Source organism: Centroberyx gerrardi, chromosome 10, assembly GCF_048128805.1.
Source record: "Centroberyx gerrardi isolate f3 chromosome 10, fCenGer3.hap1.cur.20231027, whole genome shotgun sequence".
NCBI classification, from domain to species: Eukaryota; Metazoa; Chordata; class Actinopteri; order Beryciformes; family Berycidae; genus Centroberyx; species Centroberyx gerrardi.
This window is the reverse complement of record NC_136006.1, coordinates 1,392,581-1,463,713: the sequence shown is the minus strand read 5'-3', so window position 1 is coordinate 1,463,713 and position 71,133 is coordinate 1,392,581. Positions and strand designations below refer to the sequence as shown.

General features: G+C 45.3%; 4 protein-coding genes and 4 pseudogenes across 4 annotated transcripts in view; all 8 read left to right on the top strand.

The window, feature by feature from the left end:
• Positions 1–1,104, top strand: part of LOC144539917 (trace amine-associated receptor 13c-like) — a 1,215-nt gene extending 111 nt beyond the window's left edge. Inside the window, exons 1-2 of the mRNA XM_078286246.1 lie at positions 1–59; positions 285–1,104. The exon at positions 1–59 is cut by the window's left edge and continues 111 nt beyond it. Of these exons, the coding sequence (XP_078142372.1) occupies positions 1–59; positions 285–1,104 (879 nt within the window). The remainder of the gene's footprint in view (positions 60–284) is intronic.
• Positions 1,105–6,765: 5,661 nt separating this feature from the next.
• LOC139922863 (uncharacterized) lies at positions 6,766–21,733 on the top strand (annotated as a pseudogene).
• Positions 12,863–14,151, top strand: LOC144537839 (trace amine-associated receptor 13c-like; annotated as a pseudogene).
• A 5,211-nt stretch (positions 21,734–26,944) lies between the features above and the next one.
• LOC139916947 (trace amine-associated receptor 13c-like) lies at positions 26,945–28,400 on the top strand. The gene is made up of 2 exons (XM_071905951.2): positions 26,945–27,204; positions 27,584–28,400. The coding sequence occupies exons 1-2, from the start codon at positions 27,029–27,031 to the stop codon at positions 28,398–28,400; spliced, it is 993 nt and encodes a 330-aa protein (XP_071762052.2). The 5' UTR covers positions 26,945–27,028.
• Positions 28,401–32,532: 4,132 nt separating this feature from the next.
• Positions 32,533–33,628, top strand: LOC144539916 (trace amine-associated receptor 13c-like). Its single transcript, XM_078286241.1, has 2 exons — positions 32,533–32,618; positions 32,806–33,628. Exons 1-2 carry the CDS (start codon positions 32,533–32,535, stop codon positions 33,626–33,628), a joined length of 909 nt encoding a protein of 302 aa, XP_078142367.1.
• A 10,704-nt stretch (positions 33,629–44,332) lies between these two features.
• LOC139916945 (trace amine-associated receptor 13c-like) lies at positions 44,333–47,507 on the top strand (annotated as a pseudogene).
• Positions 47,508–55,047: 7,540 nt separating this feature from the next.
• On the top strand, positions 55,048–56,251 carry LOC139916948 (trace amine-associated receptor 13c-like). Its single transcript, XM_071905952.2, has 2 exons — positions 55,048–55,220; positions 55,441–56,251. Exons 1-2 carry the CDS (start codon positions 55,048–55,050, stop codon positions 56,249–56,251), a joined length of 984 nt encoding a protein of 327 aa, XP_071762053.2.
• Positions 56,252–66,379: 10,128 nt separating this feature from the next.
• Positions 66,380–67,662, top strand: LOC139920037 (trace amine-associated receptor 13c-like; annotated as a pseudogene).
• Positions 67,663–71,133: the final 3,471 nt, after the last annotated feature.

Sequence of the window (71,133 nt, the reverse complement as noted above, 5' to 3'; positions counted from 1 at the left end):
ATCTCTCTTCTCACTGTGGCTCTCAACCTGCTGGTCATCATCTCCATCTCCCACTACAGGTGGCCATTGATTTTGTCATATATAAATCTGGTAGACGTATCAAAAGAAATGGCTGATAGACTAGAAGAGAGTTACTATCACATCTTGGCCTTTGATGAGAAGAAAGAAGTTGCTAAACAATGCTTTTGTATTGTTAGAATGCCTGATATCTGCCACATCTACTGATTAGATATACTACTGATACTGCAAATATTAATGAATACAATGCTCCTGTTTCTCTCCAGGCAGCTCCATACCCCCACCAACCTCCTCCTCCTCTCCCTGGCTGTCTCAGACCTCCTCGCAGGCCTCCTCTTGATACCGACTGAAATCCTCCTTGGAGGGTCCTGCTGGTTCCTGGGTGACCTCATGTGTGCTTTGTCTTTCTTTGTTGTCTTTACCATCATCTGTGTCTCAGTAGGAAACATGGTGCTCATATCAGTCGACCGCTATGTGGCTATTTGTGACCCTCTGTGTTACCCCACCAAAGTCACTCAGAGAAGAGTTAAAATCTGTGTTTGTCTGTGTTGGATCTGCTCTTTTTTCTATAGCAGTCTGATTCTAAATGATCACCTAGGACAACTAGGCAGGTATAATTCCTGTGTTGGAGAGTGTGTAGTTGACCTAAACTACATTGCAGGAGCTGTTGACCTTGTTTTCTCATTTATTAGTCCCATAACTGTCATCATAGTTCTGTATATGAGAGTATTTGTGGTGGCTGTGTCTCAGGCTCGTGCCATGCGATCCCACATTGTGGCTGTCACACTCCAGCATTCAGTGACTGTAACTGCTAAGAAATCTGAGAGGAAAGCAGCCAGGACTCTTGGTATTGTCATTGCTGTGTTTCTAATGTGTTTCTGTCCATATTACTATCCCTCTCTGGCAGGGCAGGAGACCGAAAATAGCAGTTTGTCTTCAGCTTTTGTGATCTGGCTGTTGTATTTCAACTCCTGTTTAAACCCTGTGATCTATGCCTTTTTCTACCCCTGGTTTAGAAAATCTATTAAACTCATTGTTACACTTCAGATACTGCAGCCTGACTCCTGTGAGGCCAACATACTGTAGAGAGATATACTGTAGATTTCCATAACTGGAATTATCCTTTAACATTTTGGCCATTTAGGTGACACTCTTATCCATAGCTGCTACAATAAGTGAACTGTTATAGGTTCAGTATCTTGCTCAAGGACACTTGGACAAGGTATATGGCTGTATATGGACACACATTGGCTGCAGATATCAAACCTGTGTCTTTTCAGTTACAGGACTGGCTCTGCCTTTGAATTCATATAACTCCTATTCAGCTTTTGGTTAGATAATTGTGTTCTAATTGGAGTCGTTCTTTGATTGCTGTATTCATTTTCTTCTGTTTTGTTGTTTCCATTTTCCAAATCACAGTTGCAAGCACCATGAAATGTTTTAGGCAAGAACCCAGTTTCATGTAAGCTGTGAATTCGACATTGCATATGTATATCACAGCAAGTATGGCATCTTTACATTTTAAAAGTTACAAATATTAAGAGTTAGTCCTTTCTTTTCTCTCAAACAGGGCTTACAGTTTTAGATAAAGACCATGTGCTTTTGATCTTTTCATTGGGGGAAGGATAGCCTTGTGGTTAGTGAGTTCATCTCCCAGCTGAAGGGCCCAGAGTTGGAACTGCCTTGGCAAACCCCACTCTGCCTGAGCATGGAGAAGGATAGCAACTGTTGAGTTTTATGAAATATGTGGTGTTAGATTGTATGCCTCTAATAGCACTTTTTGTCTGGAAGAAATATTGGTTAAGAAAGAAGTATTCTATTCTTATTTCAATGTTTGCTGTATTTTATTTATTTAATCATTTTTCTCAATCCAGTCACAGTCTTAAGCCCCATCAAATGTTTTTAGGTAAACACACAAGGCAGAAGATTACAGCATCATTGTTCATATTTTTGTCCCATATGGATACACTCATAAAATCAGACACAAGGTGCACAATTTTAATAAATCATAATGAAGTAAAGCTTCAGAAATCATGGTCTCTATGAGACAGTCTGTGTCCTGTGTGTCCCTCTCCTGTTTATTAGTACTACATCTAAAATATAACCTGCACGGCAGTCAGTCAATCAGTCAGTCAGTCAGTTATTGACAAGTAGGCCTACTGTGTACATGGAAGGCAGTTTGTTATTTGTTATTTCATTTTATTTGTTTTCTGTTTTGTTTTTTGTTTTTTACATGAAAATTATTTTGTGAAATGCTAATTGTTTTCTAATTTGTTAAATTGTTTTGTGAAATGTGGTTATGCTTTGCACTTCCAGGCCAATGTAGCACATATCCACGTTTGGAAAGTTTACATTCAAGATGTAATCCACTAGAGATTAGTGATTACTAGTTTAAAGAGTAATCCGTAACATTCTGTTGTAATTTTCAAACTCAGGCTCCTAGTACCTCCTGCCTTACAGTGCAGGCACTTGGGAAGAGTATGGCAACCTAACACCACAAATGGTTTGAGCAAAATTAGAACAATTTCTCCAGAACATTGCAATTTTCCCACAACACTGGGCTAGTAAACCTTGCCTTAAACAGAGGATCTATAAATGTCAGAAGGCGTGACGTTTCGTCATTTTGTCTGAGAGGAGTATAGCCTAGATTTAACCAGAATGCTTATAATTCTATGAAGGTAAAGGCCACCAAGGTTAACTGCTAGCTAATATGTCAATGTAGCAAAGACAAGACTGGTTATATGTGGTTTTGTAGATGTCCCATAGTCGTCTCACCCAGGATGCTTGTTTTCAACAATAACTGCTCAACAAACTGGTTGCAGAACTTTTATTTGGACTGGGGAAAGTGGAACAGAAATCTGACTACATTTTGGTTCTTAAACAGAAAATAGACCTAAAATAGAATTTACATGTTATTCTAATGGTGTTGGACAGTTAATCTTAGAGAGAGAATTATTCAAGTTTGCAAATCTAGACTGGACAGTGAATCTGTGAAACTAATCAGTGAATCTGGTTACTTTAAGTTTTAGTTTTAAGTTTAGCAATGTTTCTGGCTTGAGCTATCCCTGTCATAGTTTAAACAAGCACTGCAGCAGAACCACTGTGTTATAACGCAATGAACACCGCATGTACTGAACATGTTGTTGATTTGTTGTTGAGTTGATCCATCTTCTGAACTAGAATATGGAAGTTCCATTTAGGAAAGAAGGAATAAAGGGCCAGGAAACAAATGTTTCCAAGGTATTACACAGTAACTATTCAGTAATGATTACACAACTTACTGTTGTCATGCTAATAATTACTCATTATCACCAGAAATTACTGGCATTTGACTGAGAAATGACACATTATAATAAATAGTTACTATTATCAGTTATTATCAGATATTACCCTGTACTTTGTTTACTGTAATGTAATGTAATGTAATGTAAGTGCTACTGATGTCTTTTATGAAACACATCTCCAAATGACCTCGAGCTTGAGGTGCAGGTTCTTACAGATCCAAGGTGCATACAATTCAACCAAAGTATATATGTGAATACAATTGGACTGTGTACATCACAGTACTACTCTCCAATGTACATTATTTACCTGCCCCCAGTTGGTGGTGTTACATCCTGGCACAAGGAGGTAACAATGAGGGAGACCATGCACAACTTCAAAATGCCCAAATTAATTTATTATAAAGAATATAACTGAACACAACCATCTAAATAATGGAATGTGTAGATCAGCAGCATCAGCGGTGAAGTGGGGTGCATGGATGAGTGGAAAGTATGGTGTGCGGTGTTGGGTGATGTGGAAAGACAAAACAAAACAAAACCCAGGGCATCCCCCAACTCTGTCCACCAGCTCCCCTCCTGAAAAGGGAAAAAAACACAAGGCAGGACCAGTAGACAGAGGGGGGTTGTCACAGTGGGCACTGTGAGACGGTGCGCTGTCATCTCAGCACAGGACTCATTCCATCATAGGACCCTTATGCCATATGGTGGGAATCTGCCTAGAGACCCCACAGACTGACTGGACTTGCAGCTCACCCACCCTTCTGGCCAATGTTACTGCCACCAAGGTGACTACCTTAAGTGCCAGCCCCTTCACATCCACTGACTCGAGGGGCTCAAACGGGACACAAGAGTCCAGGATCCTGGTCTCATCCCAAAGTGGGATTAGAGACCCCCTGCTACAGGCCATGCTCCTCTGGACACCATTGAGGAAATTGGGAAATCAGGCTGTAATCACCATCAGCCAAGCCCAGATCTTGAGCGCCTGAGGAAAGGGGTGGAATAACTTCTGGAATGTGCCTGCAAGAGCAGGTCCCGTCAGGCCAGGAGTTCCCAAATGTTCCATCCAGAAGAGGTGGGATTTCCAAGAACCACACCATCTGGGGCCAGCTCAAAGCCATGAGGATAAATCTCACATCTTCTATCCGCACTCTCTGAAGGAACAGTGGAAGGAGGCTGAAGGTGGGAGAAGCACAGAGCAATGGAGGGTCATCTCTCTCCAGAGAGAAGAACAGAGATCACTGATTCGACTCCCTGGAGGCAAACAGGTTGGGGCTCTATCTTCCCGAAGTGGCGTCAAATCTCACTGACCACCCTGGGGTCGAGTCTCCACTCCAATGCTCTTGGGCCATCCACTAGGTTGTCCAGACCTGGCAAATGCACCGCCCTCATTCCAGAATCTCATAGGGGCCCTGCCACTTAGCTAGGAATTTGAGGTGGGGATCAGGACTATGACAAGTTTTCTGAGTTGAAATTCACAGACTTTGGCTCCCTGGTTGTATATCTTGGCTTGGGCCTGCTGCACCTGTTGCATATTAATTGATTGATTGATTGATTGATTGATTGATAACCATGTGCTGTCCGTGGGGGATGCTGGTCTGTTCTTCCTTTTCTTGTGAGTCCGGGTCCATGCCGGGTATCTCTGACTTTTGTTCTGAGGAGTCTATTTGCGGTGTTGGTGGCAGATATCTCTGGGAGCCCAGAGGTGATGGAAGATGGGACAGTCCTGCCCTACCAACACTAAGGCCGTCAGTTTATCTACCACACTGACTGTTGAATGAATGTTCCTTGTGTGGTCTGCAGATGCAGGAAGCAGGACCAGAGACCTGGATGGGGGTTTCTGGCTTAGGGGTGAATTCAGGTCTTATGAGGGTGACCATAATACCTCAGTCTAAGAGGGTTTCGGTGTCCCACTGATTTTGTACCTTTACAAGAAATCTGGGGTCTCAGGGCTCTCATGGGACCAGCAAGTGGTAAAATTACTGGTGAGTTTAGGGAGAGTCAGACAAGCTAGTGGATGGCATAGAATCTTGAGTTACTGCTGCTGCTGCTGCTGTGATGTTTTTCTTTAGTTGCTCTGTCTTGATTTTCTAGCACACTTTGTATTAAGACCACTAGACCAAGCTTTTTGAACTGTGCCTAAGACTCTGCCAGTAAAGACTTCTTTAAGTTTACTTACTACTGTCTCCAGCCTCTTCTCTGCATCTGGGTCCACTCAGCTCCCTTGTTTCAGAATCTTCTTTCCCTGGACACTTCCAGGCTTAGTTCACTGCTGCTATTTTCTTTCATTAAGTCCAATAACATTTTTGAAATATTTCAATATTTCAATTCTGTTAAACCTTGGAGCTGCCTTTGACAATGATGATCATTCTGCTCAATTGCTTAGAAAATTGGGCTCACTGGTACTGATCACCCTTTTATTTGCAGTGTGCAGAATTATTTTCCCATTTTTCCCATGGCGCAGCCAAGGGTATCATAATGCAAATTCAGGTCATGCATTCAGTCAGTCAGTCAGTCAGTCAGTCAGTCAGACATGTCGCTTCATGAGATGGCCTCTAGAGGGCGTCTCATACACTAATAATGTCATATTGGATCTCACACAGAGCCACACTCTTCATCGTCAATTTACAGAAATCTACATCTTCTTCTGTCCTGCAAACCTTAACAGTAGGTTGCATTATTACCTGTGGTATGTGAAGTTGGTGGCATAGGTAATTTAACCGATAAACATGTCGCGCCGGGGCTTTAGCCGGGAATGTTTTTTGACTAGCCCCGATTTTGGGAGTAGTATTTGATTCAGAGCTAAACAGGTAAAGAGGGTTGTTCATTTTCTCTCCAGCTAAAAACATCTCTAAAATCAGATCCTGCCTCTCCTCTGCTGATCCCGGAAAATACATCTTTGCCTTTATTTCATTATGCTTGGATTACTGTAACTCCATCTACTCCTGTCTGGCTTAAAACTAAAGGTGACTGGGCTTTTGCAGTTGGAGCACCTTATCTGGAACAGCCTGCCTGACAAACTCAGGCTAGCAGAGTCTGTGTCATCTTGTAAAGGAGACCCACACAAAAAGAAACATTTTGTCATTATTTATTCACCCTCATGTCAGTCAAAACACCAGTGAAGTTTGTATGTCCACTTAACACACAGCGAGTTAGCTAGTGCAGCTCCATGTCAGCCTTCTCCAAAACAGTTGAAGCGAACTGGCATTTTTTTACAGTTCTAAAAAGGGCAACAAATGACTATAAACTTACTCCAAACGGCTCATGCAGCATAATCTGTTCTGAAGCCAAATGATTGCACATTCTTTCCTCTTGCCAATCAAGTCTGGCGGATGGAAAGTTCTGGTGGTGACATGACCTGATTTTGACCAAGTTGGCCACAGGATTGGAACAAGCGAGAAAAAAGCCAAAACTTTCTAATGGCTCCCATTTCATTCACTTTCTCAGGCCAGGGGAGAGTGCTACAATGGAGACGAGGAGCAAAGGGATTCTGGCCACAGCAGGTGACTGGAAGATGTGGGCAGACCTCAAGAAGCAGCTCAAATTCCCAGAGGAGATAACCCACACAAGCCTCAGACCAGACATTGTCCTCTGGTCAAGAGGTACCAAGCAGGTGGTCCTTCTCGAGCTGACAGTGCCCTGGGAAGAGAGGATGGCGGAGGCACACGAGTGGAAGCTCAAGAAATATCAGTCCCTCATCTTCGAGAGCCAGCAGAAGGGGTGGAAGGCCTGGAATCTGCCGGTTGAAGTTGGCTGCTGGGGCTTCACAGGGTTAGGGTTAGGGTTAGTCACTCTGGAAAACCCTGGCGCTGCTTGGGGTCAAAGGCCCAGCTAGGAGGAGGCTGATAGCTGACATCAGCAAGCAGGCGGAAGCAGCATCTAGGTGGATCTGGTTGAAGAGAGGCGAGCGGTGGCAGAGCCAATGTGGTGACTTGAGTTAAGTGGTGGACGGGGGGGGGGAGTCCCAGGATGCTGGGTCTGCTGTCCAGACCCCCCGAGATGTCATGGGCTAATCGACGAAATATCGATGAAGGAGGGTGACTATTTATTAACCCGGAGAAGCCACTCAACTCAAGTCCCAGTTGGAGGAGAGTGCTTGGAAGGAGGAAAGGGACGAGGAAGAAGGCGTGATTGTTGTGCCACCCGGCTCACAGTAGGTGTAGGAGCGAGTTCCTGTTAGGTGAGCCGGTCGTGATGTCCCGATCGTATTTGACATATTCTTCTCTGGCAATTATGAAAGACTAGTTGGCAACCATGGAAGAACGGTGACAGCAAGGAAAGACTGCTGACATTTGGGAAAGACCAGAGTCGGGGTGTGAAGGCTTGGCAGGCTGAAGCACGTCCTTCGTAAGGAGGAACACATCATCAGTTGCTATGGAAAGGTATATAACAAGATACCCCCGGGGTCGGGCGAGAGCGGGGGAGGATGATCGACCGATAGAACAGAACAACGTTATGACCACCCACAATGGATGATCGATGACTGAACAGCTAAGCGATTTATCTAGGGTCTGCAGATGTGGGAAGATATGCAAAAACGAGAGGGGTCTCAAGATATACCAGGCAAAGATGAAGTGCTCACAACCCACGAGTAATGCGCAACGCTCAGGGCAACCTGATGAGACGGAGGAGAGGCCGGGGCAGGAGTCAAACCATAGTCCCCAGAATCTCCATGCACATGATGGAAGGGGCGGTGAAAACAACATCTCTGATGTATCAGAAGAGGCAAGGCACCAGGGAGAGAGTGAAGGCACTTGAGGGGCAAGACATCCTGTGCAGACCAGCAACACAGGAGATACCCGGAAAGAGCTAGTGAACTGGCCTGCGGCATCAGCAAAGAAGGAATGGGAGATGTTCGATCACAACGTAGACCAAGTGCTCAAAGCAGCCAGCGCAGGAGACGTGGGGAAGAAGCTCAGGGCCATGTCCACAATCATCTGGAGCATAGGGGCAGATTGCTTTGGGAGGAAGGAGATGAAAGCCAAACCAAACATCAAGCCAAAGGAGAACAGACATCTGAAGGAGATAGCAATCCTCAGAGGCGATCTGCGGAGGCTGAGAAAGGCTTTTTGCCAAGCGACAGAGGATGACAAATCAGGGCTAACAGAAATCCGGGATAACCTGAGGGAGCACATTAAGACCTTGTAGCGAGCTGAGTGCCATCTAAGGGACAGAAAACGATGGACGAAGGAGAGGGTGGACTTCACCAAGAACTCCTTCAAGTACCTGTCAAAACTTATGGGGGAAAAAAGATCAGGGGAGTTGAAGGCAACAAAAGAGGAGGTGGAGGAGCAACTTCGTCAAGTCCATAGTGACCCCAGAAGGGAGTTGAACTTGGAGGAGATGGCAAAACTCATCAAACCAGCTGAACCAACTATCTCCTTTGGAACAGAGGAACCAAGCTGGCAGGAAGTGAATGACTTTGTCAAGAAGGCCAGGGGAAGATCAGCTCCAGAGCCCAACAGCCTTCTGTACAATGTGTACAAGTACTGTGAAAGGCTCAGGAGACAACTCTGGAGTTTACTGAAGGTGGCATGGAGGAACAACTTCCTGGTGGATGGTTGGCTAGTTGCTGAGGGGTGCTTCATCCCTAAGGAGGAAAACTCCACAGTGATTAAGCAATTCCGAACCATTTTGCTCCTCAACATGGAAGGGAAAATATTCTTTGGGATTCTGGCGAAGATATTGACGGCTTTCATGTTGGACAACGATTACATTGACACTTCAGTGCAAAAAGGCAGAGTTCCGGGGGTGCCCAGCTGTCTTGAACATACCAGCGTCATCTCTAAGATCATTGAATATGCGTAGAGGAATCGCGGTGATCTGGCAGTTTTGTGGCTTGATCTAACTAATGCCTACGGAACTATACCCCACAAGTTGGTGGAAACTACACTGAACACCTACCATGTCCCTGAGTGATTCCAAAAGCTGCTCCAGTGCTACTTTGACAACTTTAAGATGCATTTCACCTGCAGGAACTTCACCACAGAATGGCAGAGGTTGGAAGTAGGCATTGTCACTGGGTGTACCATCTCAGTGATGTTGTTTTCCGCAGCAATGAACCTCCTCGTCAAGTCAGCAGAGAAGCTGCGGCGGGGCGCAGTACTGGCAAGCGCATCCAACAAGCCCCTATCAGGGCGTTCATGGACGATCTCACCATCACAGCGAAATTGATTCCGGAAGGCAGATGGATCCTGGAAGACCTGGTAGAGCTCAACAATTGGGCAAGAATGGAGTTCAAGCCTGCAGACTGGTTTCACTTCACGATTGGAGAAGACACCATCCCGACTGTCAGAGAGAAGCCTGTGAAGAGCTTGGAGAAGTGGTACAGGGCTGAGCTCATTACAAGGAGAGTGTGAAGGAGATGCTCATGAAAGCCCAAACTTGGATGACATCTCTGGAAAAGAGCGGCCTACCTGGCAAGTATAAGGCCTGGGGCTATCAGCATGGGGTGCTCCCTAGACTGCTGTGGCCATTACTTGTCCACGAGGTACCCATCTCTACAGTTGAACGGCTGGAGAGGAAGATGAATACCTTCTTAAGGAGTTGGCTTGGTGTCCCAAGAAGCTTTTCATCTATTTGTATACCACAGGCAGCAAGCTGCAACTACCAATAACGTTGGTGGTTGAGGAGTGAAAAGCAACAAAAGCACACCAGGCCATGATGCTCCGGGACAGTAAAGATGTGTAAAGTGCGGCAAGCAGGCCATAAAGTCAAGATGGGTCACAAGTGGCCAGCACAAGGAGGCAGAGGAACGCCTGCAACATGCCGACATTGTTGGCTCAGTGGCCCAGGGCAGGCTTGGCCTGGGATGTACCACCAGGGCAAGTTGGTATAAGGCAAACCCAAAGGAGTGGTATGGAATGATGCAGAAGGAGGTCCGGAAGGCAGAGGAGGAAGATCTCCACATCAAAGCTGTAGCCATGAACAAACAAGGCAGCTGGACACAGTGGGAGAGCGTGCTAGGGAGGGCACTGACATGGCAAGACGTGGAGCATGGAAGGGCACCGGATCAAGTTTCTGCTGTGTTCTGTGTACGATGTCTTGCCTAAACCAACAAACCTCCACACATGGGGGTTGGCAGAGAGGTCTTGAGGTCTGCCCGCATCTTCCAGAGGAGATAACCCACACAAGCTTCAGACCAGACATTGTCCTCTGGTCCAGTGGTACCAAGCAGGTGGTCCTTCTCGAGCTGACAGTGCCCTGGGAAGAGAGGATAGAGGAGGCACATGAGTGGAAGCTCAAGAAATATCAGTCCCTCATCTTCGAGAGCCAGCAGAAGGGGTGGAAGGCCTGGAATCTGCCGGTTGAAGTTGGCTGCTGGGGCTTCACAGGGCAATCACTCTGGAAAGCCCTGGCGCTGCTTGGGGTCGAAGGCCCAGCTAGGAGGAGGCTGATAGCTAACATCAGCAAGTAGGGAGAAGCAGCATCCCGGTGGATCTGGTTGAAGAGAGGCGAGCGGTGGCAGAGCCAATGTGGTGACTTGAGTTAAGTGGTGGACGGAGGGGGTAGTCCCAGGACGCTGGGTCTGCCGTTGAGCCCCCCGAGATGTCATGGGCTAATCGACAAAACATCAATGAAGGAGGGTGACTATTTGATAACCCGGAGAAAATATTTGCTTGCTTTATTGGTTTTAGAAAAGCCTTTGATTCAATTTGGCACGAAGGCCTCTATTACTGACTTCTTCAATGTGGTATAGGTGGCAAAGTATACCACCTTATTGAATATATGTAAAGTATACGAAAAGTAGATACAGTGTGAAGATTGGAGACAAACACACTGAGTTCTTTGCCCAGAGGAGAAGTGTCCGCCAGGACTGCAATCTGAGTCCAATGCTATTCAATATGTACATAAATGAATTTGTAATGCAGCTGGACCTAAACATGGCCCCGGGCCAAGAAATCAAATTCCTGCTCTATGCAGATGATATAGTTGTGCTGTCTCCCACAAAACAGGGACTACAGCAGCAACTGGATCTGCTAGACCGCTACTGTCAGAACTGGGCTCTAAATGCAATCAAAATGAAATTTTATAGTATTCAAATTCCAATTTAAATTTGGTTTAGAATATTTGATAGTGTGATCCAACCCATTGCGCTGTATAGTGAAGCTTGGGGTCCACTCAGTCATCATAGCTTCACTAGTTGGGGTAACATCCGACAGAATCCCTACATGCTGAATTTTGCAGACACATGCTACACATACAAAGAAAAACATCAACAAACACACCCATTGATAATTAACATTCAACAGAGAGCACTAACATTTTCTAATCAACTTAAATCCAGTTCCCCAGACAGCCTCCACTCCAAAGCCCTCCAAACCCAAGAGCTGAATCCAGAAAAGAGAAGATACTGAGACTAACCGCTCCCCCTCAAGTCACGCCTTGACCAGGCTCAGACCAACACTGCTTTACAAACACCAATTTGTGTAAACCAAATTATAAAACAATGCAAAGAGACCTATTTGGAACATTTGAAAAAAGAAACCAAAAGTCAAAGCAAATTAGAATGTTATCTAGCCCTATAAACAGAGAATATGAATTAGCATCTCTTTACTGGCAATCGACATAAGAAATATTGGCAACCAAACAAAACAGAATATGTGGTCACTGTTCGACAGGTGAGGTTGAGACAGAGATGCACTTTCTCCTACAATGTGAAAAATGTAACTCAGCCAGAGATATCTACTTAAACAGGTTCAGCTCCCAAGTCCCCCACTTCCAAGAGCTTGATGATCAATCGAAGCTACAAATTGTACTAGGAGAAGGAAATACAGCAGACCTGGCTGCACAGTTTGTAGCAACTTGTCACAACCTGAGGAACAGTGAGTGACCAATATACTCTGTATTGTATATCAAATGTGTGTAACCCTAGTTGCTAAACATACATTAATTCCTTCACATAGTTTATTGATACTCACTCTGCAGTGGAGGGTCAGGGTACAGGAGCTGAATACACAGCAACCCAGATCCTCTGTCGAGGCACTGACACACACACACACACACACACACACACACACACACATACACACACACACACACACACAAACACACACACTTAGGCTGATACACAGGGCAGGGAATATAATATAAAATTGATATTTATGTTGATGCTTTGGCAACATTGTTTGTAGACTTTCATGCCAATAAAGCGAAGAGAGAGAGAGAGAGAGAGAGAGAGAGAGAGAGAGAGAGAGAGAGAGAGAGAGAGGAAGCAAAGGGAGTATTGAAGGTGTTGAAGGTGTTAAAGGTGATGAAGGTGAAGAGGAGGGACATCAGTCTCTGAAACTGAAAACAGAGGTGACCAGGTGGAAGACTGAAAAATGGAGGAGCTAGAGAAGTGTGATGGGAGGGGTGGGTGAAATAAGACAGCCAACGGATGGGTAAGGAGGGAGGAAGGAAGGAGGAGAGAGGAAAGGAGACAAGGGGGAAGAAGACAGAGGAAGACAAGAGAAAGGACAGCAGAGAGTGATGATGATGAAAAGGATGATGCAGAGGAAAGGAGGGACATCAGAAAAAGAGAGAGGGGGGGCAAAAAGGGAAACGAGAGATAAATCATCTGTATGATAGAGAGCTTTGGTCAGAAAGCTGCCAGACCTCAGCAGCTTCTCCTCTCCTCCTCTCTTTCTGATGATGGAGACCCTGGAAGGAGGTGAACTCTGCTTTCCACAGCTCCTCAACACTTCCTGCAGGAAGCAGATGCGTCCTCACTCTGAGGTCATGCTCCTCTACATTCTGCTGTCCTCCATCTCTCTGCTCACTGTGGCTCTCAACCTGCTGGTCATCATCTCCGTCTCCCATTACAGGTGGCCATAGATTTTGTCATATACAAATATTTATAAATCTGGTAGACGTATCAAAAGAAATGGCTGATAGACTAGAAGAGAGTTACTATCACATCTTGGCCTTTGATGAGAAGAAAGAAGTTGCTAAACAATGCTTTTGTATTGTTAGAATGCCTGATATCTGCCACATCTACTGATTAGATATACTACTGATACTGCAAATATTAATGAATACAATGCTCCTGTTTCTCTCCAGGCAGCTCCATACCCCCACCAACCTCCTCCTCCTCTCCCTGGCTGTCTCAGACCTCCTCGCAGGCCTCCTCTTGATACCGACTGAAATCCTCCTTGGAGGGTCCTGCTGGTTCCTGGGTGACCTCATGTGTGCTTTGTCTTTCTTTGTTGTCTTTACCATCATCTGTGTCTCAGTAGGAAACATGGTGCTCATATCAGTCGACCGCTATGTGGCTATTTGTGACCCTCTGTGTTACCCCACCAAAATCACTCAGAGAAGAGTTAAAATCTGTGTTTGTCTGTGTTGGGTCTGCTCTTTTTTCTATAGCAGTCTGATTCTAAATGATCACCTAGGACAACTAGGCAGGTATAATTCCTGCATTGGAGAGTGTGTAGTTGACCTAAACTACATTGCAGGAGCTGTTGACGTTGTTTTCGCCTTTATTGTTCCCATAACTGTCATCATAGTTCTGTATATGAGAGTATTTGTGGTGGCTGTGTCTCAGGCTCGTGCCATGCGATCCCACATTGTGGCTGTCACACTCCAGCGTTCAGTGACTGTAACTGCTAAGAAATCTGAGAGGAAAGCAGCCAGGACTCTTGGTATTGTCATAGCTGTGTTTCTAATATGTTTTTGTCCACATTTCTGTGTCTCTCTTGCAGGCCAGGAGAACGTGGCCAGTGCTTCATTTTTTGTCTTTTTGTTCTATTTTAACTCCTGTTTAAACCCTGTGATCTATGCCTTTTTCTATCCCTGGTTTAGAAAATCTATTAAACTGATTGTTACACTTCAGATACTGCAGCCTGACTCCTGTGAGGCCAGCATACTGTAGAGAGATATACTGTAGATTTCCATAACTGGAATTATCCTTTAACATTGTGGGCATTTAGGTGACACTCTTATCCATAGCTGCTACAATAAGTGAACTGTTATAGGTTCAGTATCTTGCTCAAGGACACTTGGACAAGGTATATGGCTGTATATGGACACACATTGGCTGCAGATATCAAACCTGTGTCTTTTCAGTTACAGGACTGGCTCTGCCTTTGAATTCATATAACTCCTATTCAGCTTTTGGTTAGATAATTGTGTTCTAATTGGAGTCGTTCTTTGATTGCTGTATTCATTTTCTTCTGTTTTGTTGTTTCCATTTTCCAAATCACAGTTGCAAGCACCATGAAATGTTTTAGGCAAGAACCCAGTTTCATGTAAGCTGTGAATTCGACATTGCATATGTATATCACAGCAAGTATGGCATCTTTACATTTTAAAAGTTACAAATATTAAGAGTTAGTCCTTTCTTTTCTCTCAAACAGGGCTTACAGTTTTAGATAAAGACCATGTGCTTTTGATCTTTTCATTGGGGGCAGGATAGCCTTGTGGTTAGTGAGTTCATCTCCCAGCTGAAGGGCCCAGAGTTGGAACTGCCTTGGCAAACCCCACTCTGCCTGAGCATGGAGAAGGATAGCAACTGTTGAGTTTTATGAAATATGTGGTGTTAGATTGTATGCCTGTAATAGCACTTTTGGTCTGGAAGAAGTATTGGTTAAGAAAGAAGTATTCTATTCTTATTTCAATTTTTGCTGTATATTTAGGGCCCGAGCACCGACCGGTGCAAAGCCCTATTGAAATGCAAGGAATTATTATTATTCTTGGGCCGAATGAATCTCATTTTTAAGGGGCTAAAGGTGCTCGGATAGTTGCGACACTTTGCACACGCCTCAGAAGTGGTGCAAATTAGAAATTTTATGGCTCTTGCGCATGGGTGTGGCAAAATGGCTCAATAGCGCCCCCTACAACAGTTCAAAAAAATACCCCTCACGCTACGTTTCACCTACATGTACGAAATCTTGTAGGCACATGTATCATCTCCAGACTTAAAAAAAAGGTCAATTGGTGCCATGTCCTAAACTCAACAGGAAGTCAGCCATTTTGAATTGATTGTGGCATTTTTGCCCATTTTTGCCCATTTACAGGGGTCATACTTTAACGAACTCCTCCTAGGAGGTTAATCGGATCCACCTCAAACTTGCCCAGCGTTTATAGAACACCTTGACGATTAAAAGTTATTAAAAGCTTGTGTTTTCGTCCATCGGCGTGGGCGTGGCTAGGCCTCCAATTTCCATGTTTCGCCACGAAACAGGAAGTGCTATGTAACTCCGCTGGACATGGTCAAATCTGCCCCAAACTTCACATGTTTGCTAAGTGTCACAGCCAGAACACATCTAAAGGCCAATATTCAGTTATGGTCATGGGCCAGGCGTTGAATTTCCATGTTTCGCCACGAAACAGGAAGTGCTTTCTAACTCCACTGTACATGGTCAAATCTGCCCCAAACTTCACATGTTTGATGACACTCCCGGCCTGAACACATCTACATGCCAATATTCAGTTAGAGTCATGGGCGAGGCGTCGAATTTCCATGTTTCGCCACGAAACAGGAAGTGGTTTGTAACTCGGTTGTACATGGTCAAATCTGCCCCAAACTTCACCTGTTTGATGACAGTCCCGGCCTGAAGACATCTACAGGCCAATATTCACTTATGGTCATAGCGCCACCTACTGGCAACACAGGAAGTGGTTTGGAACTCGGCTGTACATGGTCACATCTGCCCCAAACTTCACATGTTTGATAAGTGTCCCGGCCTGAGCACATCTACAGGCCAATATTCCGTTCCAGTCATAGCGCCACCTACTGGCAACACAGGAAGTGGTTTGTAACTCGGCTGTACATGGTCAAATCTGCCCCAAACTTCACACGTTTGATCAGAGTCCTGGCCTGAAGACATCTACAGGCCAATTTTGAATCATAGACGTAGCGCCACCTACTGCCAAAAGCAAATGACATGTTTTATCCTGAAAATTCATAGCCGCATCGACCGGTCAGTGTCCAGTAACGCCGCCGCGGCTGCGGCACACCCCGACGTGCGCAAAGTGCGAGGGCCCGATCATCGCTGCTTGCAGCTTTAATATTTATTTAATCATTTTTCTCAATCCAGTCACAGTCTTAAGCCCCATCAAATGTTTTTAGGTAAACACACAAGGCAGAAGATTACAGCATCATTGTTCATATTTTTGTCCCATATGGATACACTCATAAAATCAGACACAAGGTGCACAATTTTAATAAATCATAATGAAGTAAAGCTTCAGAAATCATGGTCTCTATGAGACAGTCTGTGTCCTGTGTGTCCCTCTCCTGTTTATTGTTAGTACTACATCTAAAATATAACCTGCACGGCAGTCAGTCAATCAGTCAGTCAGTCAGTTATTGACAAGTAGGCCTACTATGCACATGGAAGGCAGTTTGTTATTTGTTCATTTTATTTGTTTTCTGTTTTGTTTTTTGTTTTTTACATGAAAATTATTTTGTGAAATGCTAATTGTTTTCTAATTTGTTAAATTGTTTTGTGAAATGTGGTTATGCTTTGCACTTCCAGGCCAATGTAGCACATATCCATGTTTGGAAAGTTTACATTCAAGATGTAATCCACTAGAGATTAGTGATTACTAGTTTAAAGAGTAATCCATAACATTCTGTTGTAATTTTCAAACTCAGGCTCCTAGTACCTCCTGCCTTACAGTGCAGGCACTTGGGAAGAGTATGGCAACCTAACACCACAAATGGTTTGAGCAAAATTAGAACAATTTCTCCAGAACATTGCAATTTTCCCACAACACTGGGCTAGTAAACCTTGCCTTAAACAGAGGATCTATAAATGTCAGAAGGCATGAGGTTTGGTCATTTTGTCTGAGAGGAGTATAGCCTAGATTTAACCAGAATGCTTATAATTCTATGAAGGTAAAGGCCACTAAGGTTAACTGCTAGCTAATATGTCAATGTAGCAAAGACAAGACTGGTTATATGTGGTTTTGTAGATGTCCCATAGTCGTCTCACCCACGATGCTTGTTTTCAACAATGACTGCTCAACAAACTGGTTGCAGAACTTTTATTTGGACTGGGGAAAGTGGAACAGAAATCTGACTACATTTTGGTTCTTAAACAGAAAATAGACCTAAAATAGAATTTACATGTTATTCTAATGGTGTTGGACAGTTAATCTTAGAGAGAGAATTATTCAAGTTTGCAAATCTAGACTGGACAGTGAATCTGTGAAACTAATCAGTGAATGTGGTTGCTTTAAGTTTTAGTTTTAAGTTTAATAATGTTTCTGGCTTGAGCTATCCCTGTTAAGGTCTCTCATAGTTTAAATAAGCACTGCTGCAGAACCACTGTGTTATAATGCAATGAACACCGCATGTACTGAACATGTTGATTTGTTGTTGAGTTGATCCATCTTCTAAACTAGAATATGGAAGTTCCATTTAGGAAAGAAGGAATAAAGGGCCAGTAAACAAATGTTTCCAAGGTATTACACAGTAACTATTCAGTAATGATTACACAACTTACTGTTGTCATGCTAATAATTACTCATTATCACCAGAAATTACTGGCATTTGACTGAGAAATGACACATTATAATAAATAGTTACTCATTATTATCAGATATTACCCTGTACTTTGTTTACTGTAATGTAATGTAATGTAAGTGCTACTGATGTCTTTTATGAAACACATCTCCAAATGGCCTCGAGCTTGAGGTACAGGTTCTTACAGATACAAGGTGCGTACAATTCAACCAAAGTATATATGTGAATACAATTGGACTGTGTACATCACAGTACTACTCTCCAATGTACATTATTTACCTGCCCCCAGTTGGTGGTGTTACATCCTGGCACAAGGAGGTAACAATGAGGGAGACCATGCACAACTTCAAAATGCCCAAATTAATTTATTATAAAGAATATAACTGAACACAACCATCTAAATAATGGAATGTGTAGATCAGCAGCATCAGCGGTGAAGTGGGGTGCATGGATGAGTGGAAAGTATGGTGTGCGGTGTTGGGTGATGTGGAAAGACAAAACAAAACAAAACCCAGGGGACCTTCACAGGGAGAGAGTCAGAGACCAACTGCCAGGAGAAGCAGCCCTTTCAAGCCCTGTCAGCCAGTAGCCAGGTGCAGCAAATCCAACTAACAATCCTCCAACTCTGTCCACCAGCTCCCCTCCTGAAAAGGGAAAAAAACACAAGGCAGGACCAGTAGACAGAGGGGGGTCGTCACAGTGGGCACTGTGAGACGGTGCGCTGTCATCTCAGCACAGGACTCATTCCATCACAGGACCCCACAGACTGACTGGACTTGCAGCTCACCCACCCTTCGGCCAGTGTTACTGCCACCAAGGTGACTACCTTAAGTGCCAGCCCCTTCACATCCACTGACTCGAGGGGCTCAAAGGGGGCACAAGAGTCCAGGATCCTGGTCTCATCCCAAAGTGGGATTAGAGACCCCCTGCTACAGGCCATGCTCCTCTGGACACCATTGAGAAAATTGGGAAATCAGGCTGTAATCACCATCGGCCAAGCCCAGATCTTGAGCCCCTGAGGAAAGGGGTGGAATAACTTCTGGAATGTGCCTGCAAGAGCAGGTCCCGTCAGGCCAGGAGTTCCCAAATGTTCCATCCAGAAGAGGTGGGATTTCCAAGAACCACACCATCTGGGGCCAGCTCAAAGCCATGAGGATAAATCTCACATCTTCTATCCGCACTCTCTGAAGGAACAGTGGAAGGAGGCTGAAGGTGGGAGAAGCACAGAGCAATGGAGGGTCATCTCTCTCCAGAGAGAAGAACAGAGATCACTGATTCGACTCCCTGGAGGCAAACAGGTTGGGGCTCTATCTTCCCGAAGTGGCGTCAAATCTCACTGACCACCCTGGGGTCGAGTCTCCACTCCAATGCTCTTGGGCCATCCACTAGGTTGTCCAGACCTGGCAAATGCACCGCCCTCATTCCAGAATCTCATAGGGGCCCTGCCATTTAGCTAGGAATTTGAGGTGGGGATCAGGACTATGACAAGTTTTCTGAGTTGAAATTCACAGACTTTGGCTCCCTGGTTGTATATCTTGGCTTGGGCCTGCTGCACCTGTTGCATATTAATTGATTGATTGATTGATTGATAACCATGTGCTGTCCGTGGGGGGTGCTGGTCTGTGCTGTTCTTCCTTTTCTTGTGAGTCCGGGTCCATGCCTGGTATCTCTGACTTTTGTTCTGAGTAGTCTATTTGCGGTGTTGGTGGCAGATATCTCTAGGAGCCCAGAGGTGATGGAAGATGGGACAGTCCTGCCCTACCAACACTAAGACCATCAGTTTATCTACCACACTGACTGTTGAATTAATGTTCCTTGTGTGGTCTGCAGATGCAGGAAGCAGGACCAGAGACCTGGATGGGGGTTTCTGGCTTAGGGGTGAATTCAGGTCTTATGAGGGTGACCATAACATCTCAGTCTAAGAGGGTTTCGGTGTCCCACTGATTTTGTACCTTTACAAGAAATCTGGGGTCTCAGGGCTCTCATGGGACCAGCAAGTGGTAAAATTACTGGTGAGTTTAGGGAGAGTCAGACAAGCTAGTGGATGGCATAGAATCTTGAGTTACTGCTGCTGCTGCTGCTGTGATGTTTTTCTTTAGTTGCTCTGTCTTGATTTTCTAGCACACTTTGTATTAAGACCACTAGACCAAGCTTTTTGAACTGTGCCTAAGACTCTGCCAGTAAAGACTTCTTTAAGTTTACTTACTACTGTCTCCAGCCTCTTCTCTGCATCTGGGTCCACTCAGCTCCCTTGTTTCAGAATCTTCTTTCCCTGGACACTTCCAGGCTTAGTTCACTGCTGCTATTTTCTTTCATTAAGTCCAATAACATTTTTGAAATATTTCAATATTTCAATTCTGTTAAACCTTGGAGCTGCCTTTGACACTGATGATCATTCTGCTCAATTGCTTAGAAAATTGGGCTCACTGGTACTGATCACCCTTTTATTTGCAGTGTGCAGAATTATTTTCCCATTTTTTCCATGGCGCAGCCAAGGGCATCGCACAGCAAATTCAGGTCAGGCATTCAATCAGTCAGTCAGTCAGTCAGTCAGTCAGTCAGACATGTCGCTTCATGAGATGGCCTCTAGAGGGCGTCTCTGACTAAAATATGGCCTCTCGCCTATGGGCTAAATGCCACATTCAGTCTCATACACTGATAATGTCATATTGGATCTCACACAGAGCCACACTCTTCGTCGTCAATTTACAGAAATCTACATCTTCTTCTGTCCTGCAAACCTTAACAGTAGGTTGCATTATTACCTGTGGTATGTGAAGTTGGTGGCATAGGTAATTTAACCGATAAACATGTCGCGCCGGGGCTTTAGCCGGGAATGTTTTTTGACTAGCCCCGATTTTGGGAGTAATATTTGATTCAGAGCTAAACAGGTAAAGAGGGTTGTTCATTTTCTCACCAGCTAAAAACATCTCTAAAAACAGATCCTGCCTCTCCTCTGCTGATCCCGGAAAATACATCTTTGCCTTTATTTCATTATGCTTGGATTACTGTAACTCCATCTACTCCTGTCTGGCTTAAAACTAAAGGTGACTGGGCTTTTGCAGTTGGAGCATCTTTTCTGGAACAGCCTGCCTGACAAACTCAGGCTAGCAGAGTCTGTGTCATCTTGTAAAGGAGAAGTTCACCCAAAAAGAAACATTTTGTCATTATTTATTCACCCTCATGTCAGTCAAAACACCAGTGAAGTTTGTATGTCCACTTAACACAGCGAGTTAGCTAGTGCAGCTCCATGTCAGCCTTCTCCAAAACAGTTGAAGCAAACTGGCATTTTTTTACAGTTCTAAAAAGGGCAACAAATGACTATAAACTTACTCCAAACGGCACATGCAGCATAATCTGTTCTGAAGCCAAATGATTGCACATTCTTTCCTCTTGCCAATCAAGTCTGGCGGATGGAAAGTTCTGGTGGTGACATGACCTGATTTTGACCAAGTTGGCCACAGGATTGGAACAAGCGAGAAAAAAGTCAAAACTTTCTAATGGCCCCCATTTCATTCACTTTCTCAGGCCAAGGGAGAGTGCTACAATGGAGATGAGGAGCAAAGGGATCCTGGCCACAGCAGGCGACTGGAAGATGTGGGCAGACCTCAAGAAGCAGCTCAAATTCCCAGAGGAGATAACCCACACAAGCCTCAGACCAGACATTGTCCTCTGGTCAAGAGGTACCAAGCAGGTGGTCCTTCTCAAGCTGACAGTGCCCTGGGAAGAGAGGATGGCGGAGGCACACGCGCGGAAGCTCAAGAAATATCAGTCCCTCATCTTCGAGAGCCAGCAGAAGGGGTGGAAGGCCTGGAATCTGCCGGTTGAAGTTGGCTGCTGGGGCTTCACAGGGCAGTCACTCTGGAAAACCCTGGCGCTGCTTGGGGTCAAACACATCAGCAAGCAGGCGGAAGCAGCATCTAGGTGGATCTGGTTGAAGAGAGGCGAGCGGTGGCAGAGCCAATGTGGTGACTTGAGTTAAGTGGTGGACGAGGGGGGGAGTCCCAGGACGCTGGGTCTGCTGTCAAGCCCCCCCGAGATGTCATGGGCTAATCGACGAAATATCGATGAAGGAGGGTGACTATTTATTAACCCGCAGAAGCCACTCAACTCAAGTCCCAGTTGGAGGAGAGTGCTTGGAAGGAGGAAAGGGACGAGGAAGAATGCGTGATTGTTGTGCCACCTGGCTCACAGTAGGTGTAGGAGCGAGTTCCTGTTAGGTGAGCCGGTCGTGATGTCCCGATCGTATTTGACATATTCTTCTCTGGCAATTATGAAAGACTAGTTGGCAACCATGGAAGAACGGTGACAGCAAGGAAAGACTGCTGACATTTGGGAAAGACCAGAGTCGGGGTGTGAAGGCTTGGCAGGCTGAAGCACGTCCTTCGTAAGGAGGAACACATCATCAGTTGCTATGGAAAGGTATATAACAAGATACCCCCGGGGTCGGGCGAGAGCGGGGGAGGATGATCGACCGATAGGACAGACCAAGGTTATGACCACCCACAATGGATGATCGACGACTGAACAGCTAAGCGATTTATCTAGGGTCTGCAGATGTGGGAAGATATGCAAAAACGAGAGGGGTCTCAAGATATACCAGGCAAAGATGAAGTGCTCACAACTCACCAGTAATGCACAACACTCAGGGCAACCTGATGAGATGGAGGAGAGGCCGGGGCAGGAATCAAACCATAGTCCCCAGAATCTCCATGCACATGATGGAAGGGGCGGCGAAAACAACATCTCTGATGTATCAGAAGAGGCGAGAGAGTGAAGGCACTCGAGGGGCAAGACATCCTGTGCAGACCAGCAACACAGGAGATACCCGGAAAGAGCCAGTGAACTGGCCTGCAGCATCAGCAAAGAAGGAATGGGAGATGTTCGATCAAAACGTAGACCAAGTGCTCAAAGCAGCCAGCGCAGGAGACGTGGGGAAGAAGCTCAGGGCCATGGCCACAATCATCTGGAGCATAGGGGCAGATCGCTTTGGGAGGAAGGAGATGAAAGCCAAACCAAACATCAAGCCAAAGGAGAACAGACATCTGAAGGAGATAGCAATCCTCAGAGGTGATCTGCGGAGGCTGAGAAAGCTTTTTTGCCAAGCGACAGAGGATGACAAATCAGGGCTAACAGAAATCCGGGATAACCTGAAGGAGCGCATTAAGACCTTGTAGCGAGCTGAGTGCCATCGTAGGGACAGAAAACGATGGATGAAGGAGAGGGTGGACTTCACCAAGAACTCCTTCAAGTACCTGTCAAAACTTATGGGGGACAAAAGATCAGGGGAGTTGAAGGCAACAAAAGAGGAGGTGGAGGAGCAACTCCGTCAAGTCCATAGTGACCCCAGAAGGGAGTTGAACTTGGAGGAGATGGCAAAACTCATCAAACCAGCTGAACCAACTATCTCCTTTGGAACAGAGGAACCAAGCTGGCAGGAAGTGAATGACTTTGTCAAGAAGGCCAGGGGAAGATCAGCTCCAGGGCCCAACAGCATTCTGCCATGTCCCTGAGTGATTCCAAAAGCTGCTCCAGTCCTACTTTGACAACTTTAAGATGCATTTCACCTGCAGGAACTTCACCACAGAATGGCAGAGGTTGTAAGTAGGCATTGTCACTGGGTGTACCATCTCAGTGATTTTGTTTTCCGCAGCAATGAACCTCCTCGTCAAGTCAGCAGAGAAGCTGCGGCGGGGCGCAGCACTGGCAAGCGCATCCAACAAGCCCCTATCAGGGCGTTCATGGACGATCTCACCATCACAGCGAAATTGATTCCGGGAAGGCAGATGGATCCTGGAAGACCTGGTAGAGCTCACCAATTGGGCAGGAATGGAGTTCAAGCCTGCAGACTGGTTTCGCTTCAGGATTGGAGAAGACACCATCCCGACTGTCAGAGAGAAGCCTGTGAAGAGCTTGGAGAAGTGGTACAGGGCTGAGCTCATTACAAGGAGAGTGTGAAGGAGATGCTCATGAAAGCCCAAACTTGGATGACATCTCTGGAAAAGAGCGGCCTACCTGGGCCTGGGGCTATCAGCATGGGGTGCTCCCTAGACTGCTGTGGCCATTACTTGTCCACGAGGTACCCATCTCTACAGTTGAAGGGCTGGAGAGGAAGATGAATACCTTCTTAAGGAGTTGGCTTGGTGTCCCAAGAAGCTTTTCATCTATTTGTATACCACAGGCAGCAAGCTGCAACTACCAATAACATTGGTGGTTGAGGAGTAAAAAGCAACAAAAGCACACCAGGCCATGATGCTCCGGGACAGTAAAGATGTGTAAAGTGCGGGAAGCAGGCCTTGAAGTCAAGACCAGTGGCAGCTCCTGCCAAATCTCTCAGTGGGGGCAATTGTTGCGATGATGGCTAAGGTGACCAGTTCAATGGGTAAATTAATCTAAGTCAGCTAGCTAACTTGACATTGTCACATTGCATTGTACAATTTGTTTTTTTCTGGTCACCTCACATAGCAATACCACCAGTAACCACTAGATGGCAACATAAGACAAGGATTGTTCCTTAGGCTACATACTGTAGTATTTGTGGACAGCTACATCCAGGAGTTCATTGTAAATGTCTTGAATAAAATTATTTTGGCTCTACAATGACTGAACAATCCACTGAGGTCATCAACAAATAAATTGTCATCAGTTTGCCCTCACAAATACCTTTGAATGTGAAGAGAGACCTGCTTTACCTTTAATCAAATGAAATTGAGTGCTTTTTCACCTTCTCCGAGAGATGATGCATGTCGGTGACACCCGTAGTTGTCCATGCGGTGTCCGTGCTGCCATCAGGATGGAACAAAATGCATGGGTAGCAGAACAAAGCGTTAGCTACTTCGCATCCTGCTAGCCACGTTTTCCGCTCATACCAGCTCCGCGAAAATCCCTGGTTATACAATTTCCCCCCCTTTGTAGATACTTGCTTGATGTTTAAATTTGGTCTGGGTGGTCCTAAATCTTTAGTTGCCAATTTATCCTGATTACTACGATGACTGAACAGTATTTCTCTTAATGACACGATCGAGTTGCTCCTCTGAGTTGAGGTAACGTTAGCCATGTTGATCTTGAATGTGACCACTGCATTCATGTGGTGTCCCTAACCCTAACCCTAACCACTGTAAAGCAAATGTGGAAACAGCTATCAATGTGTTGTTTAAACGCTCTAAGCAATAAAATAAAATACAGCGCATCTTCTTTGTAGCGTCGATGTTGTTTCCACATTGCGACTTAAAAGCTCATGAACACACTGAAGTCGGAAGAACGACTTCCCAACAGAAATGGGACTGCTTGGGGTCGAAGGCCCAGCTAGGAGGAGGCTTATTGCTGACATCAGCAAGTAGGGGGAAGCAGCATCCCGGTGGATCTGGGTGAAGAGAGGCGAGCGGTGGCAGAGCCAATGTGGTGACTTGAGTTAAGTGGTGGACGGAGGGGGTAGACCCAGGATACTGGGTCTGCCATCGAGCCCCCCCCCCCCCCCCCCCCCCCCCCGCCCCCCCCTCCATAGTTGTGCTGTCTCCCACAAAACAGGGACTACAGCAGCAATTGGATCTGCTAGACCGCTACTGCCAGAACTGGGCTCTAAATGCAATCAAAATGAAATTTTATAGTATTCAAATTCCAATTTAAATTTGGTTTAGGATATTTGATAGTGTGATCCAACCCATTGCGCTGTATAGTGAAGTTTGGGGTCCACTCAGTCATCATAGCTTCACTAGTTGGGGTAACATCCGACAGAATCCCTACATGCTGAATTTTGCAGACACATGCTACACATACAAAGAAAAACACCAACAAACACACCCATTGATAATTAACATTCAAAAGACAGCACTAACATTTTCTAATCACCTTAAATCCAGTTCCCCAGACAGCCTCCACTCCAAAGCCCTCCAAACCCAAGAGCTGAATCCAGAAAAGAGAAAACACTTAGACTAACCGCTCCCCCTCAAGTCACACCTTGACCAGGCTCAGACCAACACTGCTTTACAAACACCAATTTGTGTAAACCAAATTATAAAACAATGCAAAGAGACCTATTTGGAACATTGGAAAAAAGAAACCAAAAGTCAAAGCAAATTAGAATGTTATCTAGCCCTATAAACAGAGAATATGAATTAGCATCTCTTTACTGTCAGAGATAGAAAATAGAGATAGATCCTCACCAAGTACAGGCTCAGTGAAAACCAATTGGCAATCGACATAAGAAATATTGGCAACCAAACAAAACAGAATATGTGGTCACTGTTCGACAGGTGAGGTTGAGACAGAGATGCACTTTCTCCTACAATGTGAAAAATGTAACTCAGTCAGAGATAACTACTTAAACAGGTTCAGCTCCCAAGTCCCCCACTTCCAAGAGCTTGATGATCAATCGAAGCTACAAATTGTACTAGGAGAAGGAAATACAGCAGACCTGGCTGCACAGTTTGTAGCAACTTGTCACAACCTGAGGAACAGTGAGTGACCAATATACTCTGTATTGTATATCAAATGTGTGTAACCCTAGTTGCTAAACATACATTAATTCCTTCACATAGTTTATTGATACTCACTCTGCAGTGGAGGGTCAGGGTACAGGAGCTGAATACACAGCAACCCAGATCCTCTGTCGAGGCACTGACACACACACACACACACACACACACACATACACACACACACACACACACAAACACACACACTTAGGCTGATACACAGGGCAGGGAATATAATATAAAATTGATATTTATGTTGATGCTTTGGCAACATTGTTTGTAGACTTTCATGCCAATAAAGCGAAGAGAGAGAGAGAGAGTGAGAGAGAGAGAGAGAGAGAGAGAGAGAGAGAGAGAGAGAGAGAGAGAGAGAGAGAGAGAGGGAAGCAAAGGGAGTATTGAAGGTGTTGAAGGTGTTAAAGGTGATGAAGGTGAAGAGGAGGGACATCAGTCTCTGAAACTGAAAACAGAGGTGACCAGGTGGAAGACTGAAAAATGGAGGAGCTAGAGAAGTGTGATGGGAGGGGTGGGTGAAATAAGACAGCCAACGGATGGGTAAGGAGGGAGGAAGGAAGGAGGAGAGAGGAAAGGAGACAAGGGGGAAGAAGACAGAGGAAGACAAGAGAAAGGACAGCAGAGAGTAATGATGATGAAAAGGATGATGCAGAGGAAATGAGGGACATCAGAAAAAGAGAGAGGGGGGGGCAAAAAGGGAAAAGAGAGATAAATCATCTGTGTGATAGAGAGCTTTGGTCAGAAAGCTGCCAGACCTCAGCAGCTTCTCCTCTCCTCCTCTCTCTCTGATGATGGAGACCCTGGAAGGAGGTGAACTCTGCTTTCCACAGCTCCTCAACACTTCCTGCAGGAAGCAGATGCGTCCTCACTCTGAGGCCATGCTCCTCTACATTCTGCTGTCCTCCATCTCTCTGCTCACTGTGGCTCTCAACCTGCTGGTCATCATCTCCATCTCCCACTTTAGGTGGCCATTGATTTGGCATATACAAATCTTTATAGAACTGGTAGACTTATAAAAACAAATGGCTCAAAGACTAGAATAGAGGTACTGTCACATCTTGGCCATTGATGGGAAGAGAGAAGTTGCTAAATAATGTTTTTGTATTTTCATAATGCTTGATATCTGCTATATGTAGTGATGATATATACTACTGATACTACAAATATTAATGAATATAATGCTTGCTCTTTTTATACACTTTTACAAAAAAAAATTGCTCATGGACTAGAACAAAGATACTGTTATATCTTGGCCTTTGATGAGAACAGTCAGATTGCTAAATAATGCTTCTTTGTATTTAATGATACTTCATATCTGCTATAATGCTCCTTTTTCTCTCCAGGCAGCTCCACACCCCCACCAACCTCCTCCTCCTCTCCCTGGCTGTCTCAGACTTCCTCGCAGGCCTCCTGATGCCAGTTGAAATCCTCCTTGTGGGGTCCTGCTGGTTCCTGGGTGACCTCATGTGTGCTTTGTCCTTCTTCGCTGTCTTTACCATCATCTCTGCCTCAGTAGGAAACATGGTGCTCATATCAGTCGACCGCTATGTGGCTATTTGTGACCCTCTGTGTTACCCCACCAAAATCACTCAGAGAAGAGTTAAAATATGTGTTTGTCTGTGTTGGGTCTGTTCTGCTTTCTATAGCAGTCTGATTCAAAAGGATTTCCTGGGACAACCAGACAGGTATAATTCCTGTATTGGAGAGTGTGTGGTTGTCATCAACAACATTGCAGGAGCTGTTGAGCTTGTTTTGACCTTTATTGTTCCCATCACTGTCATCATAGTTCTGTATATGAGAGTATTTGTGGTGGCTGTGTCTCAGGCTCGTGCCATGCGATCCCACATTGTGGCTGTCACACTCCAGCGTTCAGTGACTGTAACTGCTAAGAAATCTGAGAGGAAAGCAGCCAGGACTCTTGGTATTGTCATAGTTGTGTTTCTAATGTGTTTCTGTCCATATTACTGTGTCTCTCTCACAGCCCAGGACAACATGGCCAGTGCTTCTTCTGAGACCTTTGTGGTCTCTCTGGTCTATGTTAACTCTTGTTTAAACCCAGTGATCTATGCCTTTTTCTACCCCTGGTTTAGAAAATCTATTAAACTGATTGTTACACTTCAGATACTGCAGTCTGACTCCTGTCAGGCCAACATACTGTAAAGAGAGGCTGTGGAAGGATTTAAAGGAGCCCTTCTGTCAAGGAGAAAATGCCAGAAGTCTGCACAAAAACAAAACAAAAAAAAACATGCTCCAAAACATGTTTTTTCTTTTTTCTTATATTCTGTACTTGATATAAATCTTTAAAAAACAAGATGTTTATCAGACAATCTGTGTCTACCTCTGCTGGACATTGTCAGTGTCAAATCTAGAATATACCCTGCTATCCTTTCATTGCTCATGTTGGCATTTACCTTAAAGGATAATTCTGTAGATTTTCTGCCTGGGCCTTATTTTCATGGTTTTTACCATGATGAAAATTGATTGTGTTAAAAGTTTTGTGATTTACTTCACTGTAAAGCTTTATTGTTTGTAGAGCATGCTGCTCTCCAATACACACCCAGGAGGGCTAAGACAATCTCCAACAGTCTCCAACAACACAGACTAACCTGCTCCTGTGTTTGAATACAGAAATCTCTGCAGCGATGGACCGTGAACTGTTCTCTTTGTTTCATTCACTACCATTGAGCAAAGCCAGCTGATATTTACTAGTCATATTATGCTTCAGAAATAGTACACATTGATCTTTTAAAGGTCCCATATTCTACACTTTCCAGTGTTTTATTTTATGTCTTGAGATCCATTCAAAGCTGTTTGTGTGGTGTCATGTACCAAAAACACTCTCAATCCATTTTCCAGCATCTCTCTGAGCCTTGCCAAGAACAGGCTGTTTCTGTCGCCGTGTCTTTAAGGCTCATTAATATTAATGACCCCTCTGTTCTGATTGGCTAACCATTTCAGGAGTGAAACGTGAGACGTGAGCCCAGCGGCTACAGGTAGGGAAAACTCTCCGGTAATAAACGATGACAACCGCTCAACCGCTTTGAAAAAAACACTTTGTTAGTCTATTATTTCTTACAGAAATGATAATGAGCGAACCTTTGTGACGCCACAAAGTTACGGAAGTCCAAACAGCTCGTTTAGAGGCTCGCTTTTCTAATATGGATTGTGTGGATTTAGATGGCGACCGTGCTTTTTGATACTTTCACCATGTTTAGATAAACCATCCAACTCCTTTATAATCAAGGGAAATCCCACAATTACACAATATGGGACCTTTAATGTGCTCAGTTTCCACAACAGGGACAAACAGGGCTAAACAGGGCTAGCCAGGATTTACTAATCATTTATATCACTGATTTGCCCTGAAATAACAAAAGTATAGTCTGCACACTATAAGCTCCCTTTAACAAAGACCACGCCTCAATGGAATCCAGTTTAAACAGTTTATTGTAATTTGTAATGTTGGGTGAATTGAAGGAACCCAGGGAGATGAGACTCAGGGTGGGGGCATTGTCTTAAGACTCCATCGTGTCCCCCTGTGGTTCCTATGGAGAAAGTATTGAAAAGACAGAAGAACAAGACGTTGGGGGGGGGGGGGGGGGGGGGGGGACGTGAGAACTGGAGCAAACGAGGGGGAGAAGGTTAAACAGGTATAAGTAGAGTTGGACAGGTAATTGGGGGAGGAGTTAGGCGTGGTCTTGTTCCTTAACCTGGTTAAGGTGTTAACCTCATTTATGATCATACTTTAATTACAACATCACATGTAACATTTCGAACCCAATGCTCTGATGAAGTATCGTCATAAAAGGAGCTAGTTCTTATAGTCCTGAGATATGCTGAGAAGATCTCTGCAGGCTGGAGAAGGGGGGGTAGGCACAGCGTGGGCGTTCCCACAGCATGTAGACCTCTGAAAGAAAATCCAACATGGTGGAGTCTCTGTCCTCTTGTGATGCATGATGCTAAGCTAATTTGGCTCCAAGATAGCTGATAAGTAGATAACAGTAGTGCCCTCCTCAAATGGCCTTGTCCCTACCAGGTGTACTGATCAGTCCAGCTGCCTGATCTGCGCCGCACATGCATTTGCCTGGGCAGTTTACGTTACTGTCCAACATGATCCCAACTTGGTTAATGTAACACCAAGTATGGATGTCTGCAGGCTGGATAAGGGGGTGTGGGCACAGCGTGGGCATTCCAACAACATGCGGTGCATTTCATTAGTCGGCCATCTTAAGTGCCGTTCCATTACTCTGGTAACTCAAGTGAACTTTCTGAGATCGACCCTTCAAGGGCCGAGGGAGCTACTCAACAACAATGTAGACTTCATAAGCGTATCTTACCCAGGATGCATTGTGATCGTCCGTCATTTCCAGTGCACGAACAGGTGATATACTGTATATAAATGTAAGTAAACAAACAATATTTAGAGGATTTAGACATATTTATGAAATGAACTCATCTGCAATATTTTATAATTATTGTTCTGTGTAAGTTTTATTACTGATTATTATTATTTATTATTAGGCCTGCTTAAGGGCAAATGCATTCCATTTCAAATATTCTGCTCCCCCTCATACTCCGCCTCCCTACTCTGCAAGGGGCCACTCGCGTGATGCATGGTGCTATGCATTACCGAGTGCCAAGGGGAAGTGAAGGAGGGCCTGTTAAATGACTAATGATGTACGGAGGACAGCACATCATTTTTGGTTTGAACAGCAGATGGCACTGAAGCACAAATGCATTCCTTGAATTTGGCTTTGCATTTCTGAGTTTTGAGTTTGCGTTTCTCGGACAGAGGTTTAAGGGGCGGATTGGTATCACAGTGCCTGCTGGGTAACCCTCGGGCTGAACAGCCACTCGCCCTCGCGTCATTTGGCTCACTCGGTAATGGGACTCCCTCCATTATGGCGGCGGCTCGAGGGAACGTGCAAATTCGAGGGTTACTGTCTAGGCCGAGTGTTTAGGGGCCAAAATGGGACAGGGGGAAAGAGTGAGAAGAGCCTAGTACTGTGGCAAAGAGCTTTGATTAGACTCACCTGTAGTGCATTTGCTAATCAGAGTGGGGGTTGGGGATAGGCTGTTCTCCTTATAAAAACCCTTTGTTTTGTGTGTTTCTGTTGGTTGGCTGGTGAGTGCAAAACAGCTCTCTGCGCCACACACACCAAGTTCTGTCTTTCAGTTCCTGTGTTGTGTCTATCTGTATTGTTTCTCTGTCCTATCCTGTTGTTGAGTTGACCTGGCTGGTGGAGGACATTCCCGAGTCCCGATGTGTGAAGTGGCTGCGGTGGAGAGCTGCTAGCTGAGAGGCTGGACAACGCATGCATGGCGCTATACGCTCCGAACAGTAAGGGATGTGTCATGATCTAAACCCCCCCTGCCATCGCCGTCGGTGGGGAAACTCCGGGCTGGCCATCAGTACGCCGCGGTTGATGACGTCTCTGGGGGGCTGTTCCAGAGGCGCTGCTTGGATCCTGACGGCTGACTTCTTTTATTTATTTTGTGGGGATTTGGTTCTCTTTGGGCCTTGAGAACCTATCCCCACTCTCTGTTTAAGTTGTTTGTCCTGTCGGTCTCCTGCCTCCTGTTCCCCATTCTTCTCCCCAGATAGAACTGGGGCTGGCAGTGTAGGCCAGGGCTAAGGGTGGGACCATTTAATGTGTGTTGGTATGCAGTGAGAACAAGGTTTACAATTTGCAGTGCTCCACTTCCTAGTTGCAGTGCCCTACCACTTGAATCTGTGTGCTCTACTCAATTTGCAAGGAAGTAAATAATTGTTTTAAACTGTTTCTAATAAAAAGGTATTTTTGTATTCCTGCTTGTCCTGCTCTTCTGTGTTGGAGTTGGTGCAGAGAAAATTGTCCTGTGTTGGGTGCAGTCGACAAGTCTGAAACTGTGACATGTACAGCAGTGGAGAGGTACATTGAGAGGTGTTGCACGACCAACTAATCAGTTTCCTCGTGAAAATGAGATATATATAAAATATATATATATATATATATATATATATATATATATATATATATATATATATATATATATATATATATATATATATATATATATATATATATATATATATATACTCATTTTCATTATATTGATTATGATTTTTATATATATTTTTTTTAATTTGATGAAGTAACTTCCATTAGAATTAGGAGAGCAAAATGATTTGGGAAGGGAGGAGAGAAAAGAAGATCGGGGGGTGAGAGAAGAGGTGAGGAAGTAGAGTGACAGCAGCGGAGATAATGAAGAGGATGGTGGAAAGGAAGAGGGACGTCCTCACTCTGAGGCCATGCTCATTTACATTCTGCTGTCCTCCATCTCTCTGCTCACTGTGGCTCTCAACCTGCTGGTCATCATTTCCGTCTCCCACTACAGGTGGCCAAAGATTTCTTCATATATTTTTACTCTTTTTATACACTTTTACAAAAAGAAATTGCTCATGGACTAGAACAAAGATACTGTTATATCTTGGCCTTTGATGAGAACAGTCAGATTGCTAAATAATGCTTCTTTGTATTTAATGATACTTCATATCTGCTATAATGCTCCTTTTTCACTCCAGGCAGCTCCACACCCCCACCAACCTCCTCCTCCTCTCCCTGGCTGTCTCAGACTTTCTCATGGGCCTCCTGATGCCGGCTGAAATCATTCTAAAAGGTGGCTGCTGGTTACTGGGTGACTTCATGTGTGCTCTATATCACTATGTAGCCTTCATCCTTCCTTCTGCCTCAGTAGGAAACATGGTGCTCATATCAGTCGACCGCTATGTGGCTATTTGTGACCCTCTGTGTTACCCCACCAAAGTCACTAAGACAAGAGTTAAAATCTGTGTTTGTCTTTGTTGGGTCTATTCTGCTTTCTATGGCAGTCTGATTCTAAAGGATGACCTGGAACAACCAGGCAGGTATAATTCCTGCTACGGAGAGTGTGTATTGGTTGTTAACTACATTGCAGGAGCCGTTGACCTTATTGTGACCTTTATTGTTCCCATTACTGTCATCATAGTTCTGTATATGAGAGTATTTGTGGTGGCTGTGTCTCAGGCTCGTGCCATGCGATCCCACATTGTGGCTGTCACACTCCAGCGTTCAGTGACTGTAACTGCTAAGAAATCTGAAAGGAAAGCAGCCAGGACTCTTGGTATTGTCATAGTTGTGTTTCTAATATGTTTCTCTCCATTTTACTATCCCTCTCTCACAGGTCAGTACACCTTGATCAGTGCATCTGAGGCCTTTGTGGTCTGGCTCTTTTATTGTAACTCCTGTCTAAACCCTGTGATCTATCTTTTTGTGGTCTTTTTCTACCCCTGGTTTAGAAAATCTATTAAACTCATTGTTACACTTCAGATACTGCAGCCTGACTCCTGTGGGACCAACATGCTGTAGAGAGAGGCAGTTGAGTAATTGAAAATAGACATTTTCTATGAAGGATCAAACATATTTGTTCATATTGTTTTTGAGTCAATGAATTCAACTGGTAAAAAACCTGGACAAATCAAAACGAGGATACAGAGTTTCACAGATGTGAAGGAGCCTACACCGCTCAGCAGTATTGAGGAGGCAAGTAAATGATCCAGGTTTAGTGTTTCGAAATGGCCACTAGGGCCAGATAGGCGAACAGTGAGTGAGTGAATGAATATGCAAGTGAGTTACCTTCTGGATCCATGAGGTAAAAGTCATAATGTCCACTAGACAAATTTTGGCTCCCTCTGCTATTCACAGTCAGTATTGCATTTAGAATATAACTTGCCATCCTTCTATTGTTCCTTATGGATTGACATTTACCTTAACATTATGGCCATTTAGGTGACACTGTTATCTGTACTTGCTTACTATAAGTGAGCAGTTACAGGTTCTTGCTCAAGGACACTTGGACAAGATATGTAGCTATATATGGACACACATTGGTTGCTGCAGATATCAAACCTGTGTACAATTGGAATTCATGTGCATTGCTTTTTACTTTTGATCATGTGTGGATCATCATCAGATCTAACATTATTGTCCCTTAGATTTGAATTAGAATAGAAATGTCTGATATAAGATGGAAAATGTAATATTATAGAAATGATTGAAATAAACGGTAAACTGTATATTTATTGTTTAGTACACGTTATGGTAGATTGTAATACAGAATACATAGATAGAATGTGATGTTATTGTCCATTACAATTGACATAAAATAATTATATTGTAAACCTGTGTTTGCCACACTTGGATACAGCTGTGAAAGCAGACAACTAGAATAAAATAGATGTGAAATACTTAAACAGTTTGTGTCTCCCTCTGCTTTTCATTCTCAGTACTACAGTGCCTTTGAAATTTTCTGGGGGTGTAGAACAGGGGTTCCCAAAATCTTTCATATCATGGACCCCTAAACACATACACATCTGTGGCATAGCCCACACATTTTCCACTGAAAATATTGCATGAATAAAGCAAAATATTGCTTTGGTGAAAATTCATACGTCTAGATTTGTAGTGTTCGTAGTGTAGATTCACAATAAAAATAATCTTTGAGGGATCTATGTATACTGTTTGATGCAATATATTCCCAAATAAATGTATGTAACAGCCTTTTCACCATTGGGCCATTTTATTTCACGGAAGTCCTCATAGAAATGCCTTTTCTTTTTTTCAAGTTCTACTTATTTTTTGCCTTTATTAGACAGTTGAAAGTAGAGAAAGGCAGGAAAGATTGGGGGAGAGGCATGACATACGACAAAGGTCCTGGGCCAGACTTGAACCCAGGAAGTCGCAGTACATAGTACACGCCCTAGCCCACTGAGCCACCAGGACGCCCCCGTGAAGTAGTGTCTTTTCTCATTATCTAATGGGAAATCGATGTTTGATGGCTTAAAAGGGCCCTTCTCAACAAGGAAATCCACAGTCTTTGAGTCCAGATGCACAGACCAATTGCTGGGATCAGAAAGCAAGTAGGAAGACTTAGTTTATGTGATCTTGTGTTCCAAATTATCGATAATAACAAATGAACTTAATTAAATTTACAAATAGGGCTGGGAACTGAAACTCAGTACCACTTTGGCACTGGTTCCCATACGACCGGTAGCTACCAGACCAAATCACAACACAGATTTCAGTGCCTCATTTCAGTGCCACTTGAAATGCCTGAGCTGCCGATTGAAATATCTGCCCTCTAGTGCTCCGAAACGGAAGTTACAGGAAACAGAAGCAGCCCGGTGCCATTACAAACCTCCCCAACCCTTATATACAAAACAGCCTGCCAAGCCTTCATCAGACGGCTGCTCCGTGGCTCAAACTGTCACCCTTTCTATCATGTAGGAGGTACCATCAAAGATCCAATAAAGTCTTTCGTTTTACAGAAATGCAGCTTTCAGGAGCTGGGAACTAAAGCTAATGCTAGCTCGCTGATGACTCCTGCCCGCTGCTGCACGCACAGTTCACGCAGCCCTTCAGAATAGAAGTCCCTCAGCAATATACCAAAACTACAGACTGTAAAAAAAGATGGACGTAGTGAGTGTGGCGTCACCCATAGGTTTCTGAACGTTTTGAAGCCAAAAGTTGGGGTTTACGAGTGCCGCCATGTTGACATTTTTTGGAGCCGAAGCAGCCAGAGTGAAGCCAAGAGTTGACCTCAATGCCGTTTTTATAACCGTTATATCCCGTTAATGATGCAATTCTTTTGAAAATCGCCATATGGACACATATTAGAAGAAGGGAAATTAGCTACTGAGACCATAACCTCTTGTCTTGATTTTTCCATGCAAACAGTGCGGCTATGATGGGGCCCTAGAAGCCGCAGCGCCCTGTGCCAATGCACTATTCGCACAGCCCTCGTGATGGTTCTGGTGCATACATGTTGAAAGTATGTGTTTTAGTCACTTTTTGAATTCAACTGTTGGAGATTGCATTGGCCCTTTCACTGATGACAATTGACTCAGTTGCCCCCTTAACCATTAGAAAATGTAGCTTGAAGAAATCAGCACCATGGGTCACTGAAACCACCTAGCCAAAAATCGATCTGCAGAAATTTGGAAAGCAAGTGCTGTTCGACCAACTTGTGATCTTTTGCCTTGCCTGGGATGACAGTATATTAAAGTACAAATGTGCCCTCGGAGCAACAAAAACTGCATACTTTTCAAAGTTAATGATACAAATAACCCTAGGTTCTTATGACACCATTGCTAAACTCACCCAACAAGACTAGGTAGACCTAGTGCAAGCAGGGCCTCTTGGCTTTCACACCCTAGTATAATACGTGTGCTGTACTGCCCTCTGCATTGTAGTGATATACTATAAGTGTGGTGGCCTGCAAAAACCTTTCACATGATTTGACATGTTTATTTTGTGATATTTTGATTTTGAGTTTTTTAATCTGTCATGTGTCTAAAAGTAAAAAGTGAGAAGAATGGCTTTAAACATTCCACAACATTCCATTTCCTCCAGTGGCATTCCACCAAGTTAGTCTACAGGAGAGTGTAAGGAAAAAACACACCAGCACTGAAAATAAATCCAATATGATTTGTTTTCCTCAACAACATAGTTGGTCATTTCCTTACAGCAATCTGAAATCATAGGATTGTCTCAAGTGTGTGTCTGTGGATGTGCTTTACACCTATCAGACACTTATCTATGTTTGCTTTAGTGGTGAGAAGGTAAACAGGAATAAGGCAAAAATAGAATGGAGTAACAAGTGAGGCTATCTATATAGTCAAAGTGAATTTGTTGAAATGAAAAGGGAACAGTTATCTGTGCCTTGTAGTAAAGCTTTTTATTAGTTTTTGCAGTAAGTTGTTGACATCAGTAACCGGGGAATAATGTGAGTGGATGTAGCGATCATCTTTCTGTGGCCATGACTGATGGATATCTGACACGACCAGCAGCTACCTGTAGCTTCGCTCATAGTAAGTGACTCTGTCCTACTGCTTGTTAGCCAACACTCCTAATGAGTAGTTTACTGTCATTTTGCCATCTGTTTGGCAGCTTGTGTTTTTTCCTGGACATTAGCTGTAACGTTAAGTTAGTAATGTTAAGTCCGCCCCTCTCATGCATCGGTTCACAAAACCACAAAAATAAATACTTGCCCTTTTGTTTTCTGAAAATAATTATTCACCATGATGTAACATAGAGATAAAAGTAACAAAATCACTCAAAATCTCAAAACGCCCGCAAAACTTGTTTTCGATCTATTTTGGCTCATTGCCAATAATGTGTAGAGGCGACATCCGATGGGTTCTCCCAGACCACCACATGTGGTTAGAGTAATTTTAAGGGTTCCTGCCTTGGAAGTGCGTGTAAACAAACATTTTGATATTCAATTCAATTCAACTTTATTGTAACGCTAACAGTGCTAACAACGCGATAGCACATATACCACCATAACTGAGTAGGTCTTCATGCCACTTCTCATGCAACTTTCAACAATGGGTAGTCAGTCAGTTAGCTACTTTAACTTTTCTAGGCCGGTCCCAGAGGCCCGGCAAAAATGCCCCCATCCACGGCACATCGTTTAGCGCCAATGACTTTATGGAATTTTTCTAATCATAAGGTTGACTTTTTCTGAAATGAGGTTATGGATCCATCCCACCTCCAGGCTGCTCTCCACCCTGTCATATGTCTCACTGTTGGTAATGAGGCCAGCTACATACTCTCACAATTTGAAACAATTTCCCTTGAGACCTTTACCAAAGTCATAATTGGCTCTAAATCTACCACTTGCATGCTAGTGCAATAATCCTTTTGACCAATTTCAAACCGGTTTTAGGTCTCATCCTTGTACTGAAACTGCACCCACCAAGGTAGTAAATGGTTTGTTGATTGCTATGGACTCTGATTTAAAGGAATAGTTCACCCAAAAACGAAAATTATTCAGAGGCATTATCTACTCACCCTCATGTCAGTTGACCATATAACACACAGCAGTGGCGAACCGTGCATTCTGGACCTGGGCCTGGTACCTCCCACAAAATAATCTCTTCAAAATCACGAACGAAAACCTACCATAGACGATGGGTACAACCACATAGGCCATCACCACAGTTTAGAGGATTCAGGAGAAAGCGAGGAGCAGAAAACATTTTTTTCCACAGAAAAGCTTTTTTCCACACATGAAAAAACACAACAGAGCCTGAATTATTTCTTTAAAAACCAAGCTCGAACTTCTGGTGACGTCACCAACCTGATGGCAGCTTAAAACAACGGTCTCCCGACATTTCAATGAAAAAAGCCCTAAAACACGATTTTAAACTCAACATCTAGGGTAATTTTTTAGCATGGCAGATGGGGCACAACTTTATTCTAGGCGACCCAAGAAACATGCAGCACAAGGAGAGAAACCAGACGAAGATGATGGGCGCAGTCGTAGCGTTTCTCCCGCTAGCATTCACCATGACACCCACCAAAACGACAACTGCTGGTTGCGGGCGCAGAAAATAGCAACTTGGAAATGTCTCAAATGATACTCAACGAGCTGCGAGATTTTCGGCGTGACACCAAAGAACAGCTCAAAGACATCATGGAAGACATTAAGAAAACCAACAAAAGACTAGATGAGGCTGAGACAAGAATTCAAGAGACAGAGGAGAGAGTACAGTCTAGCAAGGACATCATGACCGAGATGCTAAAGCTACAAGTCCAGCTCGAAGAGAGAATAACGGACCAGGAGGGGCGTTCGAGGCGTGAGAACATTAGAATATATGGGGTTACTGAGGGAGCCGAAGAAAATTCAACTTCCACGATTTCCTTCGTGGAAGGCATGTTAAAAGCTTGGACTACCACCCTCCACAGTTCTCCAGATTCTCCAGAAATTCTTAAACTAACGTGACAAAAAAAAGGTTTCCTCTGGCAGGATAAGAGAGTCAACATTGATCACGACTATGCTCCGGATGTCCTCAGAAAGCGCAAGGAATATGCAGAAGCAAAGAAGGTTCTCAAAGAAAAGAACATCAGGTTCCAAACTCCATTCCCAGCCAAGCTCCGCATGTGCTACCAGGGCGAGATCAGATTGTATGACGGCAGAGGAGGCAACAAAAGATATGGAGCAGAGGGGATTCCCAGTTCAAGTAATCAAACCCCCGGGACTCTGTTGGACCAGATTCAACGGATAACGTGGAGAACGAGGGGCCGAGGAGGAGGCCAGGGGCAGGGAGGACAAGGACATGTCTGGATCGAGCCTACCTACAGGGAGAAACTGTGAACCTTTAGACGACCAGAACCAGGAGACTGATTGATAACCAAGTGAGAGCAGAAATCTACTACCCCGCGAACTGTTCTTTTTCTCTCTCCATCTTGGACTGGCGATATGCTATTTATGTGACATTGTTTATTTGTGATTTCCACTTTCGTTTGAAGAACCTCTGGATAAAACAGGTTGGTTATTGTCTCTTAGCCTAATGTATAATTTCATCCAAAGCATTTGACATGTGCAGCATGCGTCGCCTAGCGAAAACACGATTTTAAAATAGGTCGGGGACTAAAGCTGTCATTTTGACACATGGGCGAAATTCTCTGTGCTTATGTTGTCAGTGAGGGCCCCCGATACGCTGTCAGGCATAGCGGTTTTCCCTCAGACTCATATAAGGTCAGTAAGGAGACCTTTAAATTGGAAGTCATCCTTGTTTTTGACAGACCATTTTATTTTCTAAGCTATCGTTTTCGTTTATTTACTGTGTTAATGCTGCCGTTCATTGCAGCAAAGTGGATGCTTTACAGACTGAATGTGTTTAAGTTTGAAACTACGAGGAGAAGGTTTGCCTACCGCTAGGATAACTGACAATAATATTAGAATAGTTTCTTTTAATGTTAACGGTGTTCTCAATCCAATTAAGAGGAGTAAAATCATATCCAAATTGAAAAAGGATGGGGCTCATATAGTGTTTCTACAAGAGACCCACCTCACGGAGACAGAACATGTCAAGCTGAAAAGAATGGGACTCAAATACTTGTTTTCATCCTCATATAGATCAGGGCATAGGAGAGGAGTAGCTATCTTGATATCAAGTAAGGTTAATTATGAGCATATGTCAGAAATCAAAGATAAAGAAGGCAGATTTGTAATGGTCAGAGAAAAGATAGAGGGGACTTTAATAACTCAACATATATGCCCCTCCAGGGGTAGAGTGGAATTTTTACAAACAAATGTTTGACATGATGGCCACAGAGGCACAGGGAATATTGATCTGTGGGGGAGACTTGAATGTAAGGTTAAACCCTAGACTAGACTCCCACACAGTCGAAGCCTATATGTAGAAAAATTAACACTCTGATGAAAGAAATGGGCATTATAGATGTATGGAGGGATTTATATCCTACTAGCCGAGACTATACATACTTCTCTCTGCACTCTGTTTACTCAAGGATTGATTATTTTTTGATGATAGAGAGGTGTGACATGGGAACAATTGACCTATCTGATCATAGCCCTATTTATATAACCTTGTGTTTGAATGATAGACCAAGATCTACCCTGTGGAGGCTGAATTCAGGTATCTTGAATAGTCACAAACAACAAATGAAGGCTGACACTGAAACCTATCTAGAACAGAATGACAATGGCGAGGTGTCTCCATCCATGCTCTGGGATGCATGTAAAGCTGTGATGAGGGGTAAAATTATAGCCACCACTTCTCAACTTAAGAAGCCAAGGCAAGAAAAACTTAAGAATTTACAGGTGCAGTTAAAGCAATTACAAAGAGATCACAAGGACACTCTAGATCCCAGGATAAATCAAGAAATTAAAAAGATTAGGAATGAAATAGATGAGATATATACACAAGAGTATCAAAAGAAGCTCCTATTCCTCAAATAGAGGTATTATGAAGTGGGAAGTAAATCAATGAAACTTCTGTCTTATAGATTATGTAAAGAACAAGCAGACAATGCTATATATAAAATCAGAAATCCTCAAACAAAAATTGTACAACATGGATTTAAGGATATTCAGCAGAGTTTTGAGGTTTTCTACAAGAACTTGTATTTACAGCCAATCATAGATAACAATATTCAGATAGAGGCATTTCTCAACACTTTGAATTTACCCACAATAGCTGAGGAACAGAATGAGAGCTTAATATCAGAAACATCTGCTGAGGAGTTAGAAACAGCTATTTCCGGACTAAAGGCAAATAAATCCCCGGGCACGGATGGCTTCACCTCTGAGTGGTATAAAGTGCTAAGAGAATCGTTGGTGCCCACATTGCTTTCTACTTTCAATTGGGTATTGAAGGAAGGTGAGATCCCTCCATCACGGAGAGAGGCTATTATCTCGGTTATACCAAAGGAAGGAAAAGACAAGTTAGAATGTGGGAATTTTAGACCCTTCAGCGTTTTAAATGTGGATTATAAACTCTTTACGTCCATATTAGCAAGAAGAATAGACCAAATTTTGCCAGAGCTCATTCATATAGACCAGACAGGTTTCATTCGACAAAGACAAACTCAAGATAATATCAGACTCTCATTACATATAATAAGACATACAGTGAAAAATAAGGTGGAGGCCATTCTTATTGGTTTAGATGCTGAGAAAGCCTTTGACTCTGTCAGGTGGTCTTACCTTTATAAAGTCATGCAGTGATTTGGATTTCATGAGACCATCATTAAAACATTACAGGCACTATATGACAAGCCCTCAGCTAGACTTAAGGTAAATGGTGATCTCTCTAATCCATTTGTGCTAGAACGTGGGATGGGACAAGGTTGTCCAGTCAGCCCCCTCCTCTTTGCTCTATTTATTGAGCCTTTAAGTCAATGGATAAGACAAAACACTACCATCAAATGTATAGGAATGGCTGGAGGGGAACAGAAACTGGCAGCCTTTGCCGATGATGTCTTGATCTACCTGGGGCAACCCGCACAATCATTCCCAGAATTGATGTCACTCCTGGAAGATTATGGGTCTTTCTCAGGTTATAAATTAAATTTACAGAAAGCTCAAGTACTTACTTTGAATTATAAACCTCAACTCAAGCATTAAAGCAGATATCTCAAGATGGAACCTTATCCCATTCCTGAGCTTGAGCTCCAGGGTTGCCTCTGTTAAAATAAATATGCTGCCACGGCTACTATACCTATTTCAAACCTTACCAGTAGAGGTACCCGTACAGCAATTTACTCTAGATTTATTTGGCAAGGGAAAAAACCCAGAATTAGATTCAAAACTATGCATCAAAAGGGAAGGGTGGCATGGCCCTGCCTTGTCTGCGAGATTATTACTATGCAGCCCAGATGAGGCCTCTTATATGTTGGTGTAACCCAGACTACTCATCTAGATGGAAAGAAATCGAATGTGCAATGTCAGAAGAGATCCCAATCCAGGCTGTGATAGGAGATAGAGATCTGATCAAATTTATGTTAGATAAAGAGAACCCGTGGATCAATTTATCACTTAAGATATGGGGGGAGGTAGTGAAAAAGTATAATTTGAAAGCCCCAGAGAGATTACTAAAATGGTGTGCCTATGACACAGACTTTGTCCCTAATAGAACAGACAACAGGTTTAGAAGATGGGCAGCAAAGGGTTTTACTGCCTATTGGACCTGGGTTCATGAGGGGTCACTACAACAATTTTAAATACTTAACACCTGCACAAAATGTCAACAGGCCCTTCAATGCAGCTGAAGCAATATTAGAAAGTTTCAATGTGCCCTCTAGCGGCAAAAAAGGGTATCTCATTTAACATTTGTAATGGCACCACGTAACGGTGGAACAATAAACTGCACTGTAGTAACTAATTAGCACACAAAAATCTAGTAGAATTATATGTAGAGATCACTACAGAATGCCTAAACATTATTTACTAGCATGAATAATAATAATATAATAATAATAATAATAATAATAATAATAATAATAATATAAATATCACAATGGAATTTTTTTTTACAGTTTTCGATCCTTCTCTATCTTGAGTCTCACCTACTTTTGGATTCACCACTCAGAATGGCCAGAGAGGGCACTCAAAGCGCAGTACAAAATAAATGAAGGTCCATCTGGGATTTCACAAAATCTCAAAGCATTGTAATTTGAATCCATTATCGGTCTATATTCTTTCATTTCCATAAGGAGTGTGTCCATATGATATAAATTTGTTAAATGTATTTAATATATACCATATATACCATAAATTATCCTCTTATCCTATCTTATATCAGAGTGTGAGGGTTGTCACAGTAGCCTCATTCAAAGGTGACACTGAAAATTCTCTAAGTTCACTGCTCACAATAGTTATCTTTGCCCATCGAAAAATTATTAATTCTTCTTATTTATCTATCTATCTATCTATCTATCTATCTATCTATCTATCTATCTATCTATCTATCTATCTATCTATCTATCTACAGTTTTGATTTAATGGCGAGTGTATAGTACAGGGAGGTCACAGCAGTAACGTAAAGCTACCAATATGTTTTTGACCAATGGCTGCCTGCTATGGGAACACCCACATGCTGTTGGAATGTCCATGCTGTGCCCACACCCCCTTATCCAGCCTGCAGACATATACTTGGACTTACTGGGGTCTTGGTACAGACACACACATATGTACGGAGGACAGCACATCATTTTTGGTTTGAACAGCAGATGGCACTGAAGCACAAATGCATTCCTGGAATTTGGCTTTGCATTTCTGAGTTCTGAGTTTGCGTTTCTTGGAACTTTGTGGTGTGCTGCTGCTCTTCTATTGGTCAGATCAAAGATTGAGTGAAAGGATTCTAAATTCTAAATTCCTCCCTCTGTGTGTACAGCAGTGGAGAGGTGCGTTAAGAGGTGTTGCACGATCAACTTATCAATCGCCTCGTGAAAATGCAACATCTATTGAGTTATATATTATTTGATGAATTCCCTTCCATTACCATTAGAAGTGGCTGAATTGGGAGAACAATGATGACAATGAGTAGTAGGGAGGGAGGAAGGTTTGGGAATGGAGGAGAGAAAAGAAAACAAGGGGCGAGAAAATAGGTGAGGAAGAAGAGAGATATCAGCAGAGAGAGTGATGAAGATGAAGAGGATGATGCAAAGGAAGGAATAGGGACATCAGTCTCCAAGAGACAGAGAATGAGAGAGAGGGAGGGAGGAAAAGAAGCAAAGGGAAGAGAGAGATAAATCAGCTGTATGATAGAGAGCTTTGGTCAGAAAGCTGCCAGACCTCAGCAGCTTCTCCTCTCCTCCTCTCTCTCTGATGATGGAGACCCTGGAAGGAGGTGAACTCTGCTTTCCACAGCTCCTCAACACTTCCTGCAGGAAGCAGATGCGTCCTCACTCTGAGGCCATGCTCCTCTACATTCTGCTGTCCTCCATCTCTCTGCTCACTGTGGCTCTCAACCTGCTGGTCATCATCTCCGTCTCCCACTACAGGTGGCCATTGATTTTGTCATATACAAATCTTTATAAATCTGGTAGACGTATCAAAAGAAATGGCTGATAGACTAGAACAGAGTTACTGTCACATCTTGGACTTTGATGAGAAGAAAGAAGTTGCTAACCAATGCTTTTGTATTTTTTATAATACTTGATATCTACCACATCTAGTGATGATATATACTACTGATACTACATTAATGAATACAATGCTCCTGTTTCACTCCAGGCAGCTCCACACCCCCACCAACCTCCTCCTCCTCTCCCTGGCTGTCTCAGACTTCCTCGCAGGCCTCCTGATGCCAGTTGAAATCCTGTTCATAGAGGCCTGCTGGTTCCTGGGTGACTTCATGTGTGCTTTGTCTTTCTTTGTTGTCTTTACCATCATCTCTGTCTCTGTAGGAAACATGGTGCTCATATCAGGCGACCGCTATGTGGCTATTTGTGACCCTCTGTGTTACCCCACCAAAATCACTCAGAGAAGAGTTCAAATCTGTGTTTGTCTGTGTTGGGTCTGTTCTGCTTTATTTGGCAGTCTGATTCTAAATGATCACCTGAGAGAACCAGGCAGGTATAATTCCTGTGTTGGAGAGTGTGTGGTCGTTGTTAACTACATCACAGGAGCTGTTGACCTTGTTTTCACTGTTGGGCCAGGCCATGTGGTCAAACAAAGGAACGGCCTACATGTAAGATTAAAAGCCTAAAACCGGCCTAGCAAGGAAATCAGAAACCTGAACTCTAGCCCACCCGCTGGGCTAGGACCTCAAACAAAGGAAAGCAGCGCCAAAATTCCAACAGGCCCTGAAGTTCACACCTAGGTGCGAACTGGCTGAAAGCCAACCTCTGGTCTCTCATTGGACGAGACTCGGGAGAACCCCGGGATGTCCCCATGACGTCACCAAGAGTATAAATTCCAGAGATACCTTTCCTCATCGCCCCTTATTGCGACCCCGTTGCAGAACAAGGTGGTACCTGAACGTTCGAACTGTTCTTTTGTTTAGCCGAGGCACAGTCTTCAACTCGCGGGACGAGACCAGACTGTTCAGTGTTAGCCATAACACTGTGGGATCCAGAAGGAGTAGATATGCTGTTTGTGTATCCGGCATTCTAACTCCTCACACGCACTGCCGTGAGTAGCAGACCTGCAGAAGTGGACTGGAAGAGAATACAGCTGAGGACACTCCTTCCCTCCAAGAAGACAACGTAAGGAGACGTTTCTTCAACCAAGTCGACTCCTGGCTGATATCTTCGCTGCCTACGAGGAAAGCCAGCTGGCCGTTGTTCCGCGCACGGAGACGGTTCCGCAGATATCCTGGAAAACCCGGATCGATAAGACGGACTCTACCACACCGATCACTCGAGAGTGATTCCCAAGTAAGAGGCTTTGGTTCTGGGCAGAGATTAGAATAGGTGTGTTAATTAAGCTTACTGATCAGAAGCTGTATTTGTGCGTATTGGGAAGCGCATCGGACCGCCGCGTCCATATTATGCTGTAAGAATAATACCTCAATCCTTATGCTTGCTGCTTAAGTTGATTGTGTGACTGTAAAGCTGATTTGTGTTAAATTGCATGCCGCTGAGCGTGCACCCATGTTAGTAGCCACCGTATAGAGCCAACATACTGCCCTTTTACCAGTTCAAAGACCAGTAACCCGGCGTACTATTTCCAAGTCGTACCCCGAGTTCCTGTGTGGTAAAAGGCTATTGTTGTGTCTCTAGACGGCGAGTAGAACCTCTAGGTTTACCTTGAGTGTTTCCCCCTTTCTCTCTCTCTCTCTCTCTCTCTCTCCCTTACTAACCCACACACACACACACACACACACACACACACACACATCTCATTACACATTCATTGCTACTCTAGAATTAGATGGTGTTGGTTTAGCTGCCTAACTCCAACTCCATCTTGGTTCCAAAACCCCCTTTGTTCAAACTGCGCGGTCACAGCCGCCATCTTGAACTCTCGCGAGACGTCCCACTCACGTGGTCACGTCCGCCATCTTGCTTTCTCTCTCTCTCTCTCTCTCCCTCACACACACACACACACACACACACACACCCACACACACACACACACACGCACGCATCCATACGTGCCATATGCTGTTTGTGCCTTTATGCTTGTTAGTTAGACTGATAGTTATAGTTGTATAATAAGTTGTTGATTAACTGCAGTGTTATTGATTATTGATTGATATTGCTAAAGTTAAATAAACTCCATTATACTTTTAAAGAGAAGTTGTCTGTGATTCCTTGTGCATATGTGTTGCAATAACTGCTGGTTGTGAGGGCCTGTGTACGAATTCACCCTTCACTGTTCACTCATAAATGTACAGTGGTACTCAACCACTGTCATTTGGGGGTGAACAGCCATTCTGAGACTGTATTGAAGGTTCGGTTATTGGTCCCTGATTCCAGGGTGGTGCCCCGTTTATATTGACTCCCGTCAATAATTTTATGAATATTAATAATTTCACAATTATTAATTATTAATTGCTAATAACCAAACCTGCCCCTATCAAAGCCCAACATCACCTTTATTGTTCCCATTACTGTCATCATAGTTCTGTATATGAGAGTATTTGTGGTGGCTGTGTCTCAGGCTCGTGCCATGCGATCCCACATTGTGGCTGTCACACTCCAGCGTTCAGTGACTGTAACTGCTAAGAAATCTGAGATGAAAGCAGCCAGGACTCTTGGTATTGTCATAGCTGTGTTTCTAATATGTTTTTGTCCACATTACTGTGTCGCTCTTGCAGGCCAGGAGAACGTGGCCAGTCCTTCATTTTTGGTCTTTTTGCTCTATTTTAACTCCTGTCTAAACCCTGTGATCTATGCCTTTTTCTACCCCTGGTTTCGAAAATCTATTAAACTCATTGTTACACTTCAGATACTGCAGCCTGACTCCTGCGATGCCAACATACTGTAGAGAGCAGCAGCACTTGGAGATATTTAAATGAGACCTTTTCTATCAAGAGGAAAATGTTCATATTGTTTTTGAGTCAATGAAAGGACAGAAGTCTGGACAAATGAATAAACATGCAGATATATCCGTAACTGGAATTATCCTTTAAACCTGCAATAAGCGATTTCAGACCCTGTAACCAATCCTGAAACTAACTTGTGCTACGTGGAGATTTCTGTGAGACGTAATGATATAAACAAACAGTTTGCTGTTTTCACCTCTTTCCTAAAGCTTGTTGTCAGTCGGCCTGAGTAATGGTGAATCGATGAAGCGAGCAAGTAAACGTTTTCAACTAGTAAACTTGCTACCTGCCTCTTCACTTGTTATTGTGGGACATGTAACCTTCAGCGGGAGAAAAATCTGGCAAAGCGAGACTGGTAACCGGCGATATTTCTCCTTAGGTACGTTTATTTTAGCCATTAGCCTTTATGCACGTTTGTCCTTAAGGGCTGCCATCGCCTAGTAGCTTTGCTGTGTGTGTTTTTCAAATGTGTTGCGGTTTCTGTCGCCCTTTAGTGGTCAGAAAAAATCTCTTAGTGTAGCTTTAACATTGTGGGCATTTAGGTGACGCTCTTATCCATATCTGCTTACAATAAGTGAACTGTTATAGGTTCAGTATCTTGCTCAAGGACACTTGGACAAGGTATATGGCTGTATATGGACACACATTGGCTGTTGCAGATATGAAACCTGTGTCTTTTCAGTTACAGGTCTGTCTCCAGCTCTGCCTTTGTATTCATATACCTCATATTCAACTTTTAGTGAGAGAGGATCATTTTTTTCTCATTTGAGTCGTTCTTTGATTGCTATATTCATTTTTTGTTTGGTGTTGTTGTTTCTATCCTCTAAATAATTTTTGTAAGCATCATAAATGTTTGTAGGCAAGCACCCAGTTTCGTGTAAGCCGTAAATTCAACATTGTCTATGTATATCACAGAAATTATGATATATTTTCATTACAAAAGTTACTACAAACATTGAGTGTTTTCTTTTCTTCCAGCATACCAGTTTCTGTTTAAAGGGAAACATTTGTTGCATGCGATTGAATAAGACCAACAGCCTGGTTCCCTCTAATGGGCCACAGTTTACTACTCTCCAATGTACTCATTAGATCATTGTCACTTACTTGAACTGAAACATCAAGTCTGTGACTCTTTCACCTAGGTTTCTCCAACAGAGATGACCAGCCAGCTGGTTTAGTTTCAGATAAACCCACAGTGTTTTTGACCTTGTCATTGGGGGCAGGACAGCCTTGTGGTTAGTGAGTTCATCTCCCAGCTGAAGGGCCCAGAGTTGGAACTGCCTTGGCAAACCCCACTCTGCCTGAGCATGGAGAAGGATAGCAACTGTTGAGTTTTATGAAATATGTGGTGTTATGCCCCAAATAGCACTTTTGGTCTGAAAGAAGTATTAGTTAAGAAAGAAGTATTCTATTCTTATTCCAATCGTTGTTTGCTGTATATTATTTATTTAATTGTTTTTCTCAATCCAGTCACAGTCTTAAGCCTCATCAAATGTTTTTAGGTAAACACACACAAGGCAGAAGAATACAGCATCACTGTTCATATTTTTGTCCCATATGGATACACCCATAAAATCAGACACAAGGTGTACAATTTTAATAAATCAAAATGAAGTAAAGCTTCAGAAATCATGGTCTCTATGAGACAGTCTGTGTCTCCCTCTCCTGTTTATTGTTAGGTATAACCTGCACTTTTATATTGTCCATCATGTGGCACTGATATTTACCTTATAGCATTTTAGCTGATGCTCTTATCCAGAGTGATTTTCAATGAGGGAGCAGGTAGGGTTCAATGTCTCTGTAACCCTGTCTTGGTGCTCATGGGAAAACTATTTCAGTCTCATTTCAGTCCTCGTTGTTGTGTTTTTTCCTCAAAATATATATATACGCTATATATATATATATACACAAACAGTATATATACAGTATTGTATAATATATACATATATATATATATATGTATATATATATATATATATATATATTATACATTATACAGTACTGTCTGACACAGTGACACAATACAGTGTGACACCAAACCTTCAATAAATAGTTTGAGTTCATGTGTGTCTTTTGTTGGTCCGTGTATTTTTTGGTCATTCTATTTTCTTTTCAGAAACGGAAATGAATGGTGATTTGGTTTCAATTTCAAAATCCCAAAATGAAAAACTAGCACTAGAATAAAAATCCTGCTTGACAAAAATGGTGGTCTGTGTACTTTTTGGTCATTCTATTTCCTTTTCCAAAACCAAAATTAAAAAATGAAAAAAGAATGGTAATTTGATTTTCATTTCCAAATCACTCTGCGTCTGACTTGATATTTTATCGATGGGACCAACATATGTATGAAAAATTATGAAGGGGTATCTGTCCACGAAAGGAGCGCATGCTGCAGAGGGATGAATTGCACCAGTTAAAATACAATTGTTATAGTTGTCATGAAGTAATGACAGTAGCTCTGAGAACTCTGTCAGGAACAAGGGACAGTGCTTTGGAGGCCTATAAATTGTCACTGCAATAATTGGTGGCTGACATTGTAGCTTAACGGCATTGTATTCAAAAGAGGTAAAAATCCCCAGGTCAATGTCTCTACCCTTCAGCATCTCAGAATAAATAGCAGCCGTCCCCCCACCTATCCTTCCTTCCCTGAATGAGTGTAAGAAAGTGAAACTGGGAGGGGAGGCTTGATAAGGAAAGTCTTATTGGACAAAGCACAAATGTTCAGAAGAGACATTTTCATAATTAATGTCAATCAATGTTTTCTGTTAAAATGCGTGCACTAGGGTGAATACCATCTCTCCTGAAAAAGGATGGGCGATTCCAGAACAGATTAAAATTATCAATAAAAACCCTATTGTTTACGGAGTAGAATGACTGCAGCCAGGTGTGGAGACTTAGCGTTCTGCTGCAACACCCAATACCTCTACCAGGCCCTCCGCTACTGCGTTCCAGAGCTCAGACGTAAACTGTGGGCCTCGGTCAGAGGAGAGATCAGATGGGGTGCTGAACCGGGCGACCCAGGACCCGATGAACGCCCGGGCCACCTTGGCGGACGTCGTCGACGACAGCGGGACGGCTTCCGGCCATCGAGTGGTCCTGTCCACCATGGTGAGGAGGTAAGTGAAACCGTGGGAGGGGGTAAGGGGGCCCACCAGGTCCACATTGACGTGGTCGAACCTCCTTTTGGGCACCTGGAACGGTGCCAGGGGGGCTTTGGTGTGGCGGTGCACTTTAGAGCACTGGCACTCCACGCAGGTGCCAACCCAGTCTCTCACGTCTTTTTTGAGCCCATGACAGACGAACCTGGCCGCCACCAGCTTTACAGATGGCTTTTTGCCCGGGTGGGAGAGACCATGGACGGCGGCCATGGACACACACCGTCTCCAACCAGAGGGAACAACGAGCCGGGGCTGACCCATGGAGACGTCGCACAGGAGTGTGTTGCCGGCATCATCGAAAACCACGTCCTCCAGCTGCAGCCCTGTGACAGCCGTCCTGTAAGCCTGCACGTCCGGGTTGGCGGCCTGATCAGCTGCCATGCGAGCGTAGTCAAGTCCCAAGTGAACGGCCCCCACGATGGCCCGGGAGAGGCAGTCGGCAACGAGGTTGGCTTTGCCAGCGACATGCCGTATGTCCGTGGTGAACTCCGAAATGTAGGAGAGCTGCCGCTGTTGGCGGGCGGACCACGGTTCGGCCACCTTAGCCATGGCGAACGCCAGCGGTTTGTGGTCCACAAACGCCGGGAACTGGCGGCCCTCCAGCAGGAAACGGAAATGTCGAATGGCGAGGAAGAGGCAGAGGAGCTCCCGATGGAAGGTGCTGTACTTCCGTTCACTGGGGCGTAACTTGCGGCTGAAGAAAGCGAGCGGTTGCCAGGCACTGCCCACCCACTGCTCATGCACCGCACCGACGGCATAATCCGAAGCGTCTGTGGTGATGGCAATCGGGGCCGTGGGTGACGGGTGCACCAGCATTGCGGCGTTAGCCAGAGCAGTCTTAGCGTCCGTAAACGCCTTGTCCCTCTCCGCGGACCAGTCCACCGCGTGTTTGGGGGCCTTGACTTTCAGAGCCTCGTACAGGGGTCGCATGAGTCGAGCAGCTTGGGGGATAAAGCGGTGGTAAAAGTTCACCATGCCGAGGAACTCCTGCAGGGACTTGATCGTGAGCGGGCACGAGAAGTTCGTGACGGTGTCCACCTTCGACGGGAGGGGGACTGCCCCGTCTTCGGTGATGCAGTGACCAAGGAAGTCGATGGTGGTCAGCCCGAACTGGCACTTGGCTGGGTTGGCGATCATCCCGTGCTGGCTGAGCCACTCGAAGAGAGTCCGAAGGTGGGACAGGTGTTCCGCTTTGGAGGTGCTCGCGACGAGGATGCCGTCCAGATAGACGAAAAGGAAAGGCAGGTCCCCTAGCACCGAGTCCATGAGGTGCTGGAAGGTCTGTGCGGCGTTCTTAAGGCCGAACGGCATGCGCAGGAACTCGAACAGTCCGAATGGGGTGATCACCGCCGTTTTGGGGACGTCCAGCGGGTGGACGGGCACCTGGTGGTATCCACGAACGAGGTCCACTTTGGAAAAGATGACTTTCCCCGCCAGGCGGGCGGAAACGTCCTGGATGTGCGGAACCGGGTAGCGGTCCGGCGTCGACACATTGTTGAGATGGCGTTAATCGCTGCACAGGCGCCACCCAACGTTGGGCTTTGGGGCGATGTGGAGGGGTGAAGCCCATGGGCAGTTGGAGCAGCAAATGATGCAGAAGCGTTGCATAGTCTCAAACTCCGTCCTAGCGATGGCGAGCTTGGCCGGGTCGAGGCGCCGGGCCCGGGCGTAGACTGGGGGGGCGGTGGTGGCGATGTGGTGTTCCTCCCCGTGCTTGGCGGTGGATGACGAGAAGGTGGGCTGCGCGAGGTCCGGGAACTCGGCGAGAAGACGGAGAAACTCGTCCGCGGCGGACAGCATGCTAGACAGTCTGATGGAGTCTGCTCTGCTGAGTGTACACGCGTATGAACTGAAGGTGACAGTGTCGATCAAGCGGCGGTGTTTGACATCCACCAGCAGTCCATAGGCGCATAGGAAATCCACGCCGAGGATGGAGACGGTCACTTTCGCCGTGACAAAGTCCCAGCCAAACCGCTGTCCGCTGAAACACAGCGCCACGTACCTCGTGCCTTAGGTGCGGATGGGGCTGCCGTTAGCGGCTTCCATGGGGGGGCCGTGTCCGCCGACCAGGATGTCCACTCCCGATGCGGGCAGGACACTCTTCTACGCGCCTGTGTCACACAGGAAACGCCGTCCGGAGATGGTGTCCTGGATGAACAGCAGCCTGCCTGTTCGGCCGATGCTCAGGGCCACTGAGCGCCGGCCCCGCCGTTTCCCGCCACGCTGAAGCTGCATGGCGATCGGCACCGCTTGGCTTTGGGCCCAAACTTTGCGTGGTAAAAACACAGGCCGGGGTCCTGCCGCCGACGAGGAGCTGTTGCTACGGTGGCGACCGTTGTGCCTCCAGGCAGTGGTGAAAGAGCTGGGGCAGGAAGTAACGCAGCCGCGCAGTGTTGTTGACCAGCCAGGAAAAATTTATCAGCCACCTCGGCCAGAGCACGGCAGTCAGTGATGGCGGTGTTGGCCAAGGCAGCCCGTACCTGGGAAGGCAGCTGTCGCAGGAACAGGTGGATGAAGAGGAAATCGGGTTTGTGCCCACCCAGGAGATCCAGCATCCTGTCCATGAGCTCAGACGGCTTGCTGTCGCCGAGGCCTTGCAGAGAGAAGAGCCAGCTAGCCCGCTCGGCGTCGGAAAGTTCAAAAGCTCTCAACAGATGGGCTTTGAGTGTCTCATATTTATCCTGCTGCGGGGGAGTTTTGAGGAGGTTCACCACTCGGGATGCAGTTGAACTCCCGAGGGCCGACACCACGCAAAAGTATCTTGTGGCGTCCGCGGTGATCTCCCGAAGCGCGAACTGCGCTTCCGTCTGGGCGAACCAGGCCGAGGCCGACAATTCCCAGAACTCCGGCAATTTGAGGGAAACTGCGTTAGTCGGCATGTTCGTGAAGAGCTGTCACTGGAAACGTCCAGCAGACAAACGTCGGGGTCACCAGTGTAGAAGTGGCAGGAATATGGAGACGGACAACTTCTCTCGTTGACTACATCAACTCATGTGTCATTTATTTTAAACCCACAGAGTAAGACCATTTACATTGCGCTGCCCAAAAACACAACAACACTACGTCAAGCTGACGTCACTCAGAAAACCAGACGTTCTTAAAGGGACCGTGTCTCCTTAACCCTGAGAAGCACACAATATAACTGCGTGTGTTAAACATACCCAAACCACAGATTATGGTGAATAATGTCCATAGAGTCCGCCACAATATAATGAATGTGTCATGAAGTGGACAGAAGACAGTCTGGGCAGAATGAAACATCTTATGTGGTGAATTTGTGAAATTCAGTAGAGTGGATTCTCTGCACAACCTGTTTGCAGTGGACTTGAATCACCAGGAAGGGTGGTGAGGATTGTAGTGGCACAGCTGAAATGCATGAGTAATCAGTGTAGGTGTGTATATAAGCTGTGTTTCAGAGCTGACCAGACAGAGAGCCGTGGGACCAGAAGACAACTTGCCGCTGTGCTGTAGAGAAAGGACTCGCTCCCTCCGAAACCCTGCCGAAGGAAGGAAGGAAGGAAGGAAGGAAGGAAGGAAGGAAGGAAGGAAGGAAGGAAGGAAGGAAGGAAGGAAGGAAGGAAGGAAGGAAGGAAGGAAGGAAGGAAGGAAGGAAGGAAGGAAGGAAGGAAGGAAGGAAGGAAGGAAGGAAGGAAGGAAGGAAGGAATATGGACAACTAGAGTACAAACCAGGAAAGTAAACTGTTGTGCTTGTGGGCCATGAAGTTGAAAACGTTTGGTAATTAAAGCACAGAGCATAAAATTCCTTCAGAATGTATGATTACACACAATTAATTGTGCAACCCTTGCATGGAGTCATACCTCTTTCACAGTGTGTGGAAAGAGTCACAGCACCTCAATCAACTACATTCTACACCTACAGACTTTTTATTTTTTTTATTTTAACATTGATCATATCTCTCCCCAACCCTATTTTTGGAGACAAGAGGTTTTCTGTCATCCACAATAAACTGAAAGCAACCTCTTACATTGGAGGAGGAAGAGGTCAGTAAGAGGAAAGAGGTGACGAGGTGGAAGACTGAAAAATGTAGGAGCAACAGAGAAATAAGACAGCAGAGGGATTGGGAAGGAAGGAGGGGAGAGGAAAGGAGATAAGGAGGGAGAAGACACATGAGGAAGAGAAAGGAAAGGACAGCAGAGAGAGTGATGATGATGAAAGAAGATGATGCAGAGGAAGTGAGGGCAGGAGGGACATCAGTCTCTATGGGAGTGGGGGGGTGGCAAAAAGGGAAAAGTATGATAGAGAGCTTTGGTCAGAAAGCTGCCAGACCTCAGCAGCTTCTCCTCTCCTCCTCTCTCTCTGATGATGGAGACCCTGGAAGGAGGCGAACTCTGCTTTCCACAGCTGCTCAACACTTCCTGCAGGAAGCAGATGCGTCCTCACTCTGAGGCCATGCTCATTTACATTCTGCTGTCCTCCATCTCTCTTCTCACTGTGGCTCTCAACCTGCTGGTCATCATCTCCGTCTCCCACTATAGGTGGCCATAGATTTTGTCATATACAAATCTTTATAAATCTGGCAGATGTATCAAAAGAAATGGCTGATAGACTAGAAGAGACTTAGAAGTAAGAGAAGAAAGAAGTTGCTAAACAATGCTTTTGTATTGTTAGAATGCCTGATATCTGCCATATCTACTGATTAGATATACTACTGATACTGCAAATATTAATGAATACAATGCTCCTGTTTTTCTCCAGGCAGCTCCACACCCCCACCAACCTCCTCCTCCTCTCCCTGGCTGTCTCAGACCTCCTCGCAGGCCTCCTCTTGATACCGACTGAAATCCTCCTTGGAGGGTCCTGCTGGTTCCTGGGTGACCTCATGTGTGCTTTGTCTTTCTTTGCTGTCTTTACCATCATCTCTGTCTCAGTAGGAAACATGGTGCTGATATCAGTCGACCGCTATGTGGCTATTTGTGACCCTCTGTGTTACCCCACCAAAGTCACTCAGAGAAGAGTTCAAATCTGTGTTTGTCTGTGTTGGGTCTGCTCTTTTTTCTATGGCAGTCTGATTCTAAATGATCACCTGAGAGAACCAGGCAGGTATACTTCCTGTGTTGGAGAGTGTGTGGCTGTTTTTAACTACATTGCAGGAACTGTTGACCTTGTTTTCACCTTTATTGGTCCCATAACTGTCATCATAGTTCTGTATATGAGAGTATTTGTGGTGGCTGTGTCTCAGGCTCGTGCCATGCGATCCCACACTGTGGCTGTCACACTCCAGCATTCAGTGACTGTAACTGCTAAGAAATCTGAGAGGAAAGCAGCCAGGACTCTTGGTATTGTCATAGCTGTGTTTCTAATATGTTTTTGTCCACATTACCTTGTCGCTCTTGCAGGCCAGGAGAACGTAGTAAGTTCTTCATTTTTGGTCTTTTTGTTCTATTTTAACTCCTGTTTAAACCCTGTGATCTATGCCTTTTTCTACCCCTGGTTTAGAAAATCTATTAAACTCATTGTTACACTTCAGATACTGCAGCCTGACTCCTGTGAGGCCAACATACTGTAGAGAGCAGCAGCACTTGGAGATATTTAAATGAGACCTTTTCTATCAAGAGGAAAATGTTCATATTGTTTTTGAGTCAATGAAAGGACAGAAGTCTGGACAAATGAATAAACATGCAGATATATCCGTAACTGGAATTATCCTTTAAACCTGCAATAAGCGATTTCAGACCCTGTAACCAATCCTGAAACTATCGTGTGCTACGTGGAGATTTCCGTGAGACGTAATGATATAAACAAACAGTTTGCTGTTTTCACCTCTTTCCTAAAGCTTGTTGTCAGTCGGCCTGAGTAATGGTGAATCGATGAAGCGAGCAAGTAAACGTTTTCAACTAGTAAACTTGCTACCTGCCTCTTCACTTGTTATTGTGGGACATGTAACCTTCAGCGGGAGAAAAATCTGGCAAAGCGAGACTGGTAACCGGCGATATTTCTCCTTAGGTACGTTTATTTTAGCCATTAGCCTTTATGCACGTTTGTCCTTAAGGGCTGCCATCGCCTAGTAGCTTTGCTGTGTGTGTTTTTCAAATGTGTTGCGGTTTCTGTCGCCCTTTAGTGGTCAGAAAAAATCTCTTAGTGTAGCTTTAACATTGTGGGCATTTAGGTGACGCTCTTATCCATATCTGCTTACAATAAGTGAACTGTTATAGGTTCAGTATCTTGCTCAAGGACACTTGGACAAGGTATATGGCTGTATATGGACACACATTGGCTGTTGCAGATATGAAACCTGTGTCTTTTCAGTTACAGGTCTGTCTCCAGCTCTGCCTTTGTATTCATATACCTCATATTCAACTTTTAGTGAGAGAGGATCATTTTTTTCTCATTTGAGTCGTTCTTTGATTGCTATATTCATTTTTTGTTTGGTGTTGTTGTTTCCATCCTCCAAATAATTTTTGTAAGCATCATAAATGTTTGTAGGCAAGCACCCAGTTTCGTGTAAGCCGTAAATTCAACATTGCCTATGTATATCACAGAAATTATGATATATTTTCATTACAAAAGTTACTACAAACATTGAGTGTTTTCTTTTCTTCCAGCATACCAGTTTCTGTTTAAAGGGAAACATTTGTTGCATGCGATTGAATAAGACCAACAGCCTGGTTCCCTCTAATGGGCCACAGTTTACTACTCTCCAATGTACTCATTAGATCATTGTCACTTACTTGAACTGAAACATCAAGTCTGTGACTCTTTCACCTAGGTTTCTCCAACAGAGATGACCAGCCAGCTGGTTTAGTTTCAGATAAACCCACAGTGCTTTTGACCTTGTCATTGGGGGCAGGACAGCCTTGTGGTTAGTGAGTTCATCTCCCAGCTGAAGGGCCCAGAGTTGGAACTGCCTTGGCAAACCCCACTCTGCCTGAGCAGAGAGAAGGATAGCAACTGTTGAGTTTTATGAAATATGTGGTGTTAGATTATGCCCCGAATAGCACTTTTGGTCTGAAAGAAGTATTAGTTAAGAAAGAAGTATTCTATTCTTATTTCAATCGTTGTTTGCTGTATATTATTTATTTGATTGTTTTTCTCAATCCAGTCACAGTCTTAAGCCTCATCAAATGTTTTTAGGTAAACACACACAAGGCAGAAGATTACAGCATCACTGTTCATATTTTTGTCCCATATGGATACACCCATAAAATCAGACACAAGGTGCACAATTTTAATAATCAAAATGAAGTAAAGCTTCAGAAATCATGGTCTCTATGAGACAGTCTGTGTCTCCCTCTCCTGTTTATTGTTAGGTATAACCTGCACTTTTATATTGTCCATCATGTGGCACTGATATTTACCTTTTAGCATTTTAGCTGATGCTCTTATCCAGAGTGATTTGCAATGAGGGAGCAGGTAGGGTTCAATGTCTCTGTAACCCTGTCTTGGTGCTCATGGGAAAACCATTTCAGTCTCATTTCAGTCCTCGTTGTTGTGTTTTTTCCTCAAAATATATATATACGCTATATATATATATATACACAGTATATATACAGTACGGTATAATATATATATATATATATATATATATGTGTGTTTATAAATATGTATATATATATATATATATGTATATATATACAGTACTGTATGATCCAGTGACACAATACAGTGTGACACCAAACCTTCAATAAATAGTTTGAGTTCATGTGTGTCTTTTGTTGGTCCATGTATTTTTTGGTCATTCTATTTTCTTTTCAGAAACAGAAATGAATGGTGATTTGGTTTCAATTTCAAAATCCCAAAATGAAAAACTAGCGCTAGAATAAAAATCCTGCTTGACAAAAATGGTGGTCTGTGTACTTTTTGGTCATTCTATTTCCTTTTCCAAAACCAAAATTAAAAAATGAAAAAAGAATGGTAATTTGATTTTCATTTCCAAATCACTCTGCATCTGACTTGATATTTTATCGATGGGACCAACATATGTATGAAAAATTATGAAGGGGTATCTGTCCACGAAAGGAGCGCATGCTGCAGAGGGACGAATTGCACCAGTTAAAATACAATTGTTATAGTTGTCATGAAGTAATGACAGTAGCTCTGAGAACTCTGTCAGGAACAAGGGACAGTGCTTTGGAGGCCTATAAATTGTCACTGCAGTAATTGGTGGCTGACATTGTAGCTTAACGGCATTGTATTCAAAAGAGGTAAAAATCCCCAGGTCAATGTCTCTACCCTTCAGCATCTCAGAATAAATAGCAGCCGTCCCCCCACCTATCCTTCCTTCCCTGAATGAGTGTGAGAAAGTGAAACTGGGAGGGGTGGCTTGATAAGGAAAGTCTTATTAGACAAAGCACAAATGTTCAGAAGAGACATTTTCATAATTAATGTCAATCAATGTTTTCTGTTAAAATGCGTGCACTAGGGTGAATACCATCTCTCCTGAAAAAGGATGGGCGATTCCAGAACAGATTAAAATTATCAATAAAAACCCTATTGTTTACGGAGTAGAATGACTGCAGCCAGGTGTGGAGACTTAGCGTTCTGCTGCAACACCCAATACCTCTACCAGGCCCTCCGCTACTGCGTTCCAGAGCTCGGACGTAAACTGTGGGCCTCGGTCAGAGGAGAGATCAGATGGGGTGCCGAACCGGGCGACCCAGGACCCGATGAACGCCCGGGCCACCTTGGCGGACGTCGTCGACGACAGCGGGACGGCTTCCGGCCATCGAGTGGTCCTGTCCACCATGGTGAGGAGGTAAGTGAAAGCGTGGGAGGGGGGAAGGGGGCCCACCAGGTCCACGTTGACGTGGTCGAACCTCCTTTCAGGCACCTGGAACGGCGTCAGGGGGGCTTTGGTGTGGCGGTGCACTTTAGAGCACTGGCACTCCACGCAGGTGCCAGCCCAGTCTCTCACGTCTTTTTTGAGCCCATGACAGACGAACCTGGCCGCCACCAGCTTCACAGATGGCTTTTTGCCCGGGTGGGAGAGGCCATGGACGGCGGCCATGGACACACGCCGTCTCCAACCAGAGGGAACAACGAGCCGGGGCTGACCCATGGAGACGTCGCACAGGAGTGTGTTGTCGGCATCATCGAAAACCACGTCCTCCAGCTGCAGCCCTGTGACAGCCGTCCTGTAAGCCTGCACGTCCGGGTTGGCGGCCTGATCAGCTGCCATGCGAGCGTAGTCAAGTCCCAAGTGAACGGCCCCGACGATGGCCCGGCAGAGGCAGTCGGCAACGAGGTTGGCTTTGCCAGCGACATGCCGTATGTCCGTGGTGAACGGCCCTCCACCAGGAAACGGAAATGTCGAATGGCGAGGAAGAGGCCGAGGAGCTCCCGATGGAAGGTGCTGTACTTCCGTTCACTGGGGCGTAACTTGCGGCTGAAGAAAGCGAGCGGTTGCCAGGCACTGCCCACCCACTGCTCATGCACCGCGCCAACGGCATAATCCGAAGCGTCCGTGGTGGTGGTGATCGGGGCCGTGGGAGACGGGTGCGCCAGCATTGCGGCATTAGCCAGAGCAGTCTTAGCGTCCGTAAACGCCTTGTCCCTCTCCGTGGACCAGTCCACCGTGTGTTTGGGGGCCTTGACTTTCAGAGCCTCGTACAGGGGTCGCATGAGTCGAGCAGCTTGGGGGATTAAGCGGTGGTAAATGTTCACCATGCCGAGGAACTCCTGCAGGGACTTGATCGTGAGCGGGCGCGAGAAGTTCGTGACGGTGTCCACCTTCGACGGGAGGGGGACTGCCCCGTCTTTGGTGATGCGGTGACCAAGGAAGTCGATGGTGGTCAGCCCGAACTGGCACTTGGCTGGGTTGGCGATCAGCCCGTGCCGGCTGAGCCGCTCGAAGAGAGTCCGAAGGTGGGACAGGTGTTCCGCTTTGGAGATGCTGGCGACGAGGATGTCGTCCAGATAGACGAAAAGGAAAGGCAGGTCCCCTAGCACCGAGTCCATGAGGTGCTGGAAGGTCTGTGCGGCGTTCTTAAGGCCAAACAGCATGCGCAGGAACTCGAACAGTGGGGTGATCACCGGTGTTTTGGGGACGTCCAGCAGGTGGACGGGCACCTGGTGGTATCCACGAACGAGGTCCACTTTGGAAAAGATGACTTTCCCCGCTAGGTGGGCCGAAAAGTCCTGGATGTGCAGGACCGGGTAGCGGTCCGGCGTCGACACGTTGTTGAGACGGCGGTAATCACTGCACGGGCGCCATCCACCGTTTGTCACGGCTCTTGCCATGACTCTAGTTTTCCTTGTGTTTCTCGTTGTTCCCTGCCCCCTGTGTGTCTCCGCCTCCCTGGTTTGTCTTTCTGTGTTTGTCTGTGTCTGTCGTGTGTGGCGTGGGCGTGGCTCCCTCTCCTTCCCAGCTCCTGGGCTCCTGAGTTGCTGACACACCTGAACCTCATCACTCATCACCTCCTGTATATCAACCCCGGCGTACCTACCAGTGGTCGCTAGATTGTTCCACCAACTCCGTGGATTTCCTCCATGAGTCTCTCCACCTGCCCACGCCACATCTGCCAGCCACCCAGCTTTCCTGCCTGTCCGCCAGCTCGTTACACACCAACCCGAGCTCCAGCCAGCCGTCTCGCTCGCCGGCTAACCCACCAGCTCGTCAGCTCGCCGGCCAGTCCAGTTCCGATCATCTTCCCTACTCCGGCTGCCTGCCTTCATCTCACCACTACTAATTCCAACCTCCAATAAACCTCTTTTCCTTTTATACTTTGTCCGTGTCTGCATTTGGGTCCAAGAAGACAACCACTCCTAACAGAACAATCTGGCCAAGAATGGACCCAGCAGACACTGACACCCTCCGCCAGGCTATCGCTAACCAGGGCGCACTCGTGGGCCAACACGACCAGACCCTCCGGGACGTGATAGAGACCCTGCGGTCACTTACCTCCAGTGTGTCCCAGCTGACTGGACAAATGGACCAAGTCGCTGCGCAGTTTTTGGCTCCCCTGACCGGGACTTCAGGTCTACCCTCTGCCGGTCCTTCACCTCCTCCGCCGCCAGCCATTCCGGCTCCGCTTCCTAGAGAACCTTTCGTCCCGACGCCTGAACGCTACACAGGAGATCTGGGAACTTGCCGTCGATTCCTCCTGCAATGTTCCCTTGTGTTTGAACAACAACCCTCCACGTGTATCTCAGATAAGTCCCGTATAGCCTATGTCATTGGGCTTTTGAGTGGTCAAGCTTCTCTTTGGGCCACAGCTGTTTGGGAGAGTCAGTCTGAGATTTGTAGTTCATATGACAGATTTGTAACAGAGATGAAGAAGGTTTTCGGTCATCCCGTTCGAGGCAAGGAAGCCTCAAAACGGCTCCTTTCTCTCCGTCAAAATTCTCTGTCAGTAGCAGAATATGCAGTAGAGTTCAGAATTCTAGCGGTAGAGAGTGGGTGGAATGAGGAGTCTTTACTGGGAGTTTTTCTCAACGGTCTCAGTGAGAGCCTTAAGGATGAGCTAGCGGCTAGGAATGAGACGACTAGTTTGGACTCCCTCATTTCCCTCTCGATTAGGCTTGACAACCGCCTTAGAGAGCGCCGCAGGGAGAAAGCTAGCCGTTCTTCCGTTTCCTCTCCTAGTTGCACCCCTAGAATCCCCTCTCGTAGCAGCTCTAACCAGTCAGTCTCCCTCGGGGTTACTGCCAGTCAGTCGTCTGTAGTCGCCGTGGACGAGCCCATGCAGGTGGGTCGAACCCGTCTTTCCCCAGCGGAGCGTCAGCGACGGATGAGGACCGGCGCCTGCATCTACTGTGGCCAGGACGGTCACTTTCTGGCAGCATGTCCGCTTCGGCCAAAAGAGGAGGCTCGTCAGTGACTGTGGGGGTACTGATGAGCCATACCACCATCTCTTCAACTCCCCGCACTCGTATGCAGTTCCATGCTTCCCTGCTCTGGAAGGAAGATTCCATCCCGGTGCTTGCTCTAGTTGATTCCGGCGCTGATGCGAATTTCATTGATGCCAATCTGGTTTCCCAAGCTGGCATTTCCACCGAGGCCCTTTCTTCCACGCTGGATGCTAATGCACTGGATGGCAGGCTTCTGGCTCGGGTCACCCACCGTTCCGTACCCCTCAACCTCCTCATTTCAGGAAACCACAGGGAGTCCATTCAGCTCCACCTGATCTCCTCTCCTCTCGCTCCTGTGGTTCTGGGTCGGCCCTGGTTAGAGTTGCATAACCCGCATATAGACTGGTCTACGGGGACGGTGGTTAGTTGGAGTGTCTTCTGTCATTCCCATTGCCTCCAATCTGCTCTGGCACCTGGGGAGTCCGCTGTTTCTCCCTCTCCTGAGCCTCCTGATCTCTCCTCCGTGCCCGCTGAGTACCATGATTTGGGAGAGGTATTCAGTAAACAGCGAGCCCTTGCCTTACCTCCTCATCGGCCGTATGATTGTGCCATCGATCTGCTACCTGGAGCTCCTCTGCCCTCTAGTCGTCTCTACAACCTGTCTCGTCCTGAGCGGGAGGCCATGGAGAAGTACATCCACGACTCCCTGGCCGCCGGACTTGTTCGTCCTTCCTCTTCTCCCGTAGGAGCGGGGTTTTTCTTCGTGGCCAAGAAGGATCTTACCCTGCGTCCTTGTATTGATTTCCGTGGTCTAAATGATATAACGGTAAAGAACAAGTATCCACTTCCTCTCATTGACTCTGCTTTTGTGCCCCTGCAACAGGCTACCGTTTTCTCCAAGCTGGATCTCCGGAACGCTTACCACCTTATTCGGATTCGAGAGGGAGACGAGTGGAAGACGGCGTTTAACACTCCCCTGGGACACTTCGAGTACCTGGTGATGCCCTTCGGTTTAACCAACGCTCCCGCCGTCTTCCAGGCTCTCGTTAACGACGTCCTCCGAGACATGTTGAACCGCTTCATCTTCGTTTACCTGGATGACATTCTGATCTTTTCTCGGGACATGGAGGAACATACCCAGCATGTGCGGTTAGTGCTCCGTCGCCTACTTGAGAACAAACTGTTTGTGAAAGCTGAGAAGTGTGAGTTTCATAAGTCTTCTGTGAGTTTCCTGGGTTACATCATTGAGCGGGGACAGGTGAAGACGGACCCGGCCAAGATCCAGGCAGTGTCGGAGTGGGCTAGACCTACTACCCGGAAACAACTCCAGCGATTCCTGGGGTTTGCTAACTTCTACCGGCGTTTCATCAAAGACTACAGCAGAGTTGCAGCTCCCCTAACCCGGCTAACCTCTTCTGTTTCTAGCTTCTCTTGGACCCCTGAGGCTGATACCGCATTTAACCACCTCAAGAGACTCTTTACCTCCGCCCCGGTTCTGATTCACCCAGATCCCTCTAGGCAGTTTGTGGTAGAGGTGGATGCTTCTGACTCAGGAGTGGGGGCTGTGCTTTCTCAGCGTGCAGCCGACGACATGAAACTACATCCCTGTGCATTCTTCTCCCGACGTCTCTCCCCTGCAGAGAGCAACTATGATGTGGGTAATCGAGAGCTACTGGCTGTGGTTCTGGCTTTGGAGGAGTGGAGACACTGGCTGGAGGGGTCCGAACATCCCTTCATCGTCTGGACAGATCATAAAAACCTCTCCTATCTCCGTTCTGCCAAATGACTGAACTCTCGTCAAGCTCGGTGGGCATTGTTCCTTGGCCGTTTCAGTTTCACCCTTACCTATCGCCCTGGTTCTCGGAACGTTAAGCCTGATGCCCTCTCTCGCCAGTCTGCACTCGAGAAATCAACCTCTGAGCCGGAGCCCATCCTTCCCTCCTCCTGTGTGGTTGCTGCAGTTACGTGGGAAGTGGAGGATGTAGTTCGAGAAGCGCAACGCACCCAGCCAGATCCAGGTAATGGTCCTCCTAACCGTCTGTTTGTGCCTGAATCCGCCAGGTCCCAGGTTCTCCAGTGGGGACACGCCTCGAAGCTCTCCTGCCACCCCGGTCTCCATCGCTCGCTGTCCTTCATCAAGCGGCGATTTTGGTGGCCCTCTATGGAGAAGGATACCAGGGGTTTTGTGTCAGCCTGCTCTGTTTGTGCCCGCAGTAATCCAGCTGGAGGAAGATGAGAAGATTTACTGCGGGCACTCTCTACCCGTTCCCAGCCGTCCTTGGTCCCATATTGCGGTGGATTTCGTCACCGGCTTACCTCCATCATCTGGTAACACTACCATACTTACCATTGTTGATCGGTTTTCGAAGTCTGTCCATTTTGTTCCCCTTCCTAAACTCCCCTCTGCCACTGAGACAGCAGATCTTATGGTTAATCATGTGTTCCGGCTTCATGGTATTCCACTAGACATTGTCTCCGACAGAGGACCACAGTTCATCTCTCAAGTGTGGAAGAGTTTTTGCCAGGCGCTGGGTGCCACTCGCAGTCTTTCCTCTGGTTACCACCCCCAAACGAACGGCCAGACGGAGCGGGCAAATCAGGATTTGGAAGCAGCTCTTCGGTGTGTCACAGTGCGCAACCCGTCCAGCTGGAGTTCACTCCTACCCTGGGTCGAATACGCTCACAATTCCCTCACCAGCTCCGCCACAGGTATGACCCCTTTCCAAGTCTCTCTGGGTTTCCAACCTCCTCTTTTTCCCGCTCAGGAAGAGGAGGTGGCGGTGCCATAACGTGCAGGCCCATCTCCAGCGGTGTCGTCGCATTTGGAGGGCGACTCGTGCCGCCCTCCTCCGCTCTGCTGCCCGTAACCAGCGCTTTGCCGATCGGATTTCTATCGGGAGCATCCGCATAGGCCTGGTGGGTCGCCAGGAGGCGACCGTTGAGGGGGGGGTACTGTCACGGCTCTTGCCATGACTCTAGTTTTCCTTGTGTTTCTCGTTGTTCCCTGCCCCCTGTGTGTCTCCGCCTCCCTGGTTTGTCTTTCTGTGTTTGTCTGTGTCTGTCGTGTGTGGCGTGGGCGTGGCTCCCTCTCCTTCCCAGCTCCTGGGCTCCTGAGTTGCCGACACACCTGAACCTCATCACTCATCATCTCCTGTATATCAACCCCGGCGTACCTACCAGTGGTCGCCAGATTGTTCCACCAACTCCGTGGATTTCCTCCATGAGTCTCTCCACCTGCCCACGCCACATCTGCCAGCCACCCAGCTTTCCTGCCTGTCCGCCAGCTCGTTACACACCAACCCAAGCTCCAGCCAGCCGTCTCGCTCGCCGGCTAACCCACCAGCTCGTCAGCTCGCCGGCCAGCCCAGTTCCGATCATCTTCCCTACTCCGGCTGCCTGCCTTCATCTCACCACTACTAATTCCAACCTCCAATAAACCTCTTTTCCTTTTATACTTTGTCCGTGTCTGCATTTGGGTCCAAGAAGACAACCATTCCTAACACCTACAGACTTTTTTTTTATTTTAACATTGATCATATCTCTCCCTAACCCTATTTTTGGAGACAAGAGGCTTTCTGTCATCCACAATAAACTGAAAGCAACCTCTTACATTGGAGGAGGAAGAGGTCAGTAAGAGGAAAGAGGTGACGAGGTGGAAGACTGAAAAATGTAGGAGCAACAGAGAAATAAGACAGCAGAGGGATTGGGAAGGAAGGAGGGGAGAGGAAAGGAGATAAGGGGGCAGAAGACACATGAGGAAGAGAAGAGAAAGGACAGTAGAGAGAGTGATGATGATGAAAGAAGATGATGCAGAGGAGGCGAGGGCCGGAGGGACATCAGTCTCTATGGGAGTGTGTGTGTGTGTGGGGGGGTGGGGGGTGGGGGGGGGGGGCAAAAAGGGAAAAGTATGATAGAGAGCTTTGGTCAGAAAGCTGCCAGACCTCAGCAGCTTCTCCTCTCCTCCTCTGTCTCTGATGATGGAGACCCTGGAAGGAGGTGAACTCTGCTTTCCACAGCTCCTCAACACTTCCTGCAGGAAGCCGATGCATCCTCACTCTGAGGCCATGCTCCTCTACATTCTGCTGTCCTCCATCTCTCTGCTCACCATGTCTCTCAACCTGCTGGTCATCATCTCCGTCTCCCACTACAGGTGGCCATTGATTTTGTCATATACAAATCTGTATAAATCTGGTAGACGTATCAAAAGAAATGGCTGATAGACTAGAACAGAGGTACTGTCACATCTTGGCCTTTGATGAGAAGAAAGATGTTGCTAACCAATGCTTTTGTATTTTTTATAATACTTGATATCTACCACATCTAGTGATGATATATACTACTGATACTACATTAATGAATATAATGCTCCTGTTTCACTCCAGGCAGCTCCACACCCCCACCAACCTCCTCCTCCTCTCCCTGGCTGTCTCAGACTTCCTCGCAGGCTTCCTGATGCCAGTTGAAATCCTGTTCAGAGAGGCCTGCTGGTTCCTGGGTGACCTCATGTGTGCTTTGTCTTTCTTTGTTGTCTTTACCATCATCTCTGCCTCTGTAGGAAACATGGTGCTCATATCAGTCGACCGCTATGTGGCTATTTGTGACCCTCTGTGTTACCCCACCAAAATCACTCAGAGAAGAGTTAAAATCTGTGTTTGTCTGTGTTGGATCTGCTCTTTTTTCTATGGCAGTCTGATTCTAAATGATCACCTGAGAGAACCAGGCAGGTATAATTCTTGTGTTGGAGAGTGTGTGGTCGTTGTTAACTACATTGCAGGAGCTGTTGAGCTTGTTTTCTCATTCATTGTTCCCATAACTGTCATCATAGTTCTGTATATGAGAGTATTTGTGGTGGCTGTGTCTCAGGCTCGTGCCATGCGATCCCACATTGTGGCTGTCACACTCCAGCGTTCAGTGACTGTAACTGCTAAGAAATCTGAGATGAAAGCAGCCAGGACTCTTGGTATTGTCATAGTTGTGTTTCTAATATGTTTTTGTCCACATTACTGTGTCTCTCTTGCAGGCCAGGAGAACGTGGCCAGTTCTTCATTTTTGGTCTTTTTGCTCTATTTTAACTCCTGTCTAAACCCTGTGATCTATGCCTTTTTCTACCCCTGGTTTAGAAAATCTATTAAACTCATTGTTACACTTCAGATACTGCAGCCTGACTCCTGCGATGCCAACATACTGTAGAGAGCAGCAGCACTTGGAGATATTTAAATGAGACCTTTTCTATCAAGAGGAAAATGTTCATATTGTTTTTGAGTCAATGAAAGGACAGAAGTCTGGACAAATGAATAAACATGCAGATATATCCGTAACTGGAATTATCCTTTAAACCTGCAATAAGCGATTTCAGACCCTGTAACCAATCCTGAAACTAACGTGTGCTACGTGGAGATTTCCGTGAGACGTAATGATATAAACAAACAGTTTGCTGTTTTCACCTCTTTCCTAAAGCTTGTTGTCAGTCGGCCTGAGTAATGGTGAATCGATGAAGCGAGCAAGTAAACGTTTTCAACTAGTAAACTTGCTACCTGCCTCTTCACTTGTTATTGTGGGACATGTAACCTTCAGCGGGAGAAAAATCTGGCAAAGCGAGACTGGTAACCGGCGATATTTCTCCTTAGGTACGTTTATTTTAGCCATTAGCCTTTATGCACGTTTGTCCTTAAGGCCTTCCATCGCCTAGTAGCTTTGCTGTGTGTGTTTTTCAAATGTGTTGCGGTTTCTGTCGCCCTTTAGTGGTCAGAAAAAATCTCTTAGTGTAGCTTTAACATTGTGGGCATTTAGGTGACGCTCTTATCCATATCTGCTTACAATAAGTGAACTGTTATAGGTTCAGTATCTTGCTCAAGGACACTTGGACAAGGTATATGGCTGTATATGGACACACATTGGCTGTTGCAGATATGAAACCTGTGTCTTTTCAGTTACAGGTCTGTCTCCAGCTCTGCCTTTGTATTCATATACCTCATATTCAACTTTTAGTGAGAGAGGATCATTTTTTTCTCATTTGAGTCGTTCTTTGATTGCTATATTCCTTTTTTTGTTTGGTGTTGTTGTTTCCATCCTCTAAATAATTTTTGTAAGCACCATAAATGTTTGTAGGCAAGCACCCAGTTTTGTGTAAGCTGTAAATTCAACATTGCCTATGTATATGACAGAAATTATGATATAATAAGTTACTACAAACATTGAGTGTTTTCTTTTCTTCCAGCATACCAGTTTCTGTTTAAAGGGAAACATTTGTTGCATGCGATTGAATAAGACCAACAGCCTGGTTCCCTCTAATGGGCCACAGTTTACTACTCTCCAATGTACTCATTAGATCATTGTCACTTACTTGAACTGAAACATCAAGTCTGTGACTCTTTCACCTAGGTTTCTCCAACAGAGATGACCAGCCAGCTGGTTTAGTTTCAGATAAACCCACAGTGCTTTTGACCTTGTCATTGGGGGCAGGACAGCCTTGTGGTTAGTGAGTTCATCTCCCAGCTGAAGGGCCCAGAGTTGGAACTGCCTTGGCAAACCCCACTCTGCCTGAGCATGGAGAAGGATAGCAACTGTTGAGTTTTATTAAATATGTGGTGTTATGCCCCAAATAGCACTTTTGGTCTGAAAGAAGTATTAGTTAAGAAAGAAGTATTCTATTCTTATTTCAATCGTTGTTTGCTGTATATTATTTATTTAATTGTTTTTCTCAATCCAGTCACAGTCTTAAGCCTCATCAAATGTTTTTAGGTAAAGACACAAGGCAGAAGATTACAGCATCACTGTTCACACTGATCACATGATTTTTTTGTCCCATATGGATACACTCATAAAATCAGACACAAGGTGTACAATTTTAATAAATCAAAATGAAGTAAAGCTTCAGAAATCATGGTCTCTATGAGACAGTCTGTGTCTCCCTCTCCTGTTTATTGTGTCTTTTGTTGGTCCGTGTATTTTTTGGTCATTCTATTTTCTTTTCAGAAACAGAAATGAATGGTGATTTGGTTTCAATTTCAAAATCCCAAAATGAAAAACTAGCGCTAGAATAAAAATCCTGCTTGACAAAAAAGGTGGTCTGTGTACTTTTTGGTCATTCTATTTTCTTTTCCGAAACCGAAATGAAAAAATGAAAAAATAATGGTATAATTTGATTTTCATTTCCAAATCACTCTGCGCTCTGACTTGATATTTTATCGATGGGACCAACATATGGATGAAAAATTATGAAGGGGTATCTGTCCACGAAAGGAGCGCATGCTGCAGAGGGACGAATTGCACCAGTTAAAATACAATTGTTATAGTTGGCATGAAGTAATGACAGTAGCTCTGAGAACTCTGTCAGGAACAAGGGACAGTGCTTTGGAGGCCTATAAATTGTCACTGCAGTAATTGGTGGCTGACATTGTAGCTTAACGGCATTGTATTCAAAAGAGGTAAAAATCCCCAGGTCAATGTCTCTACCCTTCAGCATCTCAGAATAAATAGCAGCCGTCCCCCCACCTATCCTTCCTTACCTGAATGAGTGTGAGAAAGTGAAACTGGGAGGGGAGGCTTGATAAGGAAAGTCTTATTGGACAAAGCACAAATGTTCAGAAGAGACATTTTCATAATTAATGTCAATCAATGTTTTCTGTTAAAATACGTGCACTAGGGTGAATACCATCTCTCCTGAAAAAGGATGGGCGATTCCAGAACAGATTAAAATTATCAATAAAAACCCTATTGTTTACGGAGTAGAATGACTGCAGCCAGGTGTGGAGACTTAGCGTTCTGCTGCAACACCCAATACCTCTACCAAGAGCGGGAATTGGTCCAGAGATGAAGACCTGCTTACCACAGTCCTTGAGTGTATTAAAAAGACAGATACAATCATGTTTTAGTATTTATGAGTTTTGGGAAATCATTGCAGCCAACATGGATAGTAACATTATGGATGAAGGGGTGTTAGCAGGCTCGGGATCCGCTCTAAAATGTCTAAAACCTTTACGTTTCTAATGATGGAATCACCGATAATTAACGAGGAAGGAGGACGAGGCTGAGGTCCAGTGGAGCAGGAGGCGGAGGTGAGGGAAATCGCTCCAGGGTGGGAACAGCAGGCCGAGAAATGTCTCTAACGCCCAGCTGTGCTGTAGTTGTGTGTGCCTTGGGCAACGAGCAGCGGGACAGACAGATTGTCTGGTCCTAGGGGGCTGGCGGCGATAGAGAGCATCGGGACCCATCCGATGGCACAGGAAGAGAAAGAGGTTGGTGATGTGCGGCCAGAGGAGGGAACTTATGCAAATCCAACATCAAATCTATTTGCCAGGTGGATGTCTTTGGTTGGAGGGGGACGGGAGGAACGGCTTGCACCGTGTTTACCGTAATCGGCCCATGGCTCTGTTTCTTGTGGAGTGGAGCTGAGCTTTCGGTCTAGCTCCCAGCTGTACCCAAGGGTCCTCGGTCTGGGTGGGGGAAACATCTATGCACAGGACAGTGGAGCCCAACTCTCTGGCAGTGTTTGTTGGAGCAGGACCAAAGGACAAAAGGGTGTCGATGAGCTTCTCTTCTTCCTGTATCTGGTACAGTATGTATATTGTTCCTTCAAACTCATTGATCTTCTGACTGAGGCGAACGCATCTCTCACAGCCAGATGGAGAGGTGAGTGGAGGTATGGCTTGTCAGGCACTG

What these genes read in the sequence shown, in the direction of transcription:
- LOC139916947 (XM_071905951.2), top strand. Translation starts at nt 27,029, where the DNA reads ATGATGGAGACCCTGGAAGGAGGTGAACTCTGCTTTCCACAGCTCCTC. An exon ending in ATCTCCATCTCCCACTTTAG is followed by an intron (nt 27,205 to 27,583) that starts GTGGCCATTGAT and finishes TTTTCTCTCCAG; the next exon opens with GCAGCTCCACACCCCCACCA.
- LOC144539916 (XM_078286241.1), top strand. Translation starts at nt 32,533, where the DNA reads ATGCTCATTTACATTCTGCTGTCCTCCATCTCTCTGCTCACTGTGGCT. An exon ending in ATTTCCGTCTCCCACTACAG is followed by an intron (nt 32,619 to 32,805) that starts GTGGCCAAAGAT and finishes TTTTCACTCCAG; the next exon opens with GCAGCTCCACACCCCCACCA.
- LOC139916948 (XM_071905952.2), top strand. Translation starts at nt 55,048, where the DNA reads ATGGAGACCCTGGAAGGAGGCGAACTCTGCTTTCCACAGCTGCTCAAC. An exon ending in ATCTCCGTCTCCCACTATAG is followed by an intron (nt 55,221 to 55,440) that starts GTGGCCATAGAT and finishes GTTTTTCTCCAG; the next exon opens with GCAGCTCCACACCCCCACCA.